This window comes from Hordeum vulgare, chromosome 4H, assembly GCF_904849725.1.
Source record: "Hordeum vulgare subsp. vulgare chromosome 4H, MorexV3_pseudomolecules_assembly, whole genome shotgun sequence".
Taxonomy (NCBI): Eukaryota; Viridiplantae; Streptophyta; class Magnoliopsida; order Poales; family Poaceae; genus Hordeum; species Hordeum vulgare.
The window spans coordinates 175,131,637-175,203,725 of NC_058521.1; the positions used below are offsets into that span (position 1 = coordinate 175,131,637).

Genomic DNA, 72,089 nt, shown 5'->3' on the forward strand with positions numbered 1-72,089 from the left:
ATGAATAATGACATAAAAGGGCCTATGTTTTGCATGAATGTTGACTCATTCCCGGTGCGGCAAATCCCGGGCACTCGATATGTCTTAGTTTGTAGCATAAGTCATGCCGAAATTCACAAAAAAAAATCGGCATGACCTTTGCTAAAAAGTGGACAAATCGAGCACCTGAAATTTGCCGGAACATAAATGAATTAACATTCCGGCAAAACATAGGCCACTCGGCTTCATTCCCTGGAAACAAGAAAAGTCCACTTGGCCACAATCGAACCACTTCAATGTTGCATATAACAGGACCACTTAAGAACATGTACATGAGCAACTACAACAGTAGATAAACATGAGCAAACACTATTGAGGAATTTGCATATAACATGACCACTTCAAATTTGCATCTCCTAGTGTTTGACACTTCAAGAAAATCTACACAAATCTCATGCTCTCTCAAACTCAATTCAAAAAGGTTCATAACTAGGGTTGGAACTATTGTTCACCTAAGTTAGTTAATTGGGTCTTCCTAAAGCAACAAAGGTTCTACATAAATGGAACCATTTTCACCTAGTGTTTGGTTTCCTCCCACACATGGTTAGAATCACCTTAGTGCTAGAGTGGTGAGATTACTTGGCAAAAATCACATATATAGCATGCTCTAATAAATGTAAGAAGATTTGGTCACAACAATAATAAGAATAAAAAATAGATTGGAGCATTTTCTATTAATCCCATCAGCGTAAAAATAAGCAACCCCAATTAGTATAAAGATACAAAATAAGATAGATGCATGCAAGTTTCAAGCATCATTCATAAAGTCATGAAATGATGTTTTCAAGAACAATGTCACAAAGTAATAGTTCTAGCCATATCACAAGTTCCACACAAGTTACATTAAAGTGTTTCACTACACATCAAAAGATCCTCTTCCCCAAAACAATGGTCATAGCACAAGTTCAGCTCCCAAAAGCAGTGAGAAGACACATCACACGTTATCATGTCTTAATTACCAAAAGTTGTCATCTTCTAAAGTTCACAAGTTGCCATCTTCTAAACATCACAAGTGAGAAACTTGCAAACTTCACAGGTTGCTATCTTCTAAATGTCATCTTTCTCTAGCAATTGAGCACAATATTAACCTAGAGAGGATGGGTGGGGCTTACCGAGAGGCAGGGGTGTTGAGGGTGTCTCAGGGGAGACGGTGGCGCGGAGGGTGGCTCCGGTGGCGGAGAGGCGGCTCTGGTGACGACAAGGGAGGCAGGGGCGACGAGGAGCGGACGAGGGTGGCTCCGGGGCGGCGCGGCTCCGGTGGCGGTGATGGCGCGCGGCTCCGGTGGCGGCGATGGAGGGAGAGGTTGAGGGCGGCGAGGGAGAAGTTGGAGCAGGGGCGGCGAGGAAGAATGGGGAATTGGGGGAGGGACACCCGCGTGCGGGGGCAAGTCAAACTTAGTAGTAGTGATCTTACCTAGCAAGAGCTATAGCTACTTAGCTATAGCGCATTATTTAAAAACGCGTTGCTATTGTAAAACTTAGTAGTAGTGCGGTTCTCAGAAGAGCGCTACTACTATTGCAAACCTGGCAGCAACGGTTAGAACAGTCATAGTAGCAGCGCGTTTTATTTGAGCGCGCTACTGCTATTTGGGTAGAAGTAGCGGGCTTGTTTGCCACACGCTACTATTATTTAGCAGTAGCGCTATGTTTTAACACGTGCTACTTCTAAGATTCTGTGTATAAGCTTTTTCCTAGTAGTGGAGACTATGTGTATCTCCGTGTCACGCCTCTCAAGGCAACGAAGCGTTTCCACGTCAAGGGGAAGCTCGCACCTAGATACATTGGCCCATTCAATATGACCTCAAGGCAAGGAGAAGTTGCTTACCAGCTGGAGCTACCTTTCGATCTTTCGGGTGTGCACGATGTTTTCCACGTGTCACAACTTTGAAAGTGCCTCCAGACTGCCAACCGTACGGACCTCTACAAGGACATCCATCATCACGCCATCGACTTTCAGCCAGACCTTAATTACCGTGAGAGACCAATCTGCATCCTGGATGAAGAGGAACGTCACACTCGAAGCCGCACCATCAAGTACTTCAAGGTCTAATGGAGCAACCACACTGAAGCAGAAGCAACATGGGAGCGTGAAGACTACCTTAGATCCGAGTTCACGTATCTTTTTAGCGCTTAGGCTAGGAATCTCGAGAACGAGATTCTTGTAAGGGGGTAGGTCTATCACACCCTGTGTTTGTACCACTTTGTCACTTCTGTTTTTACAAAAATTGGGGTCAATTAAAAACTTTTGAGTGATTGTGATGATTGATTTGATTGCAACTTACTTGTGTGCTTACTTGTGATTTAGCTCACCAAAACAACTTTCCTTCTAAAAACTTCTATCTTTGACCCCAAACCTTTGCCCAGTGATCATGCCATGTGTATAGGACGAGAGACCATTTTCGTAAAATATTATTTCAACATAAATCCTTTTATTTATTTTTGAAGCTTTAAACCCCCTCGATTGGGATTTGCACTATAAGTCCCTAATTTAGGGGAAGTGTTTTGCCCCCAAAGATTTTATTTTGATTCTACTATTAAAATAAATTCCCAAAACCATAAAATAATTATTTTAAAATTTATTTTCCTATTTTACTTAAATGCCTTTTTGAGGCCAGAAATGGTATTTCATAGGGAAAACTTATTTTCCTACCTTGGAAAATTTTTAGAAAAAGTTGAGAAACTTAGAGGACATATATTTTCCGTATATGTGAGTTTAAACTCATGGTCATGTTCAAAGTAATGGGCAAAACCCCTCAAAACCATTTCTACCTATTCTGAGCTTTTGAAATATTTCCAAAGGAAATATTCTGAATAAATCCCACGAAAATTCCAACATGTCCCACATGTTATAGGTGGTAATAATACCAAGTTTCATCTCCATCCAAGTTGGTTTGGTCTACCTAATAATTCAAAAAACCCTTCTGTCCAAAACCAAGTTGGAACAACTCTACATTGACAAGTTCATCCAATTGATCCCAAACTTTGCAGGAGTGATCAAAACCCCAAATGAGGATGGCATGCCAAGTATTGCATTTGTGGGTGTTGATTTGATCACACTTGTCCACAGGATTGTACTTCTGCCTATTTTTATGTTTTTCCAAGTCTACAATGTCAACCTTGCTCAAATGAGCTCAAACTTGGTGAATCCTATTATTTTTGCCCATCATCTAATCCTGTTAATTTTCGCTGCCTTTGGACTAGGTTAACTTCCCCAATCCAGCATCAAACACCTTCTACTGATTTAGAAAATCAGCAACTATCACCCCTTCCCCTCCATCCCTTCACTCCAAATAGATGTCACGGGTTTCCTGTATAGCCCCACACGTGCAGCCGAGAGCCCGAGCTCTAGTTCAATGGGAGGAGGACAAAATCCTCAATTTCTTTCCTGGTTTCATTCTCGGAACAACTGTTTTCCTCTCCCTCTTTAACCATCACCGTTCTCCTCGGCCTTAATGCACCTAGAGAGCATCTCCTCAACTCCGAGGCACTGCCAGACACGGCGTAGACATGCCAGAGCACGCCAGCATGCCATGGCAGGCCAAAGCTGCTCTCTGGACGTGCCCAGAGCACGCCTGCATCAAGGGAGGCCAGCCCCGGCCAGGCTTCACCTCCACAGCTTGTCGAGCATTGACTCCATCAACGGCCGTCTCCAGCGCCGCACATGGCCCCTCCTCTTTCCCCTTTCTTTTGCCCTAGCGACGCGTGCCCGCGCGCACCCGAAGACGTCGAGTGGAGCTTGCCACCGCGACCCGCCAGGGGACAGCCCTGCTCCCCCTCGACCCTTCATGCATGCGTAGACCGCACCCACGAAGTCCGCAGACTCATCCCTGGACCTTCTCTCCCTTGCTAGCTGTTGTTGCAGCCTCACCGGCGCTCCACCTCCTGGTGGACCGCGTCCCCCTATAAATAGACCACCCCCGCTTCTCTCCACCCCTCTTGGACCTCTCTCGCACCTCCAATCGACCACCCCAGCATCCCATTTGAGCTATTCGAGCACCAGTGCTCGAGATCGACCGAGGCGCTGCACCGTCGGGGCTCCGTCGATCTCGGGACACACGCCCGCTCCGGCGCTCATTTCGCCTTCATTGTGTCCGCAGGAGACTCCTGCTTCGTCTCCGCCTTTTCCCCGACATTCTCCCCTCTCTCAGCATTGTCACCAGCAACCTCCCGAAGACCTCCGTCGCGGCTTCCTCGTCGCCGACGAATCTAGCCACCTCAACCACCCTTTTGACCTCCACCCGCAAGGCGGGAGTGCAAGGAACCCATTCCTGCACTCGCCTTTCATCGTCATCGTCAGAGCTGCCGCTGGTGAGCCTGCTCTCCCTTCTGTCCCGAGGTAGAAGATGACCTGACAGGGGGACCCCACCTATCGGTGTCTCTCTCTCCCACCCTCCAGTCGTTGGCCGCAGGGCCCCACGCGTCAGGTTCAAACCTGACGGCGCTCGCGCACCTGGGCTGGCTCGCTCGCTCGCTAGCTGGGCCGGCCCAGCTGCTGGCTGGCTCACGCCTGGGCACATTGCACATTTTCCTTTTATTTTTGTGTCTCCTTTTTATATATTTCCATAGAATTAAATATTCATCTGATTGCAATTATTTTTCCACCATAAATCTTGTAACAATATGTAGAATTTAATAAAACTATGTGTGTAATTTTTACAAAAACTTATATACATAGTTTTATTTTAAAACCTAGTATGGACTAATTTTATCTTCTGTTAAAATGGTTTTCAAAACCTTTTTCACTCCAAAACCATAAGCAAATATTTTTAGATGTGAAGTTAGTATTTTACACAGTAGGTAATATTTTAGAAATGGATTGTATGTTCTATTTTTGGTTGTGATTCTTATTACTATCGCGATGATAGATCACGTGGTTGACGAAGGACTTGGACCCGAAGACCCCAGAGACTTTGCTGACCAAGGCAAGCAGCCCTTTGACCATGTGTGAGAAAATACTTTCATGCATGTCATGTTTATTGTTTCATTCCAATGCATGTGATCATGATTGATCGGTAAACCCCTCGGTATGGTGTTTCCGATGATGCCTCGTTAACACTTGCATTGAGCATGACCCTACCACCTATGAGGGTCATGCAGTTGCTAGTAGTGTTATGCATAGGATGAGCATATGCATGGTGACGGTAACACGGAGGTGATTTCAAAGGCTTTTCGAAAACCCCGTCGGGTGCCACTAATGCACGACGATGAAGATGTTGAGATGGATGACCACTTGAGAAAGAAGTGGTGTACCAAGAAAGGTTTTGTGTGTGTGGTTTCGGAAATGGGATTAGATTTAAGATTTGTCGACCGTCCCAACCTTACATGTGAGACCACGATACCCCTTATAGGACGGGTCTTTGTTGATTACTTTGGTCGATGCTAGCAAAGATCCTGCATTACTAGTGGCGGGAGTGGTGTGGTCACTCTTGTGACGGGGTCGTGCCGGGTAGGGCGACCATGCTGTTTTTATAGGTTTCGGGCACACCGTTGGTCCCTGCATGGATGATACGATCGAGAGCGAGGCTCGTAAGATGTACATCATGTGGGTTGGGCACCAATCAAGTGGACTCTTTGTTTAGTGTCATCAGGGGAAAGGCATTGTTTAGGTGCTTACCTCAGATATGTTACATATCGCGAGTCGTGGATGACACGGAAGTTCCCCCAGTCTCGTGGGTACAACGCGCAACCTCTACAGAGCGTAAAACTATTCAAATAGCCGTGTCCACGGTCAAGGACGGTTGGGTGATGGTGCTTAAACTACGTCTAGTCGTTTCCGCATAAACCTAGTGTGTGTGTGTGGAGGGTAAACATGAGGAAAGACGGTGACACGGGGAAACCCGATGAATCGGGCTAAGTCGGGAGACTTGGCATGATGGCTGGACATGAGATGTCTGGCCCTCAGTTGATGCTGATATCTGTAACCTGTTCATCAGTTACCACTATGCCTTGTGGTGCTTGTCGCCCAAGAACTTGATCATGTTGTTGCATTAGGAAAAAGTAGCTTTCCGCAAAGATCAGCATGCTAGCGTTATATCATATTTCGTGTTACCTTGTTTCATATCATGGGTTGCTTGCGAGTACATTCAAAGTATCCATTGGCTTGTTACTTGTTGTTTAATAGGCCAGGCATGGAAGAACCGGAGTTCGGAAAAGAGTTCATTGGAGACGAACATGCGATCTAGGACACTTCCGAGTCAGAATGTGTGTAGGTTAAGGCAGATGGCATGGGTTTACGTTATCCTCCAAGTTATCCGCGTTTCAGTAGTATATTGGTGTGTCGGCTTTCAAAGCCGTATTTATGTAATGACTTTGCCCTAATGGCCCTATTTGTATTAGACGTTATGTATGGATGTAAGACTTTTATTATTCAGTATATGTGTGTTCGGTAAGCATTGATCTCTCGAACCACTATACACGTGCAATCGACGACCTCGACCTACAAGTCGGGATCCCCACAATGGCGGTAGCAGAAATTAGTAATTACCTCCAACTTTATACAAGGATAATGGATCATTAGCAATTCATAATCTGATTTTATTTGGGGTAAAGTAGATTGTGAGTTTTTAATAATCTATCCATCTAGTTTTTATAATCTACAACATAATCTGTTCTGTTTGAAGACAGTATAAATTATAAAAACTGAATTATCATGGTTTCAAACAGGGCCTTACCCTGGCCGTCATAAGCATGCACATATAATCAGTGTATTTATTGTATCAGCAAGAAATAATTCTAGGGCTTGCAGTAAGCAAAAACAATTATATGAAAAATGTCAACTTTACAACTACTTCCCTCTAAAGAAAAAGTACTTCACCACACGATTAGCAGGCATACAATGCGGAAAATTCTTTGGATTTCAGCTGCTCCAAGCATAACACCATGCTACCTTCTGCTCAAAACTAGACAACCAATATCTCATCATGAGAACATATCAACCAACTTAAATTGGATGATATGCTCCCAATTGCAGTCATTTCAAGTCAAACATTATGCAGGCTTAACTAATTCACTTCAGATGTGGACTGCCATGAACTCGGCTACTCGTTATGCGCCAACAACATGTGCGTCAGATGCATGATTCTTGCAGTACATGCCCAAGCTTGTGCGTGCAATTGGCTCTCCAGATAACGATGCTGTCGATGACCTGAGAATTTTTACCTCAACAAAGTCACCAACCACTGGCTTACGAGCTCCGTCACCTTCAGATGTATGTGTTACAGGGAGACTAGTAAACGAAACCCTGTGCCCCCGGTCAGTTTTACCAAACAGCTCTGTTTCAGGAGCTCGCTTATTAGGTCCCTCGACTAGAACTACTTGAGTGGTACCAATCTGAGAATCATAGATCTTTCTTGTGGTCTCACGGAAGGTGTTGATCAGTTCTGCAAGTCTCCTCTGCTTAACATCATTGGGGACATCATCCTCATAATTCCGATGAGCATGGGTTTTCTCTCTCATGCTATAAGCAAACATGTAAGCCATATCATATCCAACAGCCCTTACAAGGCTAAGAGTGTCGGCATGGTCATCTTCTGTCTCTTCACAGAAGCCTGGTATACATTAGAAACGTACTAGTCAAATTAAGAGAAAACCCTTGTCTCGGAGAGAGAGAGAGGCGAACATAAGAAAGTAGAAAACCCTTGTCTCAAAAAAAGAAGAGATAGAACCCAGCATAAGAAAGTGCAGCAAGCAAACATCTGCAGATAGCATGATGAAAGAACGAAAGACAAGGAAATTTTTCTTTAATTAAGTTACAGAACTTGAAACTTAAAGGTGGTAGGATGAAATCCACCAGCGATTTGTGCTTTAATTTCGTGCAACTTCCAAGAAATTAGCATAGAAGCATGTCCTGAAAGAGATTATATGCCACCATAAATGATGCAAGTGGCATGTTGCAGTGCGGATGCAACAAATGAGTTACAGACTTACAGCACAAGGCAGTCTTGTTAACATAACTAAAATAAAAAGATATTTGCCTTGTTTAACTACTACTCCCTCCGTTCCTAGATATAAGTCTTTTTACAGATTGTACTAGAGGACTATATACGGATGTATATAGACATATTTTAAAGTGTAGATTCACTCATTTTGCTTCGTATGTAGTCACCTAGTGAAATCTCTTAAAAGATTTATATTTTGGAACGGAGGGAGTACCTCCGTTCTGAACTAAAACCACAACGCTTATTTTGGAACAGGGGGGGTACTATTTATAGCAGCAAGAAGTCAAGAAATCCCATTGTCATGAATCCCAACAGCTTTGCAGTACTGTGTGATTCTTTGCAGCATATTCATCTTCCCACTATGTACAATTAAGGAAATTGAGAAAAATAACGCTCATTTTAACACAGGATACATTGTTAGACTACTGAGGTACTCAGTGTGAGTTGTAACCAGATAGAAATAAATGGAGACTGTTTAAACTACTGAGGTATTCCATTCTAAGCTGTAAGTCTGTAACTAGAGGATACATAGACATGACTGACACATTTGTGGACATGGAAAACAATTTTCTCAAACAATGAGGCCTTAACATAAGATCAAAATATAGTGCGAATAAAGGATGCTAACTATTACATTGATGTTCAGGTGGTAATTAGTAATTATTCCTAATTTGATTTCATCTGTCCTAGCCCCTAACCAAGTATTTCGATTTTTTTCTCTATTCTCTCTCTCCCTCTCTCGTGCTCCTACCGAAGTGTACTAGCACCGAAGTGTACTAGCGAGTTAGACGCATGAGCTCCCCTGCGACCGACCCTCACCTACCACACCCCCTCTGCCGCCGCCGTCTCGCTCGCTTGCCTGCACCATGCCGCACGCGACGAGATCCACCTGCTCCCCACCCCCTCCCGGATCAACGGTTCCACGAATGCCTCTCCCATTCCTGTACCAGTCCTTCTCGGAGCTGCTCTCGCCAATCAGCTCTATGTCACCGGCGACGCTGCGAGCGACAAGGGAGAGGCGCTAGATGGAGCGGGCGATGAGGATTCGCCAAGACGCGTACTCGTGGACCATGTGAATCAAGGAGTGGAGGGAGGTGTTGAGGTATGCGGGGGCAGAGCCCGATCCAGATTCCAGATACGGCTGGGTGAGGCGTACGGAGACCTACAAAATCCAAGCAGATCGAGAGGTGATGAACCTCGCTCGCCGCATCTACTTCGAGGACACCATGGAGAAGAGAAGGATGCCGCACCCAACAGCTCCACCGGTGGCCTTCGTCAATTGGGCGAAACAGGAAGCGAGATGTGGGATTGCGCTTCGCAAGTCGCGATGAGAGTGCCTTTCCGGCAGGATGCCCGTCCAGACCCCACCGGAGACAGAGGAGGTGGATCCCTGGCCGTACCTATCACCAACGCCAGCAACGGACTGATTCTCCGCTGGTGTGATGCCCAGTGGGACCAATTTCAGTCTGGAATTGCTGTCGATGGGGTCAATTGCTCTGGTGAAATTCAGATTCAGAGGTATGGTCGCTCTGCTGCCATTCAGAATCACTATAGCCGTGGGCACCAACAGATGAATCATCTGGATGCGCTGAATGGAGTCGAGATTTTTTTTTATTAGAGTGCAGCTGGGGCGAAGCCACGCATTCCACTGTGCATGTGCCTCCCCACTACTCTAGCTACCACCACCATCAGGAGTGCAGCCATGGATCCCCAAAATGAGGATCGTATCGGGGATGAGGCTGCCAAGGAGGGGCTCAGATTCAATCCAGAAGCTGGTGACCCGAATTCTGACCGAGGCCTCAGAGATAGAGATGAGCCTGATTCTGACAGGCAAATCAACACCACCACAGGAGGTGATTGCCTGGACAATGATTGCAAAGGATTCACCGCGGCAAGACAGGCGTGCGAAGTGGAAAGCACTCATGGAGAGTGCAACCACCCAAAAGCAGAGCCATGGCTTTGGAAATCACCTCCTCCCGCTATGAAGCAAGAGGGCTCATCGGTGAGGTCGGTGAAACTTTGCTGGTCATGGAGGTTTCAAGTGGTTTTCAGTCCTACAGAGAGAAAAGCCCGCCAGAAATCAAAAGCAAAAGGTGGCTGATGCTGGCGCCAGATCCTCGCCTTTCCAGCCAGGCCATGTGTCGGTGCACTAAAGTTTGGGCCTTTAGTGTCCCTTTACTTGCACACGGGCAGTTGCAGCCACACCCGCGGCAAGGCTTGCCGGGAGACTGCAGAAGACCACCACGAAGACGCTCAAGTCAGCGAGCCAAAAGACTGAAGACCGCAGGCAGAGCCCCCGGCAAGATCCTTGTCTGGGGAGGCTAGCAAAACCCCGGCAAGGACTGAAGACCGCAGGCAGAGCCCCCGGCAAGATCCTTGTCTGGGGAGGCTAGCGAAGCCCCGGCAAGATCCTTGCCGGGGGACTTAGCGAAGCTCCAGTGCGACCCGCTCCGGCAAGGTCCCAGTTCACCTCTGCGCCAGTGCAGCGGCCAGCTGCCCCTCGCCACTTGATACTTGTCGATTTGCAAGACGCGTGTCGAGCGGTATCGCGGTATATGGGGAAAACAGTGCTGAGGGGACGCGTCCCTGTTTAGTGTCTGGAGCACCTGACGAAGCATTTAGTGCGTCTGCTTAGACACTAGAGACGTTGTACTTAGCCGTAAGCCCCGTGAGTGCACTGTTTCACTGTGCGCCCCGTGGGAATCCTGTGATGCCACTGTTGGCATGCACTAGAGGAGGACCCGACACTTAGCGGGTGAATCATCCGACACTTAGGGAGGGAATCAGCCGACCCTTGAACACATCGAATACACACACAAAGCAGGAGTAGGGTATTACGCTTCCGAGCGGCCCGAACCTGGGTAAATCTCCCCTTGTGCTGACCATTAGTTCTGCTCTTGGTGCATCCCTCTCCCCCGCCAAACCACAAGGGATCCTCTCGGTCCCATAGGTGTCGTCGCCCCGACATCTCTTGCACGCCAGGTAGGGGGAAGAAGGTGCGCTAACCTGACCCAGCAGTCAGTGCATCGGTTCCATCATCATCGTCACTATGGCTCCCAAGAAGAGGGCTACCACGACGGCTGATCCATCTGCGACCACCGCGCCTGTGACTTTACAGACAGGCAGCATCACGAGCGCATGAGGAGGAAGCGGGGGTCCTGAGCTTCCACACACTCCGACAAACGCGCCTTCCCTGGAGTGCAGCGCCGCTGTCGAGGGCGTGCCAGGGGGTTCCGGCAAGACCTCCGGCACCCACTCCAGCAAACGCACCTCCCCTGGAGTGATGCGTTGCTGTCGAGGGTGTGCCAGGGGGCTCCGGCAAGGCCCCGGGCACGCACTCCGACAAATGTTTACGAACCACCGAGGTTCCAAAACTTGCACGCGAGGGGAACTTGTCGTGATCGGATACGCCCTTGCTTTGTTTCGAGCCCGCTCAACAACTTAAGTGGCTACGCTGAGAACGCCAAGGCATCTTGCCGGTAGCGACACGTCCAGCAGGTTGCTAAGGATCCTCTCCTCGAAGCGCTCGCGGCAGGTCTAGGTGCGCTGGCAAGTTTCCAATGAAGCGGTTATTTTCCTTGCATGATTTCAACCTTTCCGGCATGAAAGGCCTGCCCGCGAAGGAATCCTTGTCGTGATCGGCTGCACCCCTACTCCGTTTCGAGCCCGCTCAACGATTTAGGTGGCTGCGCTGAGAGCGCCAAGGTGCCCTTGGCGTGATCAGCCGCGCACTTACTTTGTTTCGAGCCCGCTCAACAAAATGGTCGCGCTGAGAGCGCCAAGGTGCCTTGCCGGAAGCGACACCGCCAACAGGCTGCTAAGGATCCGCTCGAAGCACCGCGACGGGGCTAGGCGCACCGGCAAGTTTCCAATAAAGCGTAAGGGTGTACCATGCGGGAAGGAATCGAACGAGGAAAATAACATACATTTTATTCATGATGTGATCAAGTATATTACATTGGTAGTTGTCGCTATACTAACTTAAGAAAATGTTATCTTTTGGCACGAGGCGGCGTCTACAAGAAGAAAAAGAGCAGAAAGGCCCGCAGATCTCGGCCACGACTGCCCGCGCACTGTTTGGGCCTAGCCCAACAACGCCCCCGCACTCGTGTGTGGCCTAGGCCGGGGGGCTCCTGTCAGTGCACTAAAGTTTGGTCCTTTAGTGCCCCTTGTGCACGGGCAGTTGCAGCCACACTCGTGGCAAGGCTTGCCGGGAGACTGCAGAAGACCACCACGAAGACGCTCAAGTCAGCGAGCCAGAAGACTGAAGACCGCAGGCAGAGCCCCCGGCAAGATCCTTGCCTGGGGAGGCTAGCGAAGCCCCGGCAAGATCCTTGTCGGGGGACTTACCGAAGCTCCAGTGCGACCCGCTCCCGACAAGGTCCCAGCTCACCTCTGCGCCAGCGCAGCGGCCAACTGCCCCTCGCCACTTGATACGTGTCTGTTAGGGCATATTCATGCCTAAGTAATTTTGGTGATTGATGACAGTACCATAAAGGACTAATCGTGTGCATTAAGCTTTCAGATAACACATGTCAACGGCACAAGACGATTCGGCACCCTCCGTGGAACAGAAGCACTGTGTCCTCTACGATTCTCTTTCTTTGAGTCGTAGGAACGCCGTACTATTAAGAAGGGATCCGTAGTGGAAAGGTTTGGGTGGAATCAATTTTGCACGCACACACTTTATCTCCTTCCCCTTTCCCTGCAACTTTGGAGCGGTTCCCGCCTCTGGTTTATCTTCTCTTGCAAAAATGTCTCCTAGCGGTAGTACCGCTGTCCCTAGCGGTAGTATCGCTAGAGCTGGCGGTAGTACCGCCCCTGGTCAGCGGTAGTACCGCTCCAGGAACTTAGTACCGCCTTCCTAGCGGTTGTACTTCGTCGGACTTTTTGCGAAGACTTTCTTGGCGGTGGTTGGCCCGGTAGTGCTTCTGCACTACCATGGGATCAGCGGTAGTACCGCTGCAGACAGCGGTAGTACCGCTGGAGTGCTAGCGGTAATACCGCTGCAGCCAGCGGTAGTACCGCTGGGCTCGGGCTGTGAGTGGGAAAACGGTTGGATTTTCCCCCCACTATATAAAGGGTTCTTCTTGCACTAGAACCCTACCTTTGACCCTCCCAAGCTCCATTGTTGCTCCCTAAGCTCAAAAGTGCCCGATCTCTCTCCCTAGCCAATCAAACTTGTTGATTTCCTAGGGATTGGTTGAGGAGGCCTAGATCTACACTTCCACCAAGAGAAAATTGATTCCCCCCACTAATCCCTTGCGGATCTTGTTACTCTTGGGTGTTTGAGCATCCTAGACGGTTGAGGTCACCTCGGAGCCACATTCCATTGTGGTGAAGCTCCGTGGTCTTGTTGGGAGCCTCCAAGCTTTGTGTGGAGTTTGCCCCAACTTTGTTTGTAAAGGTTCGGTCGCCGCCTTCAAGGGCACCTATAGTGGAATCACGGTACCTTGCATTGTGTGAGGGCGTGAGGAGAATACGGTGGCCCTAGTGGCTTATTGGGGAGCATTGTGCCTCCACACCGCTCCAACGAAGACGTACTTCCTGTCAAAGGGAAGGAACTTCGGTAACACATCCTCGTCTTCATTGGTTCCACTTGCGGTTATCTCTAACCTTTACATTGTGTATGCTTTTGTTGTTGTCTATCTCTTACTTGTCTTAGTTATCTTTGTTGGTAGCATCATATAGGTTCACCCCCTTGTTGACATTTTAGAGAACCTTTATGCTGCTAACCCTAATTTGCTAAGATTAATTAAAAAGTGGTCGTTGCCTATTCACCCCCCCCCCCCTCTAGTCAACCATATCGATCCTTTCAGTGTCGATTCGCAAGACGCGTGTCGAGTGGTATCTGGGGAAAACAATGTCGAGGGGACGCGTCCCTGTTCCGTGTCTGGAGCACCTGGCGAAGCATTTAATGCGTCTGCTTAGACACCAGAGACACTGTACTTAGCCGTACGCCCCGTGAGTGCACTGTTTCACTGTGCACCCCCTGGGAGTTGTGTGTTGCCACTGTTGGAGACTCCTTTGACCTATAAAAGGAGGCCCAGGGCATACACTAGAGGACCCGACACTTAGCGGGTGAATAATCCGACACTTAGGGAGGGAATCAGCCGACCCTTGAACACATCAAATACACACACAAAGCAGGAGTAGGGTATTACGCTTCCGAGCGGCCCGAACCTGGGTAAATCTCCCCTTGTGCTGACTGTTAGTTTTGCTCTTGGTGCATCCCTCTCCCCCGCCGAACCACAAGTGATCCTCTCGGTCCCATAGGTGTCGTCGCCCCGACACCATGGTGACAGGGCGGAAGACGGATACAGTCAGCTGTGGAGCTGTATAAAAGGGGTGGAGAAGAACCACAAGCTAGGGTTTCCCCTTCCCCCACTTCCCCCACCCCTCCGCCACCGACACTAGCGATCTTGGGAAGATGGCAGATGGCAACCGTGGCCGCGGCCGTGGAACAAACAAAAGCGGGAGACGAGAGAACTACAATGGTTGGCCGCATGATCAGCAACAGAGCCAAGGTGTGGGACCTCAGCACCCATTCTTTAGCTACGGATTTCAAGGTCCACCACCTCCATGGGCGTTCCCCGGCCAATGGCCCTTTCCCTCAATAGCAATGGGGAGGGGGGCAGCAGCACTGGTACGGCCCGCCCCAACAGATATAAAACCAGCAGGGGGACTCCAGAGGTGAACAAGAAGACCCAGAACAAGAACCAGGAAAACAAGAAACAAGAGTACATTCAGAAAGGTATAGGGCGAAATCCAGGGTTGATAGCTTACTCCAATGTTATCTGCTTCAACTGTAGCGACCCTTGGCATCATAAGGACAAGTGTGGCAAGCCCAAATGTTGCTTCATCTGCAAGATGGTGACCCACAAGGTTGATGACTGACCAATACTCCCTCCGTTCCTAAATATAAGGTGTATTATTTTTTCAAAAAGTCAAACTTCTCTAAATTTGACCAAGTTTATTGATAAAAATATCAATGTTTACTATACCAAATCATTATCACTAGATTAGTCATGAAATATATTTTTATATTTTGTATTTATAGCATTGTAAATGTTTATATATTTTACTATAAAGTTGGTCAAACATATACATTCTTTGACTTTTTGAAAAACTAATACACCTTATATTAAGGAACGGAGGGAGTAAGAAAGAAGCCTCACAGTTCAGCTAAGTTTGTTGGGAGTGCTGCTCCTGGACTAGGTTTTTACCACCTGGATGCCCCTGATGTCAATTACCAGCACCAAGGGATGCTGAAGAATGTAGGGACAGTGTTTGTAGAATCAGGAGATGTCACCAAGCAAGAGCTCTTCAAGGAATTTGCTAGCATATACAAAAACAATTGGCCATGGCCTATCAATGCCCTGGACAACTGAACCTTCCTGGTCAAGTTCCCCAGAGATCAATGTGGAACAAGTAGCTGGGTACCTGTGTTTTGGTCTGACAAAAGAGAACACCATTGTTAAAGTGCAAGTTTGGCTTGGAAATGTCACTGCTGAGGAAGATCTCCAAGTGGTATGGCTGAAACACAGGAAACTCAACCCCGAGTGGTGTGAATGGTTTCTCCTTGACCAGATCACCTCCACCTTTGGAGTGCTGCTGGCTGTTGCCAGGCAACACAACTTCCAAAGCTTCTATGAGACAGTCAGGGTCAAAATCTCTTGTAAAGATCATAGCAAAATCCCAAGAGAAGAGTGTTTGGTATCAATGGACAGCTTTACAGGATCTTGGTTGAAGTGGAACCTCCAATTGCTGATATTGAGGTGGTTATCCAAAAAACCACATATGCTAGTGCTCAGGTCTCCATGGACACTGACAAAGGAGATACCTCATCATCTGCTGCTAATTGTTAGAGTGCTACTCCCTCTGTACCAAAATAATTGTAATCGGGAAGAACTAGTCTAGTTCTCCCCAACTACAATTATTTTGATACAGAGGAAGTATATATATAGCCATGTAACATTTCATATTTACCCCATTGTATAAGGAGTTTCCTGCATATTCTACACCTGCAGATGTATACCTAGGCATTTTCCGGGCCGGGCCGGGTTTCGGATCGGGCCAAAAAAAGCCTGGTGCTAAAAATCCAGGCTCGAGCCCAGCCCGGCCCGACCGTCGGGCCTGAATTTTGGGCCCAAGCCCGACCCGAGACAGAAAAAGCCCGACCAGCCCGGCCTGACTGCGGCTTAATTTTATTTTTCGATAGGCCCAAGCCCGGCCCGACGTGACCATCGGGCTCAACTTTCCAGCCCTAGCCCGGCCCGGGATTTTCGGGCCGGGTCGGGTCAGGCCGGGCTGCCCATGCCCAGGTATATGCAGATGTATATATACTGCCCTATGGCCTCCTAGAAATATAAGTTGCATATTTCCTAACATGGTATTAGAGCTAGGTCAATTTTTTGCACGCCACAACTCGTGCGATTGATACTCCGTGTCGCCGCCGCTGCTTTTCTGCCCATCGTAGCCGGCGGTCCCCACGTCCGCTCCTGCTGCTGGTCGAAGCCGTCGGGTCCTCTCCCGATCGAAACATCCAGCCGCCGTCGTCGGGTCTCGAAGCCACCGGGTCCTCTCCCGATCAAAGCATCCAGCCGCCGTCGTCGGGCCTCCTCCTTGTTGTCGGATCAATCAAAGCATCCTGTCGCCGCCGGGCCTGCTCCTCGTTGCCGGGTCCCACTGTCCCTCGCCAGACCGTGACCTGGATTGATGCCCGTCGCCAGACCATGGCCTGGATCGAAGTCGCCGGCCTCCCCTACCTCGCTGCCAGCTGCCTGATCTGTCGGACCTCCGCCCTTCGCCGGACCTTGCTGCCTCCGTTGCCCTCACCTGATCCCGCCCCTGCTGCTGGTTCTCGTCGCCCCTTTTGGCATCTGCTGCCGCCGGGAGAGCTGCATGCGGTTGTTCTTCTCTGTACTACCGCTGCCTATTTCCTAAAAAAATCTGCAACATCGGGCTATGTTGTTGTTCCTCGTTGTCCGATGATTTTTGATGGCACTAACTACACCGAGTTTGTTGGCTTCATGCGCATTCATATGCGTGGCATACGTCTGTGGGGTGTTCTTTCTAGCGAGCTCCGTTGTCCGCTGCGTCCGGTTCCTCCTGTGACCCCCACTCCGCTGATGCCATTGGTTCTTCCTGCGGATGCTAATCAGGCCCGAAGGATGCAGCTAAGCTTGCTGATGAGGTTGATGTTCATGCTTATGATGACCAGGTTTTGACTTATGAGGAGGCTCTTCAGACGTATCATGATGCTCTTGTTAGGAAAGCAACTTATCTGTATTGAAGGCCCAAGGGGCATATATATATTACACATGACTTGAGGTGCAAGGAAAGTAAACATAGACTAATAAGGACTCCTAGACTGATACTAATAGACTAATAAGGACTCCTACACTAATACTAATACTTCCTAACACCCCCCTCAAATGCAAAGCGTATGCAATAGCATTGCATTTGAAGAAGTGTAATACTAAAAAAAATGATAATCCAAATCCGCGTTTTGAGAGTGTCGCCGTAGCATGAAGAGTCTTCAAAACTTGTCGAGTCGCCGAAGGAGAGAACGAAGAGATGGCACATCAGAGGTAGACACCGCATCACTTGAAGATACAATGTAAGTATCAAGAGAAGATGGGTTGTCAAAAGAAGATGGCACATCAGAAGAATAAAGCATTGCGCAGAAAATCATAGTCCACGACAACCGACGGCAAAAGAAGCTCGATGGTTAAGGCACGATGAACATAGATTAACAATGCAAAAGAAGTCCAGAAAATCCTATAGAAAACAACAAGGGCAAATAGGCCACAAAAGTTGTATAGAAAGGATCAGGACCGGAGAAAGGCTGACGGACTAAGGTATGGTGGACTCGCATGGCATGAGAAAAACACAAAATATCAACGGATTTGGTGGACAGGACGCAGCGGAAAACAAAGAAAACTAGAAAGCAAGAAAGCACATAAAACGAAGATGCATTGCAAGGATCAGCATGTGAGCAGCGATAATAGCTACAGAAAAGATCCAGCAGGCATGTAGGCAAGCAACACATGGGTCAACACGGAGCCATGCAAACAATGCGTAAAGAGCCCATGCAGAGTTGTATCAACTATCAACGCAGCAGCACACACGTGGAAGTGCGGGAACAGAGCAGGAGCCAACCAGGTGGAGCAGCACATACATCCTGGCTAGGGAGGTGGAGGTGGCATCGACCTTGAGCTGGTCGAGGCGACCTCGATTTGGAGCTGGACGAGGTAACCCGATCCGGCGCACGGGTGTGAACGCAGCGCAGTAGCCAACCAGGCCGAGGCAGGGCTTTGATCCGTGCGGGCGATCACGGCTGGGCAGGCGCACGTCACGTCACGGGCGGACGCGCATCATGGGCGCACTTGTCACCGGCTTGGATCGAGCGAAGCAGCTAGGCGGCAGGTGCCCCGTGCAGCTTCGAGAACGTCAGTGGAAGACGAGATCGATCTAGAGGGAGAAGGGGGAAAAAAAGTTGGATCGTAAGGACGAGTTGCAGCGTCCGGAGACCTAAACCTAGGCTCTGATACCATGTTAGGAAAGCAACTTATCTGTATTGAAGGCCCAAGGGGCATATATATATTACACATGACTTGAGGTGCAAGGAAAGTAAACATACACTAATAAGGACTCCTAGACTAATACTAATAGACTAATAAGGACTCCTACACTAATACTAATACTTCCTAACAGCTCTATCTGTTTATACTCAGTGGCTTGACGATGATGCTCGTGCCGCAGCTGTTCTCACTGCTAGTGTTCTGCCTCAGTTTGCTTCTGAGTTCTTGGGCCTGTCCACCGTATTTGAGATGTGGACCCGTATTGTATAAGGGGTTTCCTGCATATTCTACACCTATACATGTATATATACTGACCTATGGTCTCTTGGAAATACAAGTTGCATATTTCCTAACACTAATGACACACAAAAACACTAAAAGTTCCCCCGGAAAAGGCTCCACCAATGGCTCTAGAGGTGGGACCTCCAAAACCCCTGCAAACAATAAATGCATGGGCAACCTGGACCCCCGTACCCCAACCTGACTGCTGAAAAGCCAAATGCCTACAGATTTGCAGAACACCAAATCAAGGTCTCTAGATAGACTGTTAGGTGACAATGGGATGATTCAGGATGGAATTGCATTGCTTAGAGAAATGGAGAACTGGAATGATGATGAATTTGGTTCTGAAGAAGACTGGGATGAACTGGAAGGAGAACAAGGAAGACTGATAGATGAAAACATCACCAGATTAGAAGGTGAAGAATCCCAGATGCAGTATGAAACTAATTTTCCAATGCTTCCAAACAAGATAGCTGACATCAAGGAGAAATGAGGACCAGTGCAAGCTCCTAGAATGAGTGCCAGACAAGCTGGAGAAACTAGGACTATCATCCAGAAAGCCCAGCAACTCAAAGAGATTCTGAACATGGAGGTGCCCAAACAACAAGGAAAAAAACAAATCTTGTGCCCAATTTCTCAAAAATTAATAATCAATCTTTCATTTATGTAGCCTCTAGAATAGGTGTAGACATAGATATAAATACAGCTGAGGCTGATGATAAAGAGAATTGTACTGCTCCTGAACAAGTGAGTTCTGACAAGACAATGGGTCTTGCTCCAGATTTCTTAACCCCCCAGAGCCCAGACGGATACTAAAGGTCGCCAGGGTACTGCATTAGATGATACTAGTTCAGATATTAATTCTGAGAATTTATGGTACTTAGTCTGTAAAAATAAACGGGGCAAACACCCTAAAAGAATACCTCTACCATGAATGCTACGTTCTGGAATGTTGGAGGGATAGCTCCTCCTGGTAGGAAAACTCTAATTGTTGATATATTAATAAAACTCATGCTACTGTCCTAGGTTTCCAAGAAACTAAAAAGGAAGAATTCTCTGACTACTACCTCAAATCTTTGGTTGGAGCAGGAACTTTTCCTGGCACCACCTTCCATCAAAAGGTTCTGCTGGTGGCATCCTGATGGGGGTCGATCTAGACATCTTTGATGTGTGGTCCTGGTCTGACTTTTCTGTTAGCTGTGTTGTGAAATTAAGGGGTAGTGAAAACACCTGTAGAATTATTACTCCCTATGAGTCTCCTGTGAAGGAGGGAAAGAGGCATTTATCTCTGAGCTGCATTCTTTGTTCATGGAGAGCCCATGGCCAACAATCATAGGGGGTGATTTTAACTTAGTCAGATGTGCTAAGGAGAAAAGTAATGGCAACATCAATCACAAGTGCAGTGATAACTTCAATGCATGAATTGAGATATGGAGCTTGCTAGAAATCAAACTATATAGTAGGCAATTCACTTGGGCTAATAACCAGGCAGATTTGATCATGTCCACAATAGATAGAATTTTCTGCAATACTGAGCTAGATAAACTCTTCCCATTAGCTACCTGCAGGGCACTACCTAGATATGGTAGTGATCATGCTCCAATTATGTGGGACTGTGATTTCTCAAAAACACAAAGGTGGTAGCTATAAGATGGAGAAGTGGTGGTTTTCGAGAGAAGATTTTGCTACCCTAGTGGCCAAAATATGGACCAAAAAATCTAATATTTCTTCTTCCATAGCCAACTGGCAATGCAAAATTAGAGAACTTAGAAAGGCGGCTCTAATAAGGAGGTCCAACTCAGGAGGTATAAAAAAGTGCTCTCTGAGAAACATGATAAGTTAGTTATTAAAGCAGAGACTGATACCCTTCCTGAAGCTGAATTTGCTATACTCAGATTCATCTCTGATGAATGCAAACAATTTGGCTTCAAGAAGTCAAAGCAAAACAGAGATCTAGAGATAAGAGACATCAAAGAAGGTGAGAGGAACACTGCTTATTTTCATGCAGTTGCTAACCAGAGAAGAAGGAAAACTGTTATACACTCTGAAAGGTCCAAATGGCCCTGTCACTGATAATGTGGAAATGTTAGAGATAGCTAGTAACTTCTACAAAGACCTGTTTAAAAAAGAAGAGAGTTCAGGTTTCCATCTGAACCCTGATTTCTTCCCTGCGGAGGAAAGGGTCAGACCTGATGAAAATGAGATCCTGGAAGCCCCTTTTACAGAGGAAGAGGTCAAAAAAACTGTTTTTGACTCCTACTTTGATTGAGCTCCAGGGCCAGATGGCATCCCTTTCTTCTTCTACCAACATTTTTGGGAGTTTTTTTTTCGAGAAAACGCAAAAGACTTTTGCGTTTCATTTCATTGAAAAGATAGGGTTTGAGTTACAGTCCTCCTAGGAGGTGGTTACAGGGCCATAAAAGAAAATCAGTGGACGTCCCAGGTCTGTGGGATCGCAGCTTTGAGGCCTTGTGCGCCGGCTCTGGCCCAAAGCGCTGCTTCCTCCTTGATCTTCGCTACCAGGCTAATGGTCGAGGGGCGACCTCTGTCAAACACGCAGTCATTTCTGTGTTTCCATGTCATCCAAGGCACGAGCAGGGTCATGGATGCGAGGCCTTTGCGCATCGGCTTCGGCGTAGTCTGCCTCGCGGTGGTCCACCAAGCATTGAGCGATTCCTCGCCATCGGGTGGGCGGCAGGGCATCCTCAGCCATGCCAGGGCCTCGTGCCAAAGCTGCCGAGAGAATGGGCAGGTGAGGAGGAGGTGGTGCATGGTTTCTGGTTCCTGGTCGCATAGGAGGCACCGCGGGGGATGTTGTAACCCTCTTTTGGCAAGCCAGTCAGCCGTCCAGCAGCGATCGAGCTGGGCGAGCCAGTGGAAGAATCGGACGCGCGGCGGCGCCCAACATTTCCAGGTGAGCTTTCAGGCATCGCATGAGATGGAGTCATGGAAGGTAGCCTGGTAGGCCGATTGCGCGGTATAAGTGCCGCTTGCAGTCCACTTCCGTAGCAGGTGATCAGGCTCATTGGAGAGCATCGTGTGTTCGATCTTGTGCCAGAGCTGTAGGTATTGGCCAACCTCTTGGATCCCGATCACGCCATGGATATCCCGTGCCCACTTGTGAGCTTGCAGCCCGTCGGCCACGGTCCGTAGCTTGCGCCGGTGCTTGGGGATGCATGCATGTAGCAGGGGCGCGATTTCGCGGATGGAACGTCCCTCAATCCATCTGTCTTCCCAGAAAAGGGCCTGCTGGCTGTTGCCGAGCTGCATGGTGGTGGAGGCGAAGAAGAAGTCGCGACAGAAAAGGGCCTGCTGGCCGTTGCCGAGCTGCATGGTGGTGGAGGCGAAGAAGAAGTCGCGTTCCTCCGCCAAGAATTGCAGATCGAGGCCACGCCATGCTCTTGTGTTATCAGTGCGGTTGAACCACAGCCAGCGCATGCGCAGCGCAAGGCCGGAGTGCTCTAGATCGCGGACGCCGAGGCCACCCAATGAGATTGGGCGCGCGACACGCTGCCAATTGTGTTGGAAATATGCCCTAGAGGCAATAATAAATTAGTTATTATTATATTTCTTAGTTCATGATAATCGTTTATTATCCATGCTATAATTGTATTGATTGGAAACACAGTGCATGTGTGGATACATAGACAAAACACTGTCCCTAGTAAGCCTCTAGTTGACTAGGTCGTTGATCAAAAATGGTCAAGGTTTCCTGACCATAGGCAAGTGTTGTCACTTGATAACGGGATCACATCATTAGGAGAATCATGTGATGGACTAGACCCAAACTAATAGACGTAGCATGTTGATCGTGTCATTTTGTTGCTACTGTTTTCTGCGTGTCAAGTATTTGTTCCTATGACCATGAGATCATATAACTCACTGACACCGGAAGAATACTTTGTGTGTATCAAACGTCGCAACGTAACTGGGTGACTATAAAGATGCTCTACAGGTATCTCCGGAGGTGTTCGTTGAGTTAGTATGGATCAAGACTGGGATTTGTCACTCCGTGTGACGGAGAGGTATCTCGGGGCCCACTCGGTAATACAACATCACACACAAGCCTTCGAAGCAATGTGACTTAGTGTAAGTTGCGGGATCTTGTATTACGGAACGAGTAAAGAGACTTGCCGGTAAACGAGATTGAAATAGGTATACGGATACTGACGATCGAATCTCGGGCAAGTAACATACCGAAGGACAAAGGGAATGACATACGGGATTATATGAATCCTTGACACTGAGGTTCAAACGATAAGATCTTCGTAGAATATGTGGGATCCAATATGGGCATCCAGGTCCCGTTATTGGATATTGACCGAGGAGTCTCTCGGGTCATGTCTACATAGTTCTCGAACCCGCAGGGTCTGCACACTTAAGGTTCGACGTTGTTTTATGCGTATTTGAGTTATATGGTTGGTTACCGAATGTTGTTCGAAGTCTCGGATGAGATCACGGACGTCACGAGGGTTTCCGGAATGGTCCAGAAACGAAGATTGATATATAGGATGACCTCATTTGATTACCGGAAGGTTTTCGGAGTTATCGGGAATGTACCGGAAATGACGAATGGGTTCCGGGAGTTCACCGGGGGGGACAACCCACCCCGGGGAAGCCCATAGGCCTTGGGGGTGGCGCACCAGCCCTTAGTGGGCTGGTGGGACAGCCCAAGAAGGCCCTATGCGTCATAGGAAGAAAATCAAAGAGAAAAGGAAAAAAAAAAGGAGGAGGTGGGAAAGGGAAGAAGGACTCCACCTTCCAAACCAAGTTGGATTCGGTTTGGAAGGGGAGACCTTACCCCCTTGGCTCGGCCGAAGTCCTTAGGGGTCCTTGGACCCCAAGGCAAGGCTCCCCCTCTTCCCCCTATATATACGGAGGTTTTAGGGCTGATTTGAGACAACTTTGCCACGGCAGCCCGACCACATATCTCCACGGTTTTACCTCTAGATCGCGTTTCTGCGGAGCTCGGGCGGAACCCTGCTGAGATAAGATCACCACCAACCTCCGGAGCGCCGTCACGCTGCCGGAGAACTCATCTACCTCTTCGTCTCTCTTGCTGGATCAAGAAGGCCGAGATCATCGTCGAGCTGTACGTGTGCTGAACGCGGAGGTGCCGTCTGTTCGACACTAGATCGTGGGACTGATCGCGGGACGGTTCGCGGGGCGGATCGAGGGACGTGAGGACGTTCCACTACATCAACCGCGTTCACTAACGCTTCTGCTGTACGGTCTACAAGGGTACGTAGATCACACATCCCCTCTCGTAGATGGACATCACCATGATAGGTCTTCGTGCGCGTAGGAAAATTTTTGTTTCCCATGCGACGTTCCCCAACAGTGGCATCATGAGCTAGGTTCATGCGTAGATGTCTTCTCGAGTAGAACACAAAAGTTTTTGTGGGCGGTGATGTGCGTTTTGCTGCCCTCCTTAGCCTTTTCTTGATTCCGCGGTATTGTTGGATCGAAGCGGCTCGGACCGACATTACTCGTAAGCTTACGAGAGACTGGTTTCATCGCTACGAGTAACTCCGTTGCTCAAAGATGACTGGCGGGTGTCAGTTTCTCCAACTTTAGTTGAATCGGATTTGACCGAGGAGGTCCTTGGATGAGGTTAAATAGCAACTCATATATCTCCGTTGTGGTGTTTGCGTAAGTAAGATGCGATCCTACTAGATACCCTTGGTCACCACGTAAAACATGCAACCACAAAATTAGAGGACGTCTAACTTGTTTTTGCAGGGTATGCTTGTGATGTGATATGGCCAACGATGTGATGTGATATATTGGATGTATGAGATGATCATGTTGTAATAGTTAATATCGACTTGCACGTCGATGGTACGGCAACCGGCAGGAGCCATAGGGGTTGTCTTTAAACTAACGTTTGTGCTTGCAGATGCGTTTACTATATTGCTAGGATGTAGCTTTAGTAGTAATAGCATGAATAGCACGACAACCCCGATGGCGACACATTGATGGAGATCATGATGATGGAGATCATGGTGTGACGCCGGTGACAAGAAGATCGTGCCGGTGCTTTGGTGATGGAGATCAAGAAGCGCATGATGATGGCCATATCATGTCACTTATGAATTGCATGTGATGTTAATCCTTTTTGCATCTTATCTTGCTTAGAACGACGGTAGCATTATGAGGTGATCTCTCACTAAAATTTCAAGACGAAATTGTGTTCTCCCCGACTGTGCACCGTTGCGACAGTTCTTCGTTTCGAGACACCACGTGATGATCGGGTGTGATAGACTCAACATTCACATACAACGGGTACAAAACAGTTGCACACGCAGAACACTCGGGTTAAGCTTGACGAGCCTAGCATGTGCAGACATGGCCTCGGAACACATGAGACCGAAAGGTCGAGCATGAATCGTATAGTTGATATGATTAGCATAGAGATGCTTACCACTGAAACTATTCTCGACTCACGTGATGATCGGACTTGAGATAGTGGATTTGGATCATGTACCACTCAAATGACTAGAGAGATGTACTTTTTGAGTGGGAGTTCTTAAGTACTATGATTAATTGAACTAATTGTCATGAACATAGTCTAATGGTCTTTGCAAATTACGATGTAGCTTGCGCTATAGCTCTACTATTTTTATATGTTCCTAGAGAAAATTTAGTTGAAAGTTGATAGTAGCAAACTTTGAAGAGGATTGTCCTCGTTGCTGCGCAGAAGGCTTATGTCCTTAATGCACCACTCGGTGTGCTGCACCTCGAGCGTCGTCTGTGGATGCTGTGAACATCCGACATACACGTTTCTGATGACTACACGATAGTTCAGTGCAAAATACTTAATGGCTTAGAAGCAAGGCACCGAAGACGTTTTGAAACGTCACGGAACATAAGTGATGTTCTAAAGAGATGAAATTGTGATTTCATGCTCGTGCCCTTGTTGAGAGGTACGAGACCTCCGACAAGATTCTTTGTCCACAAAGTAAAGGAGAAAAGCTCAATCGTTGAGCGTGTGCTCAGATTATCTGAGTACGACAATCACTTGAATCAAGTGGGAGTTAATCTTCCAGATAAGATAGTGATGGTTCTCCAAAGTCACTGCCACCAAGCTGTGAGAGCTTCGTGATGAACTATAACATATCAAGGATAGATACAATGATCCTTGAGCGATTCGCGATGTTTGACACTGCGAAAGTAGAAATCAAGAAGGAGCATCAATAGTTGATGGTTTGTAAAACCACTAAGTTTCAAGAAAGGCAAGGGCTAGAAGGGATACTTCGTGAAACGGCAAAACAGTTGCTGCACTAATGAAGAGACCCAAGATTAAACCCAAACCCGAGACTAAGTGCTTCTATAATGAGGGGAACAGTCACTGAGGCGGAGCGACTCTAGATACTTGATAGATAAGAAGGCTGGCAAAAGTCGAAAGAAGTATATTTGATATACATGATGTTGATGTATACTTTACTAATACTCCTAGTAGCATGAGGGTATTGGATATCGGTTCGGTTGCTAAGTGATTAGTAACACGAAATGAAAGCTACGGCATAAACGGAGACTAGCTAAAGGCGAGGTGACGATACATGTTGGAAGTGTTTCCAAGGATGATATGATCAAACATCGCACGCTCCCTCTACCATCGGGATTGGTGTTAAACCTAAATAATTGTTATTTGGTGCTTGCGTTAAGCATGAACATGATTAGATCGTGTTTATTGCAATACGATTATTCATTTAAAGAGAATAATGGTTACTCTATTTTCTTGAATAATCACCTTCAATGGTTTATTGAATCTCGATCGTAGTGTTACACATGTTCATGATATTGGTGCCAAAAGATACGAGGTAATGATGATAGTACCACTTACTTGTGGCACTGCCGCTTGAGTCATGTTGGTATAAATTGCATGAAGAGGCTCCATGCTGATGGATCTTTATACTCACTTGACTTTGAATCACTAGTGACATGCAAATCATACCACATGAGCAAGGCCTTGTTTTCATTGAGATGAAATAAGATAGTAACTTGTTGGAAGTGATACATTTTGATGTATGCAGTCCAATGGGTGCTGAGGCACGCAGTGGATATCATTATGTTCTTACTTCAATGACGATTTGAGTAGATACTAGAGTATTTGCTTAATGAATCACAAGTCTGAAATATTGAAAAGTTCAATTCTGTTTCGGAGTGAAGTTCGTCGTAACAAGAGGATAAACTGTCTACGATATGATCATAGAAATGAATATCTGAGTTACGAGTTTTGGTACACAGTTAAGACAATGTGGAAATTGTTTCGCAGTTCATGCCACCTAGAACATCATAAGATGATGATGTGTCTGAACGTCATAGCCACACACTATTTGGTATGGTGCATGTTATGATGTCTCTTATCGAATTACCACTATCGTTTATGGGTTAAGCATTAGAGACAACCGCATTCACTTTAAATAGGGCACCACGTATTTCCGTTGAGATGACACAGTATAGACTGAGGTTTAGAGAAATCTAAACTGTCGTTTCTTGAAAGTTTGGGGTTTCGACACTTATGTGAAAAAGTTTTAGTCTGATAAGCTCGAACCCAAAGCAGATAAATGCATCTTCATAGGATATCCAAAACAGTTGGGTACATCTCCTATCTCAGATCCGAAAGCAAAGTGTTTGTTTCTAGAAACGGATCCTTTCTCGAGGAAAGGTTTCTCTCGAAAGAATTGAGTGGGAGGGTGGTAGAACTTGATGAGGTTACTGAACCATCACTTCGACCAGTGTGTAGCAGGGCGCAGGAAGTTGTTCATGTGGCGCCTACACCAATTGAAGTGAAAGCTGATGATGGTGATCATCGAGCATCAGATCAAGTTACTACAAGCCTCGTAGGTTGACAAGGTCGCGTACTACTACAGAGTGGTACGGTAACCCTGTCTTGGAGGTCATGTTGTTGAGCAACAGTGAACCTACGAGTTATGGAGAAAGCAATGGTGGGCCCAGATTCCGACAAATGGCTGGAAGCCATGAAATCCGAGAGAGGATTCATATATAAAACAAAGTGTAGACTTTGGAGGAACTACTTGATGGTAGTAAGACTATTGAGTAAAGATGGATCTTTGTAAGGAAGACAGACGACGATGGTGATAAGTCACTATTAAGAAAAGCTCGACTTGTCGCAAAGATGTTTCTGACAAGATCAAACAGTTGACTATGATGAGACCTTCTCACTCATAGCGATGCTAAAAGTCTGTTAGAATTATGTTAGTAGTTGTTGCATTATTTATGAAATATTGCACGTAGGATGTCAAAACATTGTTTACTCGACGGTTTCCTTGAGCAAACATTGTATGTGATACAACCAGGAGGTTTTGTCGATCCTAAAGATAATAGCAAGTATGCAAGCTCCAGTGATCCTTCAATGGACTGGTGCAAGCATCTCGGAGTTGGAATATACATTTTGATGAGATGATCAAAGATTTTGGGTTTGTACAAGGTTTATGAGAAACTAGTATTTCCAAAGAAGTGAGTGGGAGCACTATAGAATTTCTGATAAGTATATGTGGTTGACATATTGTTGATCAGAAGTAATGTAGAATTTCTGTGAAGCATAAAAGGTTGTTTGAAAGGAGTTTTTCAAAGGAATACCTGGATTGAGCTACTTGAACGTTGAGCATCAAGATCTATGGAGATAGATCAAAACGCTTAATAGAAGTTTCAACAAGATGCATGCCTTGACAAGTTTTTGAAGGAGTTCAAAATAGATCAGCAAAGAAGGAGTTCTTGGTTGCGTTGTAAGGTGTGAATTTGAGTAAGACTCAAAACCCGACCCTAGCAGAATAAAGAGAATAGACGAAGGTCGTCTTCTATGCCTTAGCCGTAGACTCTAAAGTATGCCATGCTGAGTACCGCACCTGATGTGTGCCTTGCAGCAAGTCTGTTAAGAGGTACACAGAGTGATCCAGGATTGAATCACTGATCAGCGGTCAAAGTTATCCTTAGTAACTAAATAGACTAAGGAATTTTTCTCGATTATGGAGATGGTTAAAGAGTTCGTCGTAAAGGGTTACGTCGATGCAAGCTTTGACACTAATCCGAATAACTATGAGTAGTGAAACGGATTCGTATAGTAGAGTAGATATTTGGAGTATTTTCGAATAGCACATAGTAGCAGCATCTATAAGATGACATAAAGATTTGTAAAAGAACACACGGATCTGAAAGATTCAGAACCGTTGACTAAAACCTCTCTCACGAGAAAGACATGATCAGACCCCATAACTATATGGGTGTTGGATTCGTTGGAATCACATGGTGATGTGAACTAGATTATTGACTGTAGTGCAAGTGGGAGACTGTTGGAAATATGCCCTAGAGGCAATAATAAATTAGTTATTATTATATTTCTTAGTTCATGATAATCGTTTATTATCCATGCTATAATTGTATTGATTGGAAACACAGTGCATGTGTGGATACATAGACAAAACACTGTCCCTAGTAAGCCTCTAGTTGACTAGGTCGTTGATCAAAAATGGTCAAGGTTTCCTGACCATAGGCAAGTGTTGTCACTTGATAACGGGATCACATCATTAGGAGAATCATGTGATGGACTAGACCCAAACTAATAGACGTAGCATGTTGATCGTGTCATTTTGTTGCTACTGTTTTCTGCGTGTCAAGTATTTGTTCCTATGACCATGAGATCATATAACTCACTGACACCGGAAGAATACTTTGTGTGTATCAAACGTCGCAACGTAACTGGGTGACTATAAAGATGCTCTACAGGTATCTTCGGAGGTGTTCGTTGAGTTAGTATGGATCAAGACTGGGATTTGTCACTCCGTGTGACGGAGAGGTATCTCGGGGCCCACTCGGTAATACAACATCACACACAAGCCTTGGAAGCAATGTGACTTAGTGTAAGTTGCGGGATCTTTTATTACGGAACGAGTAAAGAGACTTGCCGGTAAACGAGATTGAAATAGGTATATGGATACTGACGATCGAATCTCGGGCAAGTAACATACCGAAGGACAAAGGGAATGACATACGGGATTATATGAATCCTTGGCACTGAGGTTCAAACGATAAGATCTTCGTAGAATATGTGGGATCCAATATGGGCATCCAGGTCCCGCTATTGGATATTGACCGAGGAGTCTCTCGGGTCATGTCTACATAGTTCTCGAACCCGCAGGGTCTGCACACTTAAGGTTCGACGTTGTTTTATGCGTATTTGAGTTATATGGTTGGTTACCGAATGTTGTTCGAAGTCCCGGATGAGATCACGGACGTCACGAGGGTTTCCGGAATGGTCCGGAAACGAAGATTGATATATAGGATGACTTCATTTGATTACCGGAAGGTTTTCGGAGTTACCGGGAATGTACCGGGAATGACGAATAGGTTCCGGGAGTTCACCGGGGGGGCAACCCACCCCGGGGAAGCCCATAGGCCTTGGGGGTGGCGTAGTGGGCTGGTGGGACAGCCCAAGAAGGCCCTATGCGCCATAGGAAGAAAATCAAAGAGAAAAGGAAAAAAAAAGGAGGAGGTGGGAAAGGGAAGGACTCCACCTTCCAAACCAAGTTGGATTCGGTTTGGAAGGGGAGACCTTCCCCCCTTGGCTCGGCCGAAGTCCTTAGGGGTCCTTGGACCCCAAGGCAAGGCTCCCCCTCTTCCCCCTATATATACGGAGGTTTTAGGGCTGATTTGAGACAACTTTGCCACGGCAGCCCGACCACATATCTCCACGGTTTTACCTCTAGATCGCGTTTCTGCGTAGCTCGGGCGGAGCCCTGCTGAGATAAGATCACCACCAACCTCCGGAGCGCCGTCACGCTGCCGGAGAACTCATCTACCTTTCCGTCTCTCTTGCTGGATCAAGAAGGCCAAGATCATCGTCGAGCTGTACGTGTGCTGAACGCGGAGGTGTCGTCCGTTCGGCACTAGATCGTGGGACTGATCGCGGGACGGTTCGCGGGGCGGATCGAGGGACGTGAGGACGTTCCACTACATCAACCGCGTTCACTAACGCTTCTGCTGTACGGTCTACAAGGGTACGTAGATCACACATCCCCTCTCGTAGATGGACATCACCATGATAGGTCTTCGTGCGCGTAGGAAATTTTTTGTTTCCCATGCGACGTTCCCCAACAAATTGACATGGCAGTTGCCGCCATTGGCATCAGCTCGCCCTGCCCATAGGAACCCCCGCTGGATCTTCACCAGCGCCTTGATTGTCTTTTTCGGCGGCGCGAGCACGAGTAGCTGGTGAATAGGGATCGTGCTCACGACAGCTTTAACAAACGCGAGGCGACCAGCCTTGTTCATGAGGCGCGCCTTCCAGCACGGGAGCATGCCGGCGGTCCTGTCGACGACGGGCTGTAGCTGGGCTGCAGTTGGGCGCCGTATTGTCAGTGGGATGCCCAGATAGGTGATGGGCAAGTCTATAATGGGGCACCCAAGCAGGTCGACAACGGGCGCGGCCTCGACAGGGTCGCAGCGAATTGGCGTGGCGGAGCTCTTCAGGAAGTTAACCTGTAGTCCAGAGGCGCGCCCAAACAGCTGCAGGATGCTCTTTACCGCCTCGATGTCACCGCACAAGGGGTGGCAAAAGAGAAACACATCGTCGGCGTATACCGAGACAGCGGGAATCGAGCGCCGGGGATGCAGTTGTTGTAGGATGCCGAGCTCGGTGGCGCGGTGCAGCAGGCGTCCTAGGGTGTCCACCGCGAGGACAAAGAGCTGGGGCGACAGGGGTCGCCTTGCCGTAGTCCGCGGCGGTGCCAGATGGCGGGGCCAGGCGCGCCGTTTAAGAGCACCTTAGTGCTGGCTGTCGAGAGAAGAATCGCCAGCCAGTCCAGGAATCGATCGCCAAAGCCGTATTGGCGCAAGACCTCAAAGAGGAACGCCCAACTGATCGAATCGAAGGCGCGTGCCAGGTCCAGCTTCAGAAGCACGCGAGGGGCTCCAAGCTGGTGTAGCAGGCGCGCAGATTGCCGCACGAGGACGAAGTTGTCGTGTAGGCTGCACCCTGGGATGAACGTGTCCTGGTTCGCGCTGACGAGGTCATTGAGCTTGGGGGCGAGGCGTAGTGACAGAACCTTCCCGAAGATCTTGGCCACGAGATGGATCAGGCTTATGGGTCTGTAATCAGCAAGGCCACTCGCGACCGCGCGCTTGGGGATCAACGTGAGGATGGCCTGATTTGATGGCTATGTTTACTAAATTTCATAATAACAATTTTGCCATCTTTAGGTTTAATTTTGCAATGATATCTCTTATCCCTAAGGAACCTGATGCTTCAGCCATGAAGAAAATCAGGCCCATTAGTTTGCTTAACTGTAGCTTTGCACATGAGATGCTTCACTCCATCTAGGGGTGGAAAGTGGCAGTGGATAATCCGAAATATCCGATATTCGTATTCGAGAAAATGCCTATTTTATCCGAAACATCCACATCCGAACCAAAATGGAAATGGAAATTATCCATATCCGAATTTATTTCGCAAATAAATAAAATATGGTATGAGATTTTGACACAAATATGGATATGGGAGTGGATATGTCCGTATCCGAGTAAGATTATGGGAGGTAATTTTCAAAATGCGAGCCCCAATATTCCAATTATCCAACATAAAAGCCAAATAAGTGGTCAAATTTTACTCTTTGTATGATTAAACTTAGAAATTATTATGCATTACAATTGTATTTATTTATAAACCTATTTATCATTGACTTATCGTATGTCTCAAGTTGATTATTTCATGTCACATAGCTATTGACTAATTTAATTAAGCAATATATCACTATTATTCGTATATGTTCCGAATCAAGCAAACATCCGATACGTATCCTTATTCGAATAACATCTGAGCCGCATCCGTATTCGATTCGTTTTGAAAATATGGTAACGGAATTGGTAAGAGCACTATCCGATCCGCATCCGATCCGTTTCCACCCCTAACTCCATCCATTCCAACAAGTGGCAAGGACTAGTCTTGAAACTAGATTATGAAAAGGCTTTTGACAAAGTTAATCTTGGTTTCCTAGATGAGCTTCTTAAAGCTAGGAGTTTTGGGGAGAAATGGATTAGTTGGATCCATCAAATCACCCATGGAGGCTCTGCTGGAGTCAAGGTTAATAATTGTGAAAGTGACTTCTTCATTACTCGAAAGGGACTTGGGCAAGGGGACCCTATGTCTCCACTACTTTTCAATCTTGTGGTGGATGTGCTCACTAGAATGTTAATTAAAGCCTCCCACCAGCAGCTAATTGAAGGGCTCTGTCCTGAAATTTGTCCTAGAGGCATCACATGTCTCAAATATGCTGATGACACGATCCTCTTTCTTGATAAAGATATCCAACATGCCACGAATCTCAAAATAGTCCTAAATTGTTTTGAGCAAGTCTTTGGCATGAGAGTCAATTACAGTAATAGTGAGTTGATCCCCATCAACATAGAAGATGCTGAACTTTGTGATTTTTTAGAAGTACTTGAATGCACCAAGGGGCAGGGGCACCCCGGGCACGTGCCCGGGCTCGACCCTGCCGATTACCTGCACGTTTACAACCAGTGCGAGTAATCACAATCACCTCAATCGCTAAAAACTACAAAAGCTTCACGACTTGGGCTAGTTTGGGTGTTTTCTTTGTCTTTTGGGCTTACTCACACCAACCAGGACGAGGCCCATCAATTCATTTCCTTATATGGGCCACAAGAGGCTAGGCAGCTCGTGGAAAGAACATGAACGTGATGAATCGATTGTGCTAAAAAAAGCGGATTGATCGATCTGGTTGCATCGCTCACCTGTTCGGCTGCCTCACTTGGTTTTCGTTGCGTTGCACGACGTGCCTATTGTTACAGTATATGTGGATTGCACTAACCCTTTTCATGAGTTCGGACTTTTGGTTGCGTTGGCTAGTGCATGAAGCTTAACATGGTATCAGAGCTAAGGTCTTGAGTTCAAGTCCTGGTTTCGCAATTTATTAAAAATTGCTGGTAGCCCCACTTTGTGTCCACGTAGAGGCCTCTTGAGTCATACATGAGTTTCGCGCGCCGTCGCTCTCTTCCGGTTGCACGTGTTGACTTGTCTTCCCCGTCACACGTGAGAGAGGGTGTTACAGTATATGTGGATTGCACTAGCCCTTTTCATGAGTTCGGACTTTTGGTTGCGTTGGCTAGTGCATGAAGCTTAACACCTATGTCGTAGGCCCTAGCTACTCCGTCATGGAGGCGGCGAGGTGGACTAGTAGAGCACTGATGACCAGCAAGCCCACAAGAGATGGCACACAGTCAGGCCTCCAATCGACTCCGGCCGGCGGCGATTGGGATTGGAAGCACAAGAGCGGGGGCCTCGGCGTTCCTAGTGGGAATTTCGCTCCGGCTCATGGTGGCTCATCGGAGGAGGATCTCCAACGAGCACTAGCCAGTAACCTGCCAACAACGAGGGTCATCGGCAGCAAGTGACGGTTAGGTGAGTTATTGCCTATAATTTATCGAGAAGTTATGAAATTGAACATTGACCGTGTCGATTATGTTTATTCAGTTCCAGAATTATTTGTTTGGTTGTATGGCAATTGTTTAGCGAGTTACTATTTGGTACTTACATCTCATATTTTTCTGAAATATTAGCGTGTATATTACACAACAATTACCCAAATACTCCCTCCGTACCTAAATATAAGTCTTTTAAGATATTTCACTAGGTGTCTACATACGAAGCAAAATGAATGAATCTATATTCTAAAATATGTCTATATACATTCGTATGTAGTTCATTAGTTGAACCTCTAAAAAGACTTATATTTAGGAACGGAGGGAGTATATGATACTTGTGTTGTTTGGTAGATCAAAGACAATTTTAGCTTATGGTATGCCCAGGCTTTAGAAATTTGCTAGCTCCGCCACTACCAGGCCTTCCCTAATAAATACCTAGGGATCCCTCTTCACCATGACAAACTGAGAAGGGAAGACATTCAGCCTTTAATTGATAAGATCATGAAAAGGATTGCAGGATGGAGAGGGAAACTACCCTCTTATAAAGGCAGGTTAATCCTTATCCAGGCCTTGCCAGTATTCTAATTTATCTACTTTCCTTTTTCAAATTTCCAAAATGGGCTATTGATTTGATCAATTTTCAGATGGCTAATTGTTTGTGGAATGACTTTGACGGTCGTAGGAAATTACACCTAGCAAACTGGAAGTTAGTATGCATGAAGAAAGAATTTGGTGGCCTTGGAATCCCTAACCTCCAAGAAGTTAACCTTTGCCTCCTAGGGTCTTTGGGTCAAAAGATACTATGAGGGGGAGGGGAAACCTTGGAGAGTTATGATAGATAATAAATACATGAATGGTAAGCCCAACTTGTTTTCTCTTGGCCCTAACCCTCATAGCTCCGGATTTTGGAAAGAACTACAATCCATCATCAAACCCTCAAATTTGGATATAGATGGAAAGTAGAAAGAGGAGATAAGGTTAGGTTTTGGGAAGACACTTGGTTTGGCACATCTCCCCTTGATGTACAATTTTGGCTTGTGTATGTGATCTGCAATGAACAGACTAAATGCATCAGGGAGGTGTGGGATGGCACCACATTTAAACTCTCTATTAGGAGAAACTTTAATGATAGGCTTACTGAACACTGGTACCAATTGCTTGAGATTGCTAGTAGCCTTGTCCTTCCTGAGGGCTCTGATTCTCTTGTTTGGCAGCTGGAAAACAAGAGAGTTTACTCCTCTAGCTCTTTGTACCATGTGATCAATTTTAGAGGTGTGCAACCAACGTTTGTTCCTGCTGTTTGGAAAATCTGTGTCCCCCCTAGAATCCATGTTTTCTTATGGTTGTTTTCTAGTAACAAATTGATGACTAGGGATAATCTAAGGAAGAGACGCATTATTAAACCTCTAGACTGTGTGTTCTGTGCAGAGGAAGAATCTGTCTTTCACATGTTCTTTGATTGCACAGTTGCTAGAATCCTATGGTCTTACATTGGTGCTCACTTTAACATTTCAATTGGTTTTGATTATGAATCAGTGGCTAGATTTTGGAACTCTAATAAGAAACATGTTGTCCTAAACACTGTTAGTTCAGCTGTCCTGTGGTGCTTGTGGAAGTATAAGAACTCTATGATCTTTAACAACAACACTTGGATATATGTTGAGCAGGTCTGGAGAGTGATCCTCAGGACTCTCAAATCCTGGGAGATACTGACACCAGAACATGGCAAGCTGAAGATGTTGGGCTTCTTGGAGGAGCTGACAAGACACACCCAGCTGCCCCCCATGATCCTAAGTGGCTGATGCTGAAGCAGGTTTCAAATGAAGGGATCCCTAATCTCAAGGTATCTGAGGACGACGACTGCTACCACTCCCCGAGCAAGAAAAGGCCCCTGGAGACAAATGCACACTGAGCAGCCCCGTCTCTATCCTCTCTGCCTGTTGGTCACCACAAGCCGTTGCTGCACCTCCTCTGAAGCTCAGGCAATCAGGAGAAGATGTGGTGGTTTGAAGCAGATCAGAACAAAAAGCCTAGTTTTAGTTTCTATCCCAGGCCTGCCTGTCTTTCATCTCCTGTTGAGGAGACGTTTTTATGTTTCCTTTTGTCTCTGTTTTCCTTTGAACTGCTCCTCTAAGTGAGCTGATGTATGACACTATGTTTTGGTTTCATTCTGAGTAATGGAGCCGGGGAGAGGAGCTCCCCGTTCATCTAAAAACCAAGTATTCCATATAAAAAGCAATCAAGGAGAATAAGAAGCGAGAAAGCAGCACCTAACCACATCCCTCTCTCCAAATCAGCCACACAGAAAATATGAATAAATTGCAAAAAAACACCACAATTGTGCAAAAGTCATCAAGCACCCACCAAAATGCATGTTTTTTGGTGTTTTTTTCCTGAAGCGTTGAAAACTTCGCCCCAATTGTGGTGGATTTTTGCAATTTACTCCAGAAAATATATATCCACATTGGAAGCACTTCACTTAGAAAGATTGTGATTACCAAAAAGCAGAAAACATGTGTGTCTTACCACTTATGAAATCACTGCTTAGCCCAACATCTGGAATGACATTACGGATTTTCTGTACAAGCTCCAAATATGCTTCTCGAGTATAACCCCGCTTCATTCGTTCCAGCACCTCTGTGCTGCCTGATTGTGCAGGCAAGTGAATAAGTTTGCAAATATTGTGCCTATCCCGCATCAAATATAGCAGCTCATCAGGAAAATCCTTTGGATGTGGAGAGGTAAACCTGAATCGCATCTCAGGGTATTCCAGAGACAACTGATCCAGGAGATCGGCAAAGCGCAACCCCGTATTCTTCACTTTGCACCTGCTGGAAAATCCTTCGCTGAGCTGCCAGTTTTTACCAGGCTCTAACTCCTCAACTTCAGAAGTATCATTATAACTGTTTACATTCTGACCAAGAAGCATTACTTCTTTTACGCCAGCATACCAGAGCTCACCAACTTCTCGGACAACAGAAGATACTGGGCGTGACCTCTCCCTGCCTCTAGTGAAGGGAACAATGCAAAACGAGCACATATTGTTACAACCCCTCATAACTGACACGAACGCCGTAACCGAATTGTCAGAAATCCTAACTGGGGTGATGTCAGCATAAGTCTCCTCCAGTGAGAGGAGTGTGTTGATACCCTTCTGCCCATAATCCACTTCTTGCAGCAGCCTAGGCAAGTCCCTGTACGCATCCGGACCACATACAACATCAACCATCTTATCGGAGTCGAGTATTTTCTCCTTCAGTCGCTCTGCCATGCACCCGAGAACAGCAATCTTAGGAGGACGCAGAGACTTAGATCTCCCTCCAGCGACATTAGTTTTCCATTGCCTTTTCAGGAACCAAAAGTAGTTGAGCCGCTGCCAAACTTTCTGTTCTGCATTGTCACGAATTGCACAGGTGTTGATAAATATTATCTCTGCACTCTCAGGGTCAGGAACAATGTCATTGTACCCTTCCTTTTTCATGATAGACAGCACAATCTCCATATCATTTACATTCATCTGACACCCGTACGTTTCATGGTAGATGCGTCCCTTCTTTACAGTCGCTGTACCAGACTCTGAACTAGACGACCCACAAGAAAAATCACGGTTATATCTCAAAATGCAGGCACAAATCATTATGAGGCATATTAACTGATCGGAGTTCACTGAATACTGCTACGAAAAAGAATACAATAACCAGTCACATGAAACTCAATAGCTAACAAAATGGACAGTCGTCCATGCATAAGCTTGTTAAACACAAAAAGCAAAATATTTCAGCACTGAGCCAGGCAAGAGACGACATAAATTCTGAGACTGCAGCCATACATTAGCGATTAGCTCGCACTGGACCAAGAACGAAATAAACAAGGAAATATCTAGTTCCGTACAGAAACGAAAATACTTGCAGTGCTAGATACATCCGTTTGAGCCTCAATTAATATGGGACAGAGAGAGTACATCTTTAGCTGAAACAGAAAGGGTTCTAACAATAACAAATGCACTTTTCCACCAAGTTTTACAGTTTACTGATGCTCTAACACAACGTCAGCCTATCGCGCTTCAAGTTGAGGGAATGGAAGGGTCACCGACTTACTCTGTCTGGGGCTCAGAGACGTCCGTGGCGGCGAGGTGGCGGACAGAGCGGCTGACGTGGAGATGGGGCGGGGCCGGGAGCCGGCGCCGTGGGTCGGAAACGGAAAGTGGAACAGGGATAGCGCCGTAGTAGCGTACGGATGCTAGGAGGCCGAGGCCACGGCCGAGGCGGGCGGCGGTGAGCGGGGCGAGCGGCGCCGCCATCGCGGTTTGGATGGCGGTGAGCGGGGCGTGCGAGAGGTGAGGAAAGAGGGGTCGGGTAGGAGCGGCGGCGTGTCGGGGGCAGTCGGATAACAGTTTGGCATGTCCGTCTGATGTAAGATCAGTGGTGAAAAGCAATGTAATCTATTTCTTGTCTTTCTAATATTAATAAAATACCTAAATTCTTAAAAGTGTTCGCGTGCCATGTATCGTTGTGTGAGCGCTCAGCTACACGACAAGCCACATACTTGCTCCATTTCAAAAAAAAATCCACCGCACCGATCCCTCTTCCTCTCATTTGTTCTCTCTCCTCCCCTACCCCGCCGCCTAGATCTCATCTAGTCTCAACGCCATCCAATTCATCTTCATCTAGGACAGGCCGTTCATGGAGATCCCGTCTTCTTCAGGGCACCCGTAGGTGAAGGTTTACGGGGAGGCATTTTTCGGTGTCTGCGACGTTGTTGCTCCCGGGTGCTCACTTCTTTTGGCTGCGACATGCGGATGTGCCCCGCGCCCACGCGAGCCTCAAGGTCTAGACTCCTCTGTTTCATTGTTCTCTGACAACCACATGGTCAGGTGCATGTCGTGCAGTCCTCAACACTCTAGCCGCCCAGCACAGGGGGCATCCTATTGCAGCCTTGCATCTGGAGCTGGGCGGAAGTAAGGTCGGCGGGGACAGGATGTCCACCATCGACGACTGACGCGTCGGCTGATACGTCTCGTCAGCTCGATTGCCGATGTTGTTTGCTGCGGCTCGAATCTTTTCTTGCTCCTTGCTTGATCGGCCTTTCGACACTCGTATCTTGTTTTGTTTTTGCTGCACAAATGATAGATGGCCATGTAAAGCTCTTTATTGTCGTTGATATGTGTAATTCTTGTGTATATTGCTTGTGTGCCATCTTGCGATGTTTGATGGTAACAAGCAATAGGAGATGCAATGTTGCGCGTGCATCTAATTTGTGAATGGTTGTTTTGATTTTGTATGTGTAGCAGATGCTTGTGTTGTTGGTTGATTTGTTTCTGCAATGTGGTACACCATAACAGTCGATGTCTCATTCCCACAAGATGGGTTGTCTTTAATTACACAAGATGTGTATTGTGTTTTTACTCACTAAAACTTGTCGAACATTTACTAGATAGTTTTCGATGATACTACAAGCTTTTTTCATAGCTATCACGTGTTAAACTTGCCGAACTCGAGCGATCTTGACTAGATCAACATCCCCCCTTGTGTTTTTTTTTCTTTTTTTCACACAAAAGCTTGCCCAATGCATGATAAGTAGTTGCTAGAGATGTTGACATGAGTTGCCCGGAGATTCACTCCCGAGAGTCGAGTGAAGCAGGAACGCCGCTCATGTGTGAAGTCATGGGTTGGGCCGATGTTTGGCCCGCCAACCGTGTGCGAGATCTATGGGTCAGGACAAATTGAGTGTTTTGTGGATAGGGGTTGGGCCTTCGCGACTTTAGGGGGGTTGACGAACCGCGAAATGCATAGGGACGAGGTGGACTGAGGTTTCATAGGAGGTTAAATAGGATTTATGGAGGGAAGCATCGGGGGTAGGGGCACGCGCGAGAGAAGCACATTTTGGGAGATAGGTTGAGTGCGGCGACCACCCCTACGCAAAAAAACACGGAAAAATGGGTGAGAGCCACTTGCGAGAGATGCGAACGGGAGTTGCCAGAGACATGGACAAGTGGTAAGTTACTTGAGCGGTGGACAACTTCACACCACTTCTGTTACCCAGGGAAAGTGGCCAAGCTATGTGGGGTAGTAAACTTTACATCACTTGCAAAGCAACTTTCTTATTTTTGGAAGGTAACTTTAGTGGTGCACAGAAGCAACTTAGTTGTGTATGTGTAATAGTTAATTTGCCTAATATTCTTCTCACTTTTGGCTATCGCGACGGGTAAGTTCTCTACCAGTTGATGTGCAGTTACCTACCATTATCTTTAAGTATCCTATTGTCGATGCTCAGTTGTCTATCATTGGTAATTTTTTAGTCGCCTATTATGACTGATTAATTGCTTGCCATCGGTAATTAGTTGCCCACAGTATTATGAAAAGTTGATGTTGTTGCTAAGGTTTAGATAATGCTAGGAAACCTTAGAGATGATGTTATGCAACTATAGAGATGGTGTTACACAACTTGACAGTCATGGTACCAACTTAGGGGGGCATTAGGTTGATAGGTAATCATCATAGGCAACTTTGCATGTGATATCAGGCAACTTGTTAGTGCTACTCGTCAACTTAGAAGTGTTTGGATAGAGATGTAGTCATGATAAGCAATCTACCGCAAAGTTTCTTCTTGTTGCACCAAAGTTGCCCCCCCCCCCCCCCCCCGCGTACCATAGTATTGAAGTTGCCTATAAAAAATGTTGATCAAAAGCAACACTAGAATTATGTTAGACATTTGAGAATCAGGACAACCATATTAGAAAATCATTAGTTTAATAATAGCCATAATAGGCAACCTGACAACAAATTTTCTTCTTATAACAACAAGATTGCTCATTATACCATCAAAGTTGCTTGAAAAAAATAGTTTGTTGAAGGTAACTTAATATGTGATGGTAGTCAACTCGATGGTCATGATAGCCAACTGATGGGAGCGCTGAGTTGATAGGTAGTCACTATAGGCAACATTTGCAATAAAGTGCTTCTCATGTATCACCAAAGTTGATAGTCAGTCATGGTAGGCAACTTATAGGTGATGTAGAAAACTTGTTAGTTATATTAGGCAACTCAAAAGAACATTGGGCTGATAGGTGACCATGATACATAAACTAACTGAAAGTTTCTTACTGTATTTCAGAAGTTGCCTTCCTGCCCACCAAAGTTTTCTATCTAACAAGAGAAGAAGTTTGTCAAAACAAACTTCATAGGTTGCGCTAGGAAAGTTAACGATCATGATAGCAAACTTATAAACACATTGATTTGATGTGTGGCCATAATAGGCAACCTAACGACGAGGTGCGTTATGCAGCACTAAGGTTGATACGTAGTCATGGTAGGCAACTTACAAGTGATGGCAGGCAGCTTGGTAGGCAACATCATAGCCAATTCAAAAGCACATTAGGATGATACATGACCATGGTACACAACCTAACCAAAAGTTGCCTATTATAGTGCAAAGGTTGCCTATTGTAGTACAAAAGTTGCCTCTCCGTGACACGAAAGTTGCTTGAGAAAAGAAGTATCATCGAAAGCAACTTCATAGTTGACGCTAGGCAACTTATACGACATTCTAGACAATCTGGTAGTCATTGTAGCCAAATCAAAAGAACATCAGGATGATAGGTGGGCATGATACACAACCTAACCGAAAGTTGCCTACTTCAGTTCAGAAGTTTCCTCTTTGTGGTAGCAAAGTTGCCTCTAAAAAATCATTAAAATCCACTTCATAGGTGACGCTAGGCAACTTGACGATCATGATAGCCAACTTTATAAGAGCATCGAGTTGATATGTAGGCATGATAGGCAACCTAACAAAAAGTGCGTCATATAGCAGCAAAGTTGGTAGGTAGTCATGGTAGGCAACTTACAAGTGATGCTAGGCAATTTGGTAGTCATCATAGACAACACAAAAGAACGTTCGGATGATAGATGTCCATGATACAAACCCTAACCAAAAGTTGCCTATAGTGGTAAATGTCGTGGGAACGAGCCTGAGAGTAGAGGTGAGGGGTACGTAAGGAGAGGGTAGAGTCCTAGCTATGGCGAGTTTGTACACACGATGTATGAGTTTAGACCCCTCTCGTCGAGGTAACAACCCTATGTCTCAGTGCTCAGGAGCTCTTGTCGTGTGGAATATGTGTGTTACAGGGGATGCGAACCCTTATGCCAGAGGGGAGGGGTGGCTTATATAGAGTGCGCTACCCCTCATCAAGACCAGGCAACCAAGGGTTCGATTAGTGGATATAAAGGCATACGTTACTGATAACATACGTAATAAATGTTACTTATGACGACCAGTCGAATGCCTGCTCGTTAGCCTCCCTGGAGTGGCTTCTGATCTTCTGCGGTCGACTGGCCTCTAGTTCTTCCGAGTGAAAGGCTTCCGTCGAGTGAAGGGAGAAAGTCTCTAAGTGGATGTTCTACCGAGTGACCCGTGCACCATGGCGAGTCAGTCAAAGCCTTCCTTGTAATCTTTAAGTCTTCAATGTAATGCCCTTGGGTAGGACATGTAGGTCAGGCCTATGACTCTACCCTAGGTACATATCCCCATCATTAGCCCCCAAATGGATCGGGGTTCGAGTGGGAAAGGGGTCGATGCAGATTTTGATAAGACACGCAAACTCCAAATGCACTTCAGGGCTTAACAGAAGTGTGCGTCGATTGAAGTCTTTGTCATTCACCCTGATCAATTCTGTCTTGAAATGCATCTGAGTGAACTTGAACGTGAAAACTGGTCCGAGTGATCAACAGGGCCTCTTGATGTGACGGGTCGCTTCGTGAGGCCCGGATTTCAGGGACTCAAAAATTTGGCAAACACGCGTTGTGCGGTTATGACGCAACGACCATGGCAAGTGGGACAACGATGCCTCGATTATGGTGTTGCCTTTATCACCACGTATCACACTTCCTCTGTTACCGGGATAGACGGAGATCTGGTGGGCCCACAGGTCAGCGAATCACTCGGGCGGCTATAAGATGGGACGGCGCTAGGGTTGGAACAGTTCTCCTCCTCAATTCCCCTCTTTCTATCCACCACCTCTATCTCACAAGCACCGCTTAGATTCATATCCACCACCGCCATTGAGATGACGAAGGGGAAGACAGGGAATCTTGAGCGGGCCAAGAAAGGAGCTAATTTCAAGAAGCCATCGGGCACCCGATCTGCGGCGCCGCCGGGGTGGATCCAGGGGGATTTGCTCTCGTTTACCGTCAAGGAGGTGGACGTCCTAAATCTTGTCACCGACGGGCTGATAGCCGCCGGTTCATGGAGGTTGCCGCGGGGATAAGTTGAGCCGGAGCCGCGCGAAGGTGAGAGAGTCCTCCTCCTCACCCACGTCGAGCGAGGTTTTTCTTTGCCTCCTCATACATTCATCCACGGATTTTTAAACTTATTTGGTTCTCAACTCCACCACTTTCCTCCAAATACTATTGCATACCTTGCCGCGTTCATAATGTTGTGCCAATGCTTCTTGGGTTGTTCCCCTCATTGGGGATTGTTCAAACATATCTTCACCATACGTTCTCAGTTGGTAAATAAAGCCAATCCTAGTGATAGTAGAACCCAGATCATCCAGCTATGTGGTGGCCTGGGGCTCCAGAAGAGGAGTAAGAGTGTGTTTCCTCAAATGACTTTTCCTGAATCTGTACGAGGCTGGCAGTCGACTTGGTTTTATTGCAAAGACAATGCGACTCCAAATATGTCGACTGGCCTTCCCCCATTCACTTTGGAGCGACCCACTGCTCTCAGAACACTGTCTGTGTCAGAGGAGGAGAAGATCTAGGTAGGAATTCTGATGAATGCATTAGTCAATCGGATCCGTGGCGGGGTGACTCGGATGGACCTACTTGAGACATTTCTCAGTCGGCGAATCCAGCCTCTTCAAGCAAGAGACCACGCCATGTGGCATTATTTGGGCCCCGAGGACTCCACTCGGTCACACCCAGAGGAGGTCTCTGAAGAGACTGTGGCGTTGTGGCTGAGAAGCATCACTAGAGCATGTGACAACCCTCTAGGAGCCAAACGAGTCTTGCCCTTCTATGCTGAGAATCCGCCACCGAACGTGGTGAGTTATGTCATTGCCGAATATTTTCATATCTTTGTCGAGTGATTGAATCTCCAGTCGACTGACTTTGATGTATGTATCTTGTAGGAGTTGACAAATATGTATTCGCCCGTGCCGAACGGAGGGCAACTTGACGTTGGTGAAGAGAGTGCGGGCGATAGTGTGGACAATGATTATGCTGAGGACAGTGAGGACAACGAAGACGGCTCGAAGGAGAGCGAAGAAGAGATTCAGTCTCCCCCGCATAACGAGTCTCGATACAAGCAGCGCCAAGACCTGGCGGCTACCCCAAGCAAGACCCTGGCATCAAGCACCAGGAATACGAAGCGTGACCGGGCCGCAGCAGCTGAGTCGGCAGAGAAGGTTGCGAAACAGCCCAAACCCGATGCTCCCAAACCTCGGAAAGTTTTGCCCTGAATGAGGATCATTGTTCCAGTCGCCTTACCGTGAGTGTTTATTTCCTTTCTTTTGTTGTTGTGGAATTTCATGCCTTTGATGAACGAGTGAAATTTGCTTGTCAGAGCTTCTACCTCGGTGATGTCGCCTCCTGGAGATGAAGAGGATCACATGGACGTGGATATTGCAGATGTGGCCACCTCCCAACGAGGTATAACAAATCTTCACTCTGTTTTGTTTTCTGGATATAATTCATCGATTGGATAAACTAACATTGTCGATTGACAGCTACAAACGTCATCCACTTGGAAGACAATGATGAACTGCAACGGTCGACTGCTGAATTGCCTTCAGAACTTGGCGACTCGTCTCGAGCCAAAACTGGGCTTGAGATTCCGTTGTCAAATGCTCCTCCAGCGAGTTCAACCCTTGTGACTCCAGCGCCGATTGAACAACTTCCGGTAACTCATGTGACCTCAGCTGTAGTGCCGACTCCTCCAATGCTTACATTCTCTGTGCACCGTGTCCCAGAAGACGAGACTGGAGCTGGTAAAGAGGCCATGATCCAAGCTGAGCAGATGATGCTGCGAAGCAAGGAGGCGTATGAGGCCAGCAAGTTGGCGTATGATACCAGCTCGGCGCTTCGTGCTAATGTCCAAGTAAGTGCAATTGTAAGTATTGGAAATATGCCCTAGAGGCAATAATAAAATGGTTATTATCATATTTCCTTGTTCATGATAATCGTCTATTGTTCATGCTATAATTGTATTAACAGGAAACAGTAATACATGTGTGAATAAATAAAACACAATGTGTCCCTAGCAAGCCTCTAGTTGGCTAGCTCGTTGGTCAATAGATGATCATGGTTTCCTGATCATGGGCATTAGATGTCATTGATAACGGGATCACATCATTGGGAGAATGATGTGATGGACAAGACCCAATCCTAAGCATAGCACTAGATCGTATTGTTCGTATGCTAAAGCTTTTCTAATGTCAAGTGTATTTTCCTTCGACGTGAGATTGTGCAACTCCCGGATACCGTAGGAGTGCTTTGTGTGTATCAAACGTCACAACGTAACTGGGTGACTATAAAGGTGCACTACGGGTATCTCTAAAAGTGTCTGTTGGGTTGGTACGAATCGAGATCGGGATTTGTCCCTCCGTGTGACGGAGAGATATCTCTGGGCCCACTCGGTAGAACATCATCATAAGCTCAATGTCACTAAGGTATGATGACGTGCTACGAAATGAGTAAAGAGACTTACTGGTAACGAGATTGAACAAGGTATAGGTATACCGATGATCGAATCTCGGGCAAGTTCTATACCGACAGACAAAGGGAATTGTATACGGGATTGATTGAATCCTTGACATCGTGGTTCATCCGATGAGATCATCGTGGAGCAAGTGGGAGCCACCATGGGTATCCAGACCCCGCTGATGGTTATTGACCGGAGAGGTGTCTCGGTCATGTCTGCCTGTCTCCCGAACCCGTAGGGTCTACACACTTCAGGTTCGATGACGCTAGGGTTATAGGGAATTGTTATACGAGGTTATAGAAAGTTGTTCGGAGTCCCGGATGAGATCCCGGACGTCACGAGGAGCTCCGGAATGGTCCGGAGGTAAAGATTGATAAATAGGACGGATGGTTTCGGACACCGGAAGTGTTTCGAGCATCACCGGTAACGTATCGGGACCACCGGAGGTGGCCCCGGGGGTCCATCGAAGGGGGGCAACGACCCCGGGAGGCTAGATAGGCCAAGTGGGGAAGGGAACCAGCCCCTAGGTGGGCTGGTGCGCCCCCACTCAGCCTATGGCGCAGGAAGAAGGGAGAGGGGGGAACCCTAGCGCAGGTGGGCCTAAGGCCCACCAGAGGGGTGCGCCACCCCTCCTCCGTGCCCTAGCCGCCGCCCCCTCTCCCATCTGGGGCTGCCGCACCCCTTGGGGGTGGGAACCCTAAGGGTTGCGCCCCCTCCCTCTCCCCCTATATATAGTTGAGGTTTCGGGGCTGTTTTGCACACGGTTTTCTCTCTCTCGACGCAGCCCTGCCCTTCTTCCTCCTCCTCTCTGACGCTGCTTGGCGAAGCCCTGCCGGGAGACCTTGTCTCTCCATCGACACCACGCCGTCGTGCTACTGGAGTTCTTCCCCAACCTCTCCCTCCTCCTTGCTGGATCAAGGTGCAGAAGACGTCACCGGGCTGCACGTGTGTTGAACGCGGAGGTACCGTAGTTCGGCACTAGATCGGAATCACACCGCGATCTGAATCGCCGCGAGTACGACTCCATCAACCGCGTTCTAGTAACGCCTCCGCTTAGCGATCTTAAAAGGTATGAAGATGCACTCACCCCTCTCTCGTTGCTGGTCTTTGCATAGGAAGATCTGAATATGCGTAGGAATTTTTTTGAATTTATGCTACGTTACCCAACAGTGGCATCCGAGCCAGGTTTTCTATGCGTATATTCTATGCACGAGTAGAACACAAAAGGTTGTGGGCGATGATTTGTCAATTTCTTGCCGCTACTAGTCTTATTCTTTTTCGACGGTATTGTGGGATGAAGCGGCCCGGACCGACCTTACACGTACGCTTACGTGAGACTGGTTCCATCGACAGACATGCACATCGTGCATAAAGGTGGCTAGCGGGTGTGTGTCTCTCCTATTCTAGTCGGATTGGATTTGATGAAAAGGGTCCTTATGAAGGGTAAATAGCTTTGTCATATCATCGTTGTGGCTGTCACGTAGGTAAGAAAGCGTTCGTGCTAGAAACCCAAATCAGCCACGTAAAACTTGCAACAACAATTAGAGGACGTCTAACTTGTTTTTGCAGGGTTTGACATGTGATGTGATATGGCCAAAGTTGTGATGTTGCATGTATGATGTATGAGATGATCATGTTATTGTAATAGGTTTCACGACTTGCATGTCGATGAGTATGACAACCGACAGGAGCCATAGGAGTTGTCCTAATTTATTGTATGAGATGCAACGCCATGTGCTTACTACTTTTACTTCATTGCTAACGGTTAGCTATAGTAGTAGTGATAGTAGTAGTTGGCGTGACGACTTCGGGGAGACACTATGATGGAGATCATGGTGTCACGCCGGTGACGATGATGATCATGCGATGCCTGAAGATGGAGATCGAAAGAGCAAAAATGATAATGGCCATATCATGTCACTATATGATTGCATTGTGATGTTTATCATGTTTTTCATCTTATTGCTTAGAACGACGGTAGCATAATAAGATGATCCCTCTTAAAATTTCGAGAACGTATTCCCCTAAGTGTGCACCGTTGCGAAGGATCGTTGTCTCGAAGCACCACGTGATGATCGGGTGTGATAGATTCTAACGTTCGCATACAACGGGTGTAAGCCAGATTTACACACGCGAAACACCTAGGTTGACTCGACGAGCTTAGCATGTACAGACATGACCTCGAATACAAGAGACCGAAAGGTCGAACATGAGTCGTATGGTTGAATACGATCAGCATGAAGTTGCTCACCATGGTGACTAGTCCGTCTCATGTGATGATCGGACACGGGTTAGTCAACATGGATCATGTATCACTTAGATGACTAGAGGGATGTCGATTTAAGTGGGAGTTCATACTTAATTTGATTAAATGAACTTAATTGTCATGAACTTAGTCTAATAGTTGTCTTTATAAATATTGTAGATGGCCAACGTCAACCTCAATTTCAACACATTCCTAGAGAAAAACAAGCTGAAAGATGATGGTAGCAACTATGCGGACTGGGTTCGCAACTTGAAGCTCATCCTTGAAGCAGCTAAAAAGGCTTATGTCCTTGATGCGCCGCTAGGTGACCCTCCCGCTCCCGCGGCTTCCCAGGACATTCTGAACGTCTGGCAAACGCGGAGTGATGACTACTCTCTGGTTAGGTGTGGCATGTTATACAGTTTAGAAACGGGGCTCCAAAGGCGTTTTGAGCAACACGGTGCATATGAGATGTTCCAAGAGCTGAAGCTAGTTTTTCAAGCTCATGCCCGTGTCGAGAGATATGAAGTCTCCAACAAGTTCTTTAGCTGTAAGATGGAGGAGAACAGTTCTGTCAGTGAGCACATACTCAAAATGTCTGGGTTACACGGTCGTCTGACTTCACTTGGAGTCAAACTTCCGGATGATGCTATAATTGACAGAATCCCCCAGTCTCTCCCACCAAGCTACAAAGGCTTTGTGCTTAACTACAACATGCAAGGGATGGAGAAGACCATTCCCGAGTTGTACTCGATGCTCAAGTCTGCAGAAGTAGAAATCAAGAAAGAGCATCAAGTGTTGATGGTCAACAAGACCACTAGTTTCAAGAAGGGCAAGGGTAAGAAGAACTTCAAGAAAGACGGCAAAGCTGTTGGCGCGCCCGGTAAGCCAGATGCCGGGAAGAAGAAAAAGAATGGACCCAAGCCTGAGACTGAGTGTTTCTATTGCAAGGGAAAAGGTCACTGGAAGCGGAACTGCCCCAAATACTTAGTGGACAAGAAGGTCGGCAACGTTAAAGGTATATGTGATATACATGTTATTGATGTGTACCTTACCAGCACTCGTAGTAGCTCATGGGTATTTGATACCGGTGTTGTTGCTCACATTTGCAACTCAAAGCAGGAATTGCGGAATAAGCGGAGACTGGCAAAGGACGAGGTGACGATGCGCGTCGGGAATGGCTCCAAGGTCGATGTGATCGATGTCGGCACACTACCTCTACATCTACCATCGGGATTAGTTTTAAACCTTAATAATTGTTATTTAGTACCAGCTTTAATCATGAACATTGTATCAGGGTCTTTCTTAATGCGAGACGGCTACTCATTTAAGTCAGAGAATAATGGTTGTTCTATTTATATGAGTGATATGTTTTATGGTCATGCTCCGCTGGTGAATGGTTTATTCTTGATGAATCTCGATCGTGATGTTACGCATATTCATAGTGTGAGTACCAAAAGATGTAAAGTTGATAATGATAGTCCCACATACTTGTGGCACTGCCGCCTTGGTCATATCGGCGTTAAGCGCATGAAGAAGCTCCATACTGATGGACTATTAGAGTCTCTTGATTTTGAATCATTTGACACATGCGAACCATGCCTCATGGGCAAGATGACTAAGACTCCATTCTCAAGAATAATGGAGAGAGCAACCGACTTATTGGAAATAATACATACTGATGTGTGTGGTCCAATGAACGTTGAAGCTCGCGGTGGCTATCGTTATGTTCTCACTCTCACCGATGATTTGAGTAGGTATGGGTATATCTACTTGATGAAACACAAATCCGAGACATTTGAAAAGTTCAAGGAATTTCAGAGTGAGGTCGAGAATCAACATGACAGAAAAATTAAGCGTCTACGATCTGATCGTGGAGGAGAATATTTGAGTCACGAGTTTGGCACACACCTAAGGAAGTGTGGAATCGTTTCACAACTGACGCCGCCTGGCACACAGCAACGCAACGGAGTGTCTGAGCATCGTAATCGCACTTTATTAGATATGGTACGATCTGTGATGTCTCTTACCGACTTACCGCTATCATTTTGGGGATATGCATTAGAAACTGCAGCATTCACTTTAAATAGGGCACCGTCTAAATCCGTTGAGACGACACCGTATGAACTATGGTTTGGCAAGAAACCTAAGTTGTCGTTTCTTAAAGTTTGGGGCTGCAATGCTTATGTGAAGAAACTTCAACCAGAAAAGCTCGAACCCAAAGCGGAGAAATGCGTATTCATAGGATATCCTAAGGAAACTATTGGGTATACCTTCTATCTTAGATCCAAAGGTAAAACCTTTGTTGCCAAGAACGGATCCTTTCTAGAGAAAGAGTTTCTCTCGAAAGAAGTAAGTGGGAGGAAGGTAGAACTTGATGAGGTAATTACACCCCCTCTCGAAGAGGATAGTAGCGCAGCGCGGGAAGTTGTTCCCGTGGCGCCTACACCAACTGAAGAGGAAGTTAATGATAATGATCACGAAGCTTCGGATCAAGTTACTACTGAACCGCGAAGGTCCACGAGGGCATGCTCCGCACCAGAGTGGTACGACAACCCTGTGATGGAAATCATGTTGTTAGACAACGGTGAACCTTCGAACTATGAAGAAGCGATGGCGGGCCCGGATTCCAACAAATGGCTTGAAGCTATGAAATCCGAGATAGGATCCATGTATGAGAACAAAGTATGGACTTTGGTGGACTTGCCCGATGACCGGCGAGCCATAGAAAATAAATGGATCTTCAAGAAGAAGACTGCTGCAAACGGTAATGTAACCATTTATAAAGCTCGACTTGTCGCAAAGGGTTTTCGACAAATTCAAGGAGTTGACTACGAAGAGACTTTCTCTCCCGTAGCGAAGCTGAAATCACTCCGAATCATGTTAGCAATTGCCGCCTTTTATGATTATGAAATTTGGCAAATGGACGTCAAAACAGCGTTCCTTAATGGGAACCTTAAGGAAGAGTTGTATATGATGCAACCAGAAGGTTTTGTCAACCCTAAGGGTGCTAACAAAGTGTGCAAGCTCCAGCGCTCCATCTATGGGCTGGTGCAAGCATCTCGGAGTTGGAACATTCGCTTTAATGAGGTGATTAAAGCGTTTGGGTTCATACAGGTTTACGGAGAAGCCTGTCTGTACAAGAAAGTGAGTGGGAGCTCTGTAGCTTTCCTCATACTGTATGTGGATGACATATTATTGATGGGGAATAATATAGAGATGTTGGAGAGCATAAAGGCCTATTTGAACAAGAGTTTTTCAATGAAGGACCTTGGAGAAGGTGCATACATATTAGGCATCAAGATCTATAGAGATATATCGAGACGCCTCATAGGTCTTTCGCAAAGTACATACCTTGACAAGATATTGAAGAAGTTCAATATGCAAAACTCAAAGAAAGGGTTCTTGCCAGTTTTCCAAGGTATGAGATTGAGTAAGACTCAGTCGCCGACCACAGCAGCAGATAGAGAGAAGATGAGTTCTGTCCCCTACGCTTCAGCGGTAGGCTCTCTTATGTATGCCATGCTGTGTACCAGACCTGATATAAACCTTGCCATAAGTTTGGTAGGGAGGTACCAAAGTGATCCCGGTATGGAACACTGGATAGCGGTCAAGAATATCCTTAAGTACCTGAAAAGGACTAAGGAAATTTTTCTCGTTTATGGAGGTGACGAAGAGCTCGTCGTAAAGGGTTACGTCGACGCTAGCTTCGACACAGATCCAGATGACCCTAAGTCACAGACCGGATACGTATATGTTTTGAATGGTGGGGCAGTGAGCTGGTGCAGCAGCAAACAAGAAGTCGTGGCAGCATCTACATGTGAAGCGGAGTACATAGCTGCTTCAGAAGCGGCTCATGAAGGATTTGGATGAAGGATCTCATCACTGACCTTGGAGTGGTTCCAAGCGCGTCGAGTCCAATGACACTCTTCTGTGACAACACTTGTGCCATTGCCATAGCCAAGGAGCCCAGGTTTCAACGAAAGACGAAGCACATCAAATGCCACTACAACTCCATCCAGGACCATGTCCAGAGTGGAGTAATAGATATTTGTAAAGTACACACGGATCTGAATATTGCAGACCCGTTGACTAAACCTCTTCAACGAGCAAAACATGATCAACACCATAATGCTATGGGTGTTCGATACATCACAATGTAACTAGATTATTGACTCTAGTGCAAGTGGGAGACTGTTGGAAATATGCCCTAGAGGCAATAATAAAATGGTTATTATCATATTTCCTTGTTCATGATAATCGTCTATTGTTCATGCTATATTTGTATTAACAGGAAACAGTAATACATGTGTGAATAAATAGAACACAATGTGTCCCTAGCAAGCCTCTAGTTGGCTAGCTCGTTGGTCAATAGATGATCATGGTTTCCTAATCATGGGCATTAGATGTCATTGATAACGGGATCACATCATTGGGAGAATGATGTGATGGACAAGACCCAATCCTAAGCATAGCACTAGATCGTATTGTTCGTATGCTAAATCTTTTCTAATGTCAAGTGTCTTTTCCTTCGACCGTGAGATTGTGCAACTCCCGGATACCGTAGGAGTGCTTTGGGTGTATCAAACATCACAACGTAACTGGGTGACTATAAAGGTGCACTACAGGTATCTCTGAAAGTGTCTGTTGGGTTGGTACGAATCGAGATCGGGATTTGTCACTCCGTGTAACGGAGAGGTATCTCTGGGCCCACTCGGTAGAACATCATCATGAGCTCAATGTGACTAAGGAGTTAGTCACACGATGACGTGCTACGGAACGAGTAAAGAGACTTACCGGTAACGAGATTGAACAAGGTATAGGTATACCGACGATCGAATCTCGGGCAAGTTCTATACCGACAGACAAAGGGAATTGTATACGGGATTGATTGAATCCTTGACATCGTGGTTCATCCGATGAGATCATCATGGAGAAAGTGGGAGCCACCATGGGTATCCAGACCCCGCTGATGGTTATTGACCGGAGAGGTGTCTCGGTCATGTCTGCCTGTCTCCCGAACCCGTAGGGTCTACACACTTAAGGTTCGATGACGCTAGGGTTATAGGGAATTGTTATACGAGGTTATAGAAAGTTGTTCGGAGTCCCGGATGAGATCCTGGACGTCATGAGGAGCTCCGGAATGGTCCGGAGGTAAAGATTGATATATAGGACGGATGGTTTCGGACACCGGAAGTGTGTCGGGCATCACCGGTAACGTACCGGGACCATCGGAGGTGGCCCCGGGGGTCCACCGAAGGGGGGCAATGACCCCGGGAGGCTAGATGGGCCAAGTGGGGAAGGGAACCAGCCCCTAGGTGGGCTGGTGCGCCCCCCACTCAGCCCATGGCGCAGGAAGAAGGGAGAGGGGGGGGGACCCTAGCGCAGGTGGGCCTAAGGCCCACCACAAGGGTGCGCCACCCCTCCTCCCTGCCCTGGCCGCCGCCCCCTCTCCCATCTGGGGTTGCCGCACCCCTTGGGGGTGGGAACCCTAAGGGCTGCGCCCCTCCCTCTCCCCCTATATATAGTTGAGGTTTCGGGGCTGTTTTGCACACAGTTTTCTCTCTCTCTCGGTGCAGCCCTGCCCTTCCTCCTCCTCCTGTGTGCCGGTGCTTGGCGAAGCCCTGCCGGGAGACCTCGTCTCTCCATCGACACCACGCCGTCGTGTTGCTGGAGTTCTTCCCCAACCTCTCCCTCCTCCTTGCTGGATCAAGGTGCGGGAGACGTCACTGGGCTGCACGTGTGTTGAACGCGGAGGTGCCGTTGTTCGGCACTAGATCGGAATCACACCGCGATCTGAATCGCCGCGAGTACGACTCCATCAACCGCGTTCTAGTAGCGCTTCCGCTTAGCGATCTTCAAAGGTATGAACATGCACTCACCCCTCTCTCGTTGCTGGTCTCTCCATAGGAAGATCTGAATATGTGTAGGATTTTTTTTGAATTTATGCTACGTTACCCAATAGTAAGTTCATTTCCGATTGAATTATGTCCATCTTGAATCTACACCCACTAGGTGTTTTATTTTGGCGTATACTTGCTTGTTTCTGGTCCAGTGGGGTCATGTTGAGTGCCCACTGGGTGTAGTCCCCGAGACAGCTGTCGAATGACGGTGACATCGGCAGGGGTCTTTGATTGGTTTTTTATAGTCGTTGACACTCGACAAGACATACTTGCGCGTGTGATAATAAGTCCAGTGGGGGCACGCTGAGGGCACCCACTGGGTGTAGTCCCCGAGACCGCCGTCGAGTGCTTGCATCGGCGGGGGTCTGATTGAGATAGTTGTAGATATTTGCTCTTTTGTTTTTTGACTCGGACATGCTGGACCTGGTCGAGTGGTGTCGCATCCACTGGGGGCATGCTGAGTGCACCCACTAGGTGTAGTCCTCGAGACTACTGTTGATCGTTTATGATGGGCAGTAGTCTTAAGAACTTGGACTCAGGGTCCTTTTTCATACTTGTAGTACTTTTATCACTCGGTCTGTCGAGTGAATGTTTTCCTTAGTGTCTCCACCGCTGAAATTTTTTCGTAGGGATGAAAAGGTCTGAACCAACAAGATTTATCCTGCAGGTTTCATGGACATCATTTCCATCAACCATGATATGACTCTTTGCAGGGGTGTAGGGTGGGGCGGCGGGCCGCCATCTAGTCGACTGAACTGCTTTTCTCCACTCAAGAGTGGAGAAATATTAGTGTTGACTGAAATGCTCTTTGATGATTTCAGAAAACCTGTGAGCTTGGGACCAAGTATGTCAACTTGGAAAAGGAGAAGAACCAGCTTCAGATGGATTTGGAGGTGACCACAAATGATCTGAACCTCTTGAAGAAGGTGCTCGAAGACAAGGACAAAGCACTTGCGCAAGCTAAGGAGAAATCCGAGGCCGCGGAGAAAAAGCTCGCTGCAGCCAGCAAATTGGAGGAGGAGAATGCCAAACTGAAGCAGGAATGGGCCGACTAGAACAAGAAGCTTGAACAGAAGAGGAGGAACGACCTGGAGAACTACTTGGGCGACTTTGCAAAGAAGATGTTCGACATGCTTACTGGTAACTTTCTTTCACCGAGTGAATTTCTTCCATTTCCACCGAATGATAGTGTGGCCAACTTCTCATTTTCCCTTCGTGTAGAATTCTGCCACGACTTTGACAAGGACAGTGAAGAGATCGAGCCAAATCTAGACCCCACCAAGTCATCCATTGGGGACGTTGTGGCCATGAACATGTTTCGCCTCGACGCTCGTCTCAAAAATGTCCAAGGATATGTCGCCCTACTGAGAGCTCCACTGGAGAGGATCGACAAGGAACTTTGGCCAGAAGACACCCTCCAGACTGACCTTGAGTCAATTTTGAGCCGCCTCAACCAGATTCCCAGTCGAGTACATGCATGGAAGAAATCTGCTGCGCGCTGCGGAGCTGACGTGGCTCTTTCACTCGTCTGGGTCCATTGCAAGGAGGCTATGGAGGACAAACAGAAGGTGCTCCAGGTGACCAACACGAAAAAGTTTCAGTTCGAGGACTTCATGGAGACCTTCATCGATGTAGCCACCCGCATCGCTGATGGGATTGATCTAGACACCTTCATTGAGCCTGCGAGTCCCGCCGAGCCTTGCAAAAACTTTGTTTGCAGTTCAAACTTTACTTGCCTCGGTATGCCGAGTGATGGTGTAACCGTTTTAATCTTCGTTCGAGTCTTAAGCCCGAGTACTTTCATTTGCGTAGACAACCTTAATCTGGAGATCTTGATTTTATATGCATTTTACTTTCCAATCCTTTGCTTGACTAAGTTTGTTTGGTTTCCGAATGAGCTTGATGTTCATTACTCGGAAGAATTTTGAACTTAGGCGAAACCTTGTTCGCTTGTAAGTCTCCGAGTAAGAGGAGTGCTTGTCATTCGGGAAAGTTTTTTACTTAGGCGAAGACTGATTCGCAGCTAAGTATCCGAGTGAATAGGTTGCTATTCACTCGGTTGGATTTTAAATTAGGCGAAAACTTGTTCGCAGCTAAGTTTCCGAGTGAGAGGGTTGCTCACCACTCAGAAGGTTTTTAACTTAGAGGAAGACTTGTCCGCAGCTAAGCCCCCGAGTGAGAGGATCGCTTACCACTTGGAGTGTTTCAAAAACTTAGGCGAAGACTAGTTTGGAGCTAAGCCTCCGAGTGATAGGATTGCTCTCCACTCGAAGTGTTTTTTGAACTTAGACGAAATCTGGTTCGCAGCTAAGTCTCCGAGTGAGAGGATTGCTCTCCACTCGGAGTGTTTTTTAAACTTAGGCGAAGACTGGTTCGCAACTAAGCCCTTAGTGAGAGGATCGCTCGCCACTCAGGCTGTATTTTGAACTTAGGAGAAATCCAGTTCGGATCTAAGTCTCCGAGTGAGTGGATTGCTCTCCACTCAGAGTGTTTTTTAAACTTAGGTGAAGACTGGTTCACAGCTAAGCCTTCGAGTGAGAGGGTCGCTCATCACTTGGAGTGTGTTTTGAACCTAGGCAAAATTTGGTTCACAACTAAGTCTTCGAGCGAATAAGTTGATATTCACTAGAGTGTTTTTTAAACTTAGGCGAAGACTGGTTCGCAGCTAAGCCCCCAAGTGAGAGGGTCGCTCGTCACTCGGAGTGTATTTTCAACTTAGGCGAAATCTGGTTCGCAACTAAGTCTTCGAGCGAATAGGTTGCTATTCACTTGACTGGGTTTTAACTTAGGCGAAATCTGGTTCGGAGCTAAGTCTCTGAGTGAGAGGGTCACTCGTCACTGGGAGTGTGTTTAACTTAGGCGAAGACTTGTTCGCAGCTAAGCCCCCGAGTGAGAGTATCGCTCATCACTCTGAGTGTTTCTAACTTAGGAGAAGACTTGTTCGCAGCTAAGCCCCCGAGTGAGAGGATCGCTCGCCACTCGGAGTGTATTTTGAACTTAGGCGAAATCTAGTTCGCAGCTAAGTCTCCGAGTGAGAGGGTCGCTTGTCACTCGGAGTGTGTTTGTCTGAATATGAGATTGCACGATCGGAATCGACAAAAGCCGCGGGAGTCATAACTTTGATAAGCAACATTGTCTAGAACACTCTTATTACATCAAACCACTCAATCGTCAAGTGTAAAAACGTTGAAGTAAATCTGCGTTCCAAGCACGTGGTTCGTCGATTCTCTTCTTAAGGTTGAAGAGGTGGTAGGCCCCATTGTTCAGCACTTTGGTATTGATGAAAGGACCTTCCCATGCGGGAGGGGGAGCTTGTGAGGCTGCTGCTGATCCACTCAGAGCAACAGATCACCTTCGTGGAATGATCGACTCCTGACATGCCTTGCATGGAAACGGCGCAGATCATGCTGGTATACTGTCGACCGAATCAAGGCGAGTTCATGCTCTTCTTCAGAAGATCTACACCATCCTGTCGTGCCTGTTCGGCTTTAGCCTCATAATAAAGCTCTACTCAGGGAGAATTGTGAAGGAGATCACTCGGCAAAACAACTTTGGCTCCATATACCAAGAAGAAAGGAGTGCGTCGAGTCGACCGATTGGGAGTCGTCCTCAAGCCCCGAAAAACTGATGGTAATTCAATATCCCAAGCTCCAGCTGCATGTTCTAGATCTCACATGAGTCAAAGTTGGAACCAGTATATGCGATGATACTGTGGGGAACTCCATACTGGAACGTTATTTCCTTCATGAACTTGATAGAAGTGCGTGAATCCAGCTTTTTATGGGTTTAGCTTCAATCCACTTGGTGAACTTGTCGACTGCTACCAGCAAATGTGTGAATCCACTATGGTCCATTCAGAGAGGACCGACCATATCCAAACCCCATACAACGAATGGCCAGACGAGTGGAATAGTCTTCAGGGCAGACGTAGGCTTATGTGCAAGTTTGAGTAAAACTGACATCCTTCGGAGTGATCCACGATTTCCTTAGCCATTTCATTAGCGTGCGGCCAGAAAAAACCAGCTCGGTATGCTTTGGCGATAATTATCCGAGAGGACGCATGATGACCACACGTCCCCGAGTGAATTTCCTCCAGAATCAATCGACCTTCCTCGGGAGAGATGCACCGCTGAGCTATGCCAGTTACACTTTATCTGTAAAGCTGTCCATCCATTACAGTAAACGCCTTGGACATGCGGACAATCTGTCGAGCCTCAACCTCGTCTTGTGGGAGTTCTTGCCTCATTATGTATACAATATATGGCACCGTCCAATCAGGCGTAATCACCAAAATCTCCATGACTAGATCAATGACTACTGGGACATCAACTTTAGTCGGATTGGAAGTGCTTATCGCTTGTGGGGGCTCTTCAATGAAGGGATCTTCTTGCACTGAAGGAGAATGTAGGTGTTCCAAAAACACACTGCTAGGCACAGGCTTCCGGGTGGATCCAATCTTTGCTAAGTCGTCAGATGCTTGATTCTTCACTCGGGGAATATGATAGAGTTCCAAACCTTCAAACTTCTTCTCAAGCTTTCTCACTACGTGGCAATACCTGATGACCCACAAGTATAGGGGATCAATTGTAGTCCTTTCGGTAAGTAAGAGTGTCGAACCCAACGAGGAGCAGAAGGATCTGACAAGTGGTTTTCAGCAAGGTAAAATCTGTAGGCATTGAAATTGTCTGTAACAAGTGATTGTGTAGTGAGATGATTCGTAGCAAGCAACAAGTAACAAAAGTAGCAACGATGCAGCAAAGTGGCCCAATACCTTTTGTAGCAAGGGACAAGCCTGGACAAAGTCTTATAGGAGGAAAAACGCTCCCGAGGACACACGGGAATTTCTGTCATGCTAGTTTCATCATGTTCATATGATTCGCGTTTGTTACTTTGATAGTTTGATATGTGGGTGGACCGGCGTTTGGGTACTGCCCTTACTTGGACAAGCATCCCACTAATGATTAACCCCTCTCGCAAGCATCCGCAACTACAAAAGAAGAATTAAGACAAAGTCTAACCATAGCATTAAACTAGTGGATCCAAATCAGCCCCTTATGAAGCAACGCATAAACTAGGGTTTAAGCTTCTGTCACTCTAGCAACCTATCATCTACTTACTACTCCCTCCGTCCCAAAATTCTTGTCTTACATTTGTTTAGATACGAATGTATCTAGTCAAGTTTTATTATTTAGATACATTCATTTCTAGACAAAGCTAAGACAATAATTTTGGGACGACGGGAGTACTTCCCAATGCCTTCCTCTAGGCCCAAATAATGGTGAAGTGTTATGTAGTCGACGTTCACATAACACCACTAGAGGAAAAACAACAGACAACATATCAAATTACTAAACGAATACCAAATTCACATGACTACTATTAGCATGACTTATCCCATGTCCTCAGGAACAAAAGTAACTACTCACAAAGCATAATCATATTCATGACCAGAGAGGTAATGAGTAGCATCAAGGATCTGAACATAAACTCTTCCACCAAATAATCCAACTAGCATCAACTACAAAGAGTAATCAACACTACTAGCAACCTTACAAGTACCAATCGGAGTCGCGAGACGGAGATTGGTTACAAGTGATGAACTAGGGTTTGGATATGAGATGGTGCTGATGAAGATGTTGATGGTGACGAGTCCCCTCCGATGAGAGGAGTGTTGGTGATGACGATGGCGACGATTTCCCCCTCCGGGAGGGAAGTTTCCCCGGCAGGGTCGTCCTGCCGGAGCTCTAGATTGGTTCTGCTCAAGTTCCGCCTCGTGGCGGCGGTGAAACCACAAAAAAGCTCCTCTCTGATTTTTTCCTGGATGGAACCCTTCATATAGCAAAAGAGGGGGGAAAGTGGGCCAGTGGGCTGCCCACAAGCCTTCATGGCGCGACCTAGGGGGTGGCCGCGCCGTGCAGGCTTGTGGGCACCCCCTGGTGCCCCTCTGGAACTTCTTCGGCCCAGTATTTTTGATAAATCGGGAAAAAATTCCTCGTTGATTTTTACGGCGTTTGGAGTTGCGCAGAATAGGTATCTCAACTTTGCTCCACTTTCAGGCCAGAATTCCAATTGCCGACATTCTCCCTCTTCATGAAACCTTGCAAAATAAGAGAGAAAAGGCATAAGAATAGTACTGTGAAGTGAAATAACAGCCCAAGAAGCGATAAATATCAACATGAAAACATGATGCAAAATGGACGTATCAACTCCCCCAAGCTTAGACCTCGCTTGTCCTCAAGAGAAAGCCGAGCTCAATAAATATGTCCACATGTTTAGGGAGAGAGGTGTCGAAAAAACAAGATACGAACATGCATGCATCATGATCAAGATCAGAACAACAATACCAACATATAATCTCTCATGCTAAAGTGATAATTGCTTCAGAAAGTAAAGCATGGACCAAGAACCTTACCGAGAAGTAACAACCGATAGCCTTTAGTCATTGAAGCAATTGCAATTTATCACAACATCAGAAAGAGTCAAATAAGAGCTTGTAAAGCAAATCCACATACTCAATCATTCTTTCATTCTCTACAATTGCTACAACTCACGTGGTATTCATGAGATCAAAGTTTCAGCTGGACACAGAGAAAGATAGGGGCTTATAGTTTATTTTTGCCGCCCAACTGCTTACCTCAAGGGTAATGTCAACAATAATAATTCATGAATACTTACCTCCAAGTTGACGTATGAATATAGATCTTCCCCAAACATGTGACGGTACCCAAGACAAAGGCAAAATAAGGAATTGGTGAAGATCACCATGACTCTTTCAAGGGCAAAAAGTAAAGGTACAAGATAGTGTTGGGGAACGTGCATGGGAAACAAAAAATTTCCTACGCACACGCAATACCTATCATGGTGATGTTCATCTACGAGAGGAGATTTCTGATCTACGTACCCTTGTAGATCGCACAGCAGAAGCGCTAAGAAACGCGGTTGATGTAGTGGAACGTCCTCACGTACCTCGATCCGCCCCGCGAACCATCCCACGAACCGTCCCGCGATCCATCCCGCGATCCGTCCCGCAATCCGTCCCACGAACCATCCATCTTGCGATCCATCTCACGATCCGTTCCGATCTAGTGCCGAATAGACGGCACCTCTGCGTTCAACACACGTATATCTGGACGATGGTCTCGGCCTTCTTGATCCAGCAAGAGATACGGAGAGGTAGATGAGTTCTCCGGCAGCGTGACGGCGCTCCAGAGGTTGGTGATGATCTATCTCAGCAGGGCTCCGCCCGAGCTCCGCAGAAATACGATCTAGAGGAAAAACCGTGGAGGTATGTGGTCGGGCTGCCGTGGCAAAAGTTGTCTCAAATCAGCCCTAAAACCTCCGTATATATAGGTGGGAGGGGAGGGGCCTTGCCTTGGGGCTCAAGGAGCCCCAAGGGGTTCGGCCGAAGCAAGGGGGAGAGTCCTCCACTTCCAATCCTAGTCCAACTAGGATTGGAAGGTGGAGTCCTTCTCCACTTTTCCACTTCCCCTTTTTTTCTTTTCTCTTTGATTTTTCTTTCTCCCGTGCATAGGGCTTCTTGGGCTGTCCCACCAGCCCACTAAGGGCTGGTGTGGCACCCCTAAGGCCTATGGGCTTTCCCCGGGTGGGCTTGCCCCCCCGGTGAACATCCGGAACCCATTCGTCATTCCGGGTACATTCCCGGTAACTCCGAAAACCCTCTGGTAATCAAATGAGGTCATCCTATATATCAATCTTCGTCTCCGGACCACTCCGGAAACCCTCATGACGTCCGTGATCTCATCCGGGAACCCGAACAACATTCGGTAACCAACCATATAACTCAAATACGCATAAAACAACGTCGAACCTTAAGTGTGCAGACCCTGCGGGTTCGAGAACTATGTAGACATGACCCGAGGGACTCCTCGGTCAATATCCAATAGCGGGACCTGGATGCCCATTTGGATCCTACATATTCTACGAAGATGTTATCATTTGAACCTCAGTGCCAAGGATTCATATAATCCCGTATGTCATTCCCTTTGTCCTTCGGTATGTTACTTTCCCGAGATTCGATCGTCAGTATCCGCATACCTATTTCAATCTCGTTTACCGACAAGTCTCTTTACTTGTTCCGTAATACAAGATCCCGTGACTTACACTAAGTCACCTTGCTTGCAAGGCTTGTGTGTGATGTTGTATTACCGAGTGGGCCCCGAGATACCTCTCCGTCACATGGAGTGACAAATCCCAGTCTCGATCCATACTAACTCAACGAACACCTTCGGAGATACCTGTAGAGCATCTTTATAGTCACCCAGTTACGTTGCAACGTTTGATACACACAAAGCATTCCTCCGGTGTTAGAGTTATATGATCTCATGGTCATAGGAATCAATACTTGACACGCAGAAAACAGTAGCAACAAAATGACACGATCAACATGCTACGTCTATTAGTTTGGGTCTAGTCCATCACATGATTCTCCTAATGATGTGATACCGTTATCAAGTGACAATACTTGCCTATGGTCAGGAAACCTTGACCATCTTTGATCAACGAGCTAGTCAACAAATGCTTACTAGGGGCAGTGTTTTGTCTATGTATCCACACAAGTATTGTGTTTCCAATCAATACAATTATAGCATGGATAATAAACGATTATCATGAACAAAGAAATATAATAATAACTAATTTATTATTGCCTCTAGGGCATATTTCCAACAGATAGGCCCTTCGCAGAGGGAAGCAGAGGTTGTCATGCGCTTTTGAGGTTTGGATGCGTGTCCTCTTAGTGCGGAGGAACGCCACTTTATGTTGCCTCCTGTGATAAAGAACTTTATTATGCAGTCTGTCGCTTTTATGTCTTCCTCATCACAGGTTCGTACAAAGCTTATTTTCCACACACTAATAGATCATACATATTAGAGAGCAATTTTTATTGCTTGCACCGATGACAACTTACTTGAGGGATCTTATTCAATCCATAGGTAGGTATGGTGGACACTCATGGCAAAACTGGTTTGAAGGTTTATGGATGCACAAGTAGTATCTCTACTTAGTGCGGGAGGTTTGGCTAATGTGAGGTGGAAGCAATCGTCACATGCTAAGGGATCTCTAATCATATAACATTGTTCGGAGCCAAGCAAACACAATTCATTATGTTGTATTCCTTGTCCAACATCTACTTCTAGGCATGTAATAGTTTAGTGAGTGTTCACAATCATAGATGGTGTTAGAGATGATATATTTATATGTGAACCTCTCCTTCTTTATCACTTCCTATTAATTGCAACCATGACCAAGGTCTACGTTTGCCTACCCTCAACAAGTTTCAATCCTCATTCTTTTTATATGTGAAGCCATCACTTCCCATAAGATCACTACATGATCTTTCATGCTTTTGTTCTATTCTCACTCTTTTGATCAAGGCAAGAGGCAAAGCCCTTCAACTAAGACATTCTTTATTATATGGCTCACGATCTCGAATACATTGGGGGTGACACAAAGCAAAACTCAAGACTAAAACACTAAGACTTTTAATCTACTAGAGAAAAAGAAAACTGAAAAGGAAAACTAAAACAAAGGTAAAGGCAAAAGATGTGATGGTGATACGATACCGGGGCAACTCCCCCAAGCTTGGCACAAGCCAAGGGGATTGCCCATACCAATGCTCAGTTGTCTTCCTTTGGTTGTGATGGTGAAGTTGTTGCAGTCTTTGACTCCAAGAGGGCTATTAATCTTTGATTTATACCTTGGAGATCTGCGATATGTTTTTCCAGCAAAACAACTTCACGAGTGAGACAAGTATTGCGAGCACAAGTTGTTTCACAAAACCTCAAGAGTTCAATCAAAGATGGAGACAGTAGGTGGATGTAGGGTTGGAGGAAATCCACTTCTTCAACTTCTTCCTTGTTGAGCACAGATTGCACTTCATCCCGTGCCTGATCATTCTCCTTAGCTTTGCCCTTGGTTTCTTTAGGTAGCCTTTCCTTAGCCTCCATGACCTCCATCCTTTTCAGATCAGCATGTACTTCTTCATAGACTTGACGGAGATTGTTCTCCCCCATAGATTCCTGGGACGACATCTTGCTCTAAATCTGCGGCAGAAAACAGGTTCGAAACGAAAAACAGAGGAAATCTGCCTGATGCAGGGGACATACCAAACAGGGGTATATATAATGATTTTTTTCAGACCAGAAGGAGTACCCCGCACGAAAACAGAGTCCGGGAGGCGCAAGAGGTGGCCACAAGCCCTCACGGCGCGGCCAGGGGGTGGGCCCGCACCGTGCAGGCTTGTCGCCTCCTCGCGCACTTTCGGGACTATTTCCAATTTTTGTATATTTTCAAATATTCCAAAACGGAGAAAATTTCCTACTGGAAAAAGTTTTGGACTCTATTTTCTTACCGAATCACATACCTCTTCGTTTTCGGAGTCTGGAAGAGGCCGATAAATATCCCTTAGGTATTCTTCCGGAGTTATGGTATTGATGATATTGCTTTCAACATTAATGGGAGTACCTGAGATATAATGCTTGATTCTCTGCCCATTTACCACTCTCGGACAATTACCTTCCGTGTTGTTGATCTTGATAGCACCGGAACGATATACTTCCTCAACAACATAGGGACCTTCCCACTTAGAGAGAAGATTGTCTGCAAAGAATCTTAAACGAGAGTTATATAGCAAGACATAATCACCTACATTGAACTCACACTTTTGTATCCTCTTATCATGCCACCTCTTAACCTTCTCTTTGAACAACTTGGCATTCTCATATGCCTGAGTTCTCCACTCATCAAGCGAACTAATGTCAAATAACCTCTTCTCACCGGCAAGTTCGAAATCAAAGTTGAGCTCTTTGATTGCCCAATAAGCTTTATGCTCTAGCTCAAGAGGTAAATGACATGCTTTTCCATACACCATTTTGTACGGACACATGCCCATGGGATTCTTATAGGCAGTTCTATAAGCCCACGGTGCATCATCGAGCTTCTTAGACCAATTATTTCTAGACCTGTTGAAAGTCTTTTGCAGAATCAGTTTAATCTCTCTATTACTTAGCTCTACTTGACCATTGGAGTGAGGGTGGTAGGGCGACGCAATTCTATGGTTGACATCGTACTTAGCAAGCGTTTTATGGAAAGCACCATGAATGAAGTGTGAACCACCGTCGGTCATTAGATATCTAGGGACTCCAAATCTAGGGAAGATAACTTCTTTGAGCATCCTGATAGAGGTGTTGTGATCAGCACTACTAGTGGGGATAGCTTCTACCCACTTAGTGACATAATCAACATCAACTAGGATGTGAGTATACCCATTGGATTTTGGAAAAGGTCCCATATAATCAAAGCCCCAAACATCAAATGGTTCAATGACAAGTGAATAGTTCATAGGCATTTCCTGACATTTGCTAATATTACCTATTCTTTGACATTCGTCACAAGACAAGGCAAACTTACGGGCATCCTTGAAGAGAGTGGGCCAATAGAAACCTGATTGCAATACCTTGTGTGCGGTTCTATCTCCCGCATGGTGTCCTCCGTAGGCCTCAGAGTGACACTTCTGTAGGATCTGTCCCTGTTCATGTTCAGTACACAACGTCTAATAACACCATCTACTCCTTCCTTATAAAGGTGAGGATCATCCCAAAAGTAGTGTCTCAAGTCAAAGAAGAATTTCTTCTTTTGCTGGTTCGTGAAACTAGGTGGTATATATTTGGCAACGATATAGTTTGCATAATCAGCATACCACGATGCACTACGTGAATCATTGATGACATTCAATTGCTCACCAGGAAAGCTATCATCAATAGGTTGTGGGTCATCAAGAACGTTCTCCAACCTAGACAAGTTATCTGCTACTGGGTTATCAGCACCCTTTCTGTCAACAACGTGCAAATCAAATTCTTGTAGCAAGAGAACCCATCTGATAAGTCTAGGTTTAACGTCCTTCTTCTCCATGAGGTACTTAATAGCAACGTGATCAGTGTGAATAGTGACTTTGGAATCAACCATGTAAGACCTGAACTTTTCACATGCAAACATGACTGCTAAAAACTCCTTCTCCGTAGTAGCATAGTTTCTCTGGGCACTGTCTAGAGTTTTACTAGCGTAGTGAATAACATTCAACTTCTTATCGACACTTTTCCCTAGAACAGCACCAACAGCATAATCACTAGCATCACACATGATTTCAAAAGGCAAGTTCCAATCAGGTGGTTGAACAATAGGTGCAGTTATCAAAGCCCTCTTAAGTATTTCGAAGGCTTCCTCACAATCATCGTCAAAAACAAAAGGAATATCCTTTTGCAAGAGATTGGTAAGAGGCCTAGAAATCTTAGAGAAGTCTTTAATGAACCTTCTATAGAAACCAGCATGACCAAGGAAACTTCTTATACCTTTGATATCTGTGGGGTATGTCATTTTCTCGATTGCATCAAGCTTAGCCTTATCGACTTCAATACCTCTTTCAGAAATTTTATGTCCTAAGACGATGCCTTCATTAACCACAAAGTGGCACTTCTCCCAATTCAAGACAAGATTGGTGTCTTTACATCTCTGCAAGACTCGATCAAGGTTGCTGAGGCAATCATCAAAAGAAGACCCGTAAACGGAAAAGTCATCCATGAAAACCTCGACAATCTTTTCACAAAAGTCAAAGAATATAGCCATCATACATCTTTGAAAGGTGGCAGGTGCATTACACAAGCCAAAAGGCATACGTCTATAAGCAAAGGTACCGAAAGGGCAGGTGAAAGTGGTTTTCTCCTTATCAGATTGTGCAACTGGTATTTGGGAGAAACCAGAATAACCGTCTAGAAAGCAGAAGTGTGTGCGTTTGGACAGCCTTTCTAGCATTTGGTCGATAAACGACAAAGGGTAATGATCTTTCCTAGTGGCTTTATTCAGTTTCCTAAAATCTATAACCATCCTATAGATAGTAATAATCCTCTGTGGGATCAATTCATCCTTATCATTAGGGACAACGATAATGCCTCCCTTCTTAGGGACGCAATGCACCAGACTCACCCAATCGCTATGAGCAACTGGATAGATAATACCCGCTTCGAGGAGCTTTAGTATTTCTTTTCTCACTACTTCTTTCATCTTAGGATTCAATATCCTTTGATGATCAACAACTGGTTTGAAATCAGGATCGATTTTAATCTTGTGCTGGCATAGAGTAGGACTAATGCCCTTAAGATCATCAAGAGTATATCCAATAGCAGCACGGTGCTTCCTCAGAGTTTTTAGTAACTTCTTTTCTTCATGCTCTGAGAGGCTAGCACTAATTATGACAGGATATATCTCTTTTTCATCAAGATAAGCATACTTAAGAGTATCAGGCAACTGTTTAAGCTCGAACACAGGATCACCCTTTGGTGGGGGTGGATCCCCAAGCAGTTCAAGAGGCAAGTTATTCTTAAGAATAGGATATTGTTCTAAGACAACTCTATCTATCTCATCCCTTTCATCCGTATGCATATCATTTTCATGCTCAAGCAAGTATTTCTCTAAGGGATCAGTAGGAGGCACGACAATAGAAGCTAAGGCAATAGTCTCATCCTTACTGGGCAACTCTTTTTCATGAGGTTGTGTACCAAACTTGGAGAAATTGAACTCGTGTGACACACCTTCAAAGCCAACAGTGACAGTTTGCTTCTCACAGTCAATATGAGCATTGACAATATTGAGGAAGGGTCTGCCAAATATGATGGGACAAAAGCTATCTTGAGCGGTAGCAAGAACGAGGAAATCAGCAGGATACTTCGTTTTACCACACAAGACTTCAACATCCCTAACAATTCCCACAGGGCAGATAGTATCTCTATTGGCAAGCTGAATAGTGATATCAATAGGCTCTATCTCAACAGGTGCAATCTCGTCTTTGATTTCATCGTATAAGGATTGAGGTATTGCACTAACACTAGCACCCACGTCACGTAAACCATGATAACAATGATCTCCTATCTTAACAGAAACAACATGTGTTCCAACAACATGCCTATGTTTGTCTCTAGCACGAGGTTTAGCAATTGTAGCAGCATCTTCACAGAAGTGAATATTATGTCCCTCAACATCATCAGACAGAAGATCTTTGATAATAGCAATGCTAGGTTCAACTCTAATTTGCTCAGGGGGTGTAGGTGTTCTAATATAGCCTCTACGTATCACAGTTGAAGTTTTAGAATGATCCTTTATCCTAACAGGGAAAGGTGGTTTCTCAATGTAAGCACTGGGAACCACAGGATCATTATAGGCAATGACTTTCTCTTCAACTGGAGTGGGTTTAACTACATTGACTTCTAAAGGAGGCTGATATTTAAACCACTTCTCTTTGGGGAGATCAATATGAGCAGCAAAGGATTCACACAATGAAGCTACTATCTCAGAGTCAAGTCTGTTAGAGCATATATCTCCATATGTGGTTTTGGTAATTGATGACAATTCCTATGGACTAATGGTTGCCTTAAGTTACATTTATAGGATTTGTCCATAGGCACTTCTTGAAGTCCATCTGTTGGGTTCAAGGAGTTTATATGATGACCAAGATGGTATTCAAGGTATTATCCAAAGAATGGTCATAGAGACACATGGTTGATCAAGATCTCAGACAAAGAGCAAATCAAGATGATCAACACACAAAGCGTACAAGATGTACCGAGAGGGATCAAGTGATCCCATGGTATGGTAAGCATTGTCCATTACGTATTTGTGTACTAACCCATGGTCTTCGTGAGAGTTCTATGTGGGGGTTAGGTGTGTTTCCATGGGCTTGCGTCAAAGGGAAGATCTCATACAACCCATGAAGTATGACGTCGATGACCAAGATGGTATTCAAGGTATTATCCAAAGAATGGTCATAGAGACACATGGTTGATCAAGATCTCAGACAAAGAGCAAATCAAGATGATCAACACACAAAGCGTACAAGATGTACCGAGAGGGATCAAGTGATCCCATGGTATGGTAAGCATTGTCCATTACGTATTTGTGTACTAACCCATGGTCTTCGTGAGAGTTCTATGTGGGGGTTAGGTGTGTTTCCATGGGCTTGCGTCAAAGGGAAGATCTCATACAACCCATGAAGTATGACGTCAAGTTGTGATAGTCATCAAGATTGCGATTTGCAAGTGCAAGTGGATCAGCACGAAGATATCATGCTTGAAGCTTGCCGTCCATGGTGGCAATGGACTTGTGAAGATATGCTGAAGAGTGGCTCACCCATAGTGAGTATGGGGGAGCAATCAACTAGTCTTCATCAAGCCAACACAATCAAGAAAGGTGGTCCATCTTGAGGAAGCCAAGATCATCATCATCTAGCTCAAGAGGACGAGGTGCAAGGTATAGGTTTGCCCTTGATAGGTTTTCTGTTTAGGATAGATTGATGTACTATCAAGGGGGGCTCTCAAGTGAGTAGCTTGATCGTATCATTCGTTGAGAGCTCAAACCATTTGCATCCTTGCATCATACTTCTTGGTTCTTGTTTGGTGTTTCTCTTTGTGAGTTTTAGAGCTTATGGTCATCTTCGTGACAAGCTCAAGTTCATCGAAAACGGAGTCCATATGCATCTACTATGATGTTTTCGATGTTGGAGTTTTTGCCGGTTCTTCATTCATAGAGGACTCACATCTCTATATCTTTGGCATTTTCATAACCGCTGTTTGGATAGCCCTTGTCGTCCTGAATCCAACAAGCTTGGGTTTGCTCGATTCGGAGCTCGTATGCGAAAGTTATGGCTGTTTCAGTGGCGAGTGGTAGTACCGCTGGACCTAGCGGTAGTACCGCTGGAGTTGGCGGTAGTACCGCTGGCCCTAGCGGTAGTACCGCTGACTGGCGGTAGTACCGCCCCTGGTCAGCGGTAGTACCGCTCCAGGAGCTTAGTACCGCCTGCCTAGCGGTTGTTCGTGGACGGACCTTTTTGCGAAGACTTTCTTGGCGGTGGTAGTGCTGTTGCACTACCAGGGGCCCAGCGGTAGTACCGCTGGAGTGCCAGCGGTAGTACCGCTGCAGCTAGCGGTAGTACCGCTAGCTGGCGGTAGTACCGCTGGAGTGCCAGCGGTAGTACCGCTGCAGCCAGCGGTAGTACCGCTGGAGCTCGGGCAGAAAGTGGGGGTAACGGTCTGATTCCTTCCCCCACTATATAAAGGGGGTCTTCTTCCCCCTTGGTCTCATCCATCCGTTGAGCTCTTGTTCTACCTCCATTGTTGACATTCTTAGAGCTTGATTACTCTCTATCCTTCCAATGATTCTTGCTTGTTCTTGAGGGAAAAGAGAGAGGAGATCTAGATCCACATCTCCACCAATCGCTTTCTCCTCTATGTGAGGGGAACCCCTTGGATCTTGATCTTGGAGTTCTTTGTGAGCTCCTTGTTCTTACTCTCATATTTCTCCATAGCTTTTGTTGTTGTGGAGGGATTTGAGTGTGAGGGACTTGACCACTTCGTGTGTTCTTGCCATTGCATTAGTTGCATCGGTTTGAGTTATCCACGGTGATACGTGGAAGTGAGAAGTTGAGAAGCTTACTACCTTTGGTACTTAGTACCCTTGATATTGTTCTTCGTGGATGCTTTGGCGTCCTAGAAGCTTGGTGGTGTCTCGGAGCTCAATCATTGTGGTGTGCAGCTCCGGGCAAGCGTCGGGGTCTCCAATTAGGTTGTGGAGATTGCCCCGAGCAATTTGTATGGGTACCGGTAACTGCCCCCAAGGGTTGCCACGTGTACGGGTTCGGTAACCGCCCCCAAGGTTTGCCATTTGTACGGGTTCGGTGACCGCCCTCAAGGGTCCCTTAGTGGAATCACGACATCTTGCATTGTGCGAGGGCGTGAGGAGATTACGGTGGCCTTAGTGGCATCTTGGGGAGCATTGTGCCTCCTCAACGCTCTAACGGAGATTAGCATCCGCAAGGGTGTGAACTTCGGGATACATCATCGTCTCCCCGTGCCTCGGTTATCTCTTACCCGAACCCTTTACTTATGCACTTTACTTTGTGATAGACATATTGTTTATTGTAATATATCTTGCTATCACTTAGTTGTTTATCTTGCTTAGCATAAGTTGTTGGTGCACATAGGTGAGCCTAGTTGTTTGTAGGTTTTGTGCTTGACATATTAAACGTTAGTTTTATTCCGCATTTGTTCAAGCCTAAACCTTAATTATTTTAAAGCGCCTATTCACCCCCCCTCTAGGCGACATCCACGTCCTTTCAAAGTCCATACTTAGCGCTAAAGTCACTAAAGGTATTTGTCTCAACAAAGGATTTAACGCAATCAAATGTGAAATTCATACCTGACTCCTTACCTTCTTCAAGCTCCCAATCTTAAGAGTTGCGTTTAATTCTCTCCAATAAATTCCACTTGAAGTCAATATCTCTCTTCATAAAAGAACCAGTACAAGAAGTGTCAAGCATGGTGCGATCATCATGAGAAAGCCTAGCATAGAAGTTCTGAATGATAATTTCTCTCGAGAGCTCATGATTGGGGCATGAATATAGCATTGGTTTAAGCCTCCCCCAAGCTTGAGCGATGCTTTCTCTGTCACGAGGCCAAAAATTATAAATATAATTCCGATCACAATGTACTAAATGCATAGGATAAAACTTTTGATAAAATTCCAATTTCAACTGATTGTAGTCCCATGATCCAGTATCATCACATAGCCTATACCATGTCAACGCATTATCCTTCAAAGATAAAGGAAAGACCTTCTTATTGACCTCATCCTCGGGCACACCTGCAAGCTTAAATAAACCACAAACTTCATCTACATAGATCAGATGCAAGTCTGGATGTGATGTTCCATCTCCTGTAAAAGGATTAGCCAGCAGTTTCTCAAGCATACCCGAAGGAAATTCAAAGAAAATACTTTCAGTAGGTGCAGCAGGTTGAGGAGCAACTCTTTGTGCTTCCGTTCGAGGTGAAGATACCCTGAACAAGCCCCTCAAAGGATTAGTATCCATAGTGACAGGTGA

The 72,089-nt window shown here is 46.2% G+C and overlaps 1 protein-coding gene across 1 annotated transcript; it reads right to left on the reverse strand.

The window, feature by feature from the left end:
- Positions 1–6,669: 6,669 nt before the first annotated feature.
- On the reverse strand, positions 6,670–38,681 carry LOC123448328 (CDK5RAP1-like protein). Its single transcript, XM_045125167.1, has 3 exons — positions 38,404–38,681; positions 36,833–37,887; positions 6,670–7,586 (listed from the first exon to the last, which is right to left on the reverse strand). The coding sequence occupies exons 1-3, from the start codon at positions 38,604–38,606 to the stop codon at positions 7,084–7,086; spliced, it is 1,761 nt and encodes a 586-aa protein (XP_044981102.1). The 5' UTR covers positions 38,607–38,681; the 3' UTR covers positions 6,670–7,083.
- Between the last annotated feature and the right edge of the window lie 33,408 nt (positions 38,682–72,089).

Bases quoted from the DNA above. Each gene is read 5' to 3' on its own strand.
- LOC123448328 (XM_045125167.1), bottom strand. From the start codon at position 38,606: ATGGCGGCGCCGCTCGCCCCGCTCACCGCCGCCCGCCTCGGCCGTGGC. The intron at 37,888-38,403 runs GTAAGTCGGTGA...TGGGTCGTCTAG, and splicing joins GTCTCTGAGCCCCAGACAGA to TTCAGAGTCTGGTACAGCGA. The intron at 7,587-36,832 runs GTAAGACACACA...AATGTATACCAG, and splicing joins AAGCAGTGATTTCATAAGTG to GCTTCTGTGAAGAGACAGAA.